Source organism: Vicia villosa, unplaced genomic scaffold (genome assembly GCF_029867415.1).
Source record: "Vicia villosa cultivar HV-30 ecotype Madison, WI unplaced genomic scaffold, Vvil1.0 ctg.000121F_1_1, whole genome shotgun sequence".
NCBI classification, from domain to species: domain Eukaryota; kingdom Viridiplantae; phylum Streptophyta; class Magnoliopsida; order Fabales; family Fabaceae; genus Vicia; species Vicia villosa.
In genome coordinates this window covers 499,108-571,196 of record NW_026705023.1, presented here as the reverse complement: position 1 = coordinate 571,196, position 72,089 = coordinate 499,108, and the positions used below count along the sequence as shown (strand labels likewise).

The 72,089-nt window shown below is 33.4% G+C and overlaps 2 long non-coding RNA genes across 3 annotated transcripts; both read right to left on the bottom strand.

Annotated features, from left to right (window-relative positions):
* Positions 1–54,541: 54,541 nt before the first annotated feature.
* On the bottom strand, positions 54,542–55,447 carry LOC131624408 (uncharacterized). The gene is made up of 2 exons (XR_009290580.1): positions 55,348–55,447; positions 54,542–54,811 (listed from the first exon to the last, which is right to left on the bottom strand). It is a non-coding gene; the product is annotated as an uncharacterized LOC131624408 (long non-coding RNA).
* Positions 55,448–55,892: 445 nt separating this feature from the next.
* Positions 55,893–57,294, bottom strand: LOC131624407 (uncharacterized). 2 transcript variants are annotated; one of them, XR_009290579.1, is made up of 4 exons: positions 57,210–57,294; positions 56,667–56,797; positions 56,039–56,485; positions 55,893–55,954 (listed from the first exon to the last, which is right to left on the bottom strand). It is a non-coding gene; the product is annotated as an uncharacterized LOC131624407 (long non-coding RNA). The 2 variants fall into 2 exon arrangements; XR_009290578.1 differs by lacking the exon at positions 57,210–57,294 and having other exon boundaries at positions 56,667–57,185.
* Positions 57,295–72,089: the final 14,795 nt, after the last annotated feature.

Below are 72,089 nucleotides of genomic sequence, written 5' to 3'. Positions count from 1 at the left end.
GGCTTGTAGAGGACCTCTTGAGGTTTCCAAAAAGTCCTAGAACTCCCTCATAGCTTAAAAATTGAGTGAGATATGCTTGATCAAAGTTGGGTAATATTTGGAAGCAAAATATGAAATAAGAAGGTTCAAATTGGAAAATTTTGCAAATGGGCCTATGGTATTATGATTCAATCTTGGTCCACAAGTCATTAGCATGCCCAAAATCACATGCCATGAAATTAAACATTTTTATTTGATTTAATATGATTTTTTATTTCATTTTTTTAATGATTTAATTAAGATAAAAATCAAATATTTTGGTAAGGGAGATATTTTGATTGATTCCAATCAATATTAATGGCAAAATATAATACAATTTCGTGATTAAAATGATTGAAAAAAGATAGGCACAAGATTGGACAAGAATAGAAGGTTTGGATAAAAGAAATAAAATCAAATTTTCCCAAATTGCAAGATTGGATTCAAGTGAGGTTTTGGGCAATTTTATTGACCTAATCCATTGCCTATAAGTATCTAAATGATGTCACACGAATAGGGGTTGCCAATTCTGATCAGAGCATAAGCACAAGAACTAAAAAAAAATCACCAAGAACTTGATTTTGGTTTTGGGAAATTTGGAACTTTCAAGGAGATTTGAGGATTGCTACGTGTTCCTTGGATCATTCTGAACGTGTCTGGATCATCACGCTTCATCAGTACCCCCAGAACTGTCTCCTATTTGTCAAAGTAAGTCGTTCTGAAAACTTGATCGGTTAGAACAATTCATGCATTCTCATTGAGATTTAAGTTTGTATTCTGGTTATTGTTGATGCTCTGAACATTTCTGGATGGTTTAATTAGAGTCTGTATGGTTTGAACACAAACCACCATCGTTGGCCGAGCTAGGGTTTTCAAACCTTAATTTGGGGCTTTTGGTTAGGGGTAAAACTGGGGGACGTTAGGACCACCATTGGATTCGTATTGCCTAGAGGAAGAGAATAGGGGTGTCGCGAAACGTTTATACACAAACGTGGGGTAATCGCTATTTTCCAGGTGTGTGTTACTACGAAGGGAATCCTAGCAAATTCGTAGCAAAAGGTTGCATGATTTCTTAGTGGGGAAGACGATGATGTGTCGTCATGGCATTGGGTTATTTGAATTCCGCGCGCGTTCCTTCCATGATTTCTTTTGTTTCTTTTATAATTTAACCAAAGCAATTATCAAACGCGTGATTAGCTGGGGTGAGTTGGTAAGGCGTGTGTGTGATAATCCCAAGGTCCAGGGGTCGATCCCTGGCCCTCACAATGTTTTTTTTCAAAAGGTCCCCCTAGTGATCAGGTGCATGCGCAGGCCTATGGCGCATCATGCACTCTCCAATCTGACCATAGGTATCTCCCTCCAGCTAGATCCCACGCCCTAGATTACTTCCCATACCATGTACCCTCAAACCAGTCATACTGAATCAAACTCTATTAACTAAAATAATTTTAATTAATTTATATGTTTTAGTTAAATTCTTTTTAAATATTCATTCATATAATAATAATTTATTTTTATAAATAAATTAATATATGACACTAATATTTAAAATGACAATTTATTGTTCGTTCCGATTAAATCGATTAATCGTGATGGTCAATAATAATTTTAATTAAAATGATATTTAATTAAAATGTAGTTAATTTCTATTTAGTTAAATGGTTTCAGCTATTTTATTAGTTGCGATGATTAACTTATTTATTTTCCATACCTCAATTCATTATTCTTTTTAATCGAATCAATCGATTACGAGGGGTAATGATGCAAATTAAATCATACAAATTCCTAAAAAATACTATAATTCATTATTAGTGATAATTGAATCAATCAATTAGAATTGGTAATGATACAACTATTAATTTGTTAACTATGGTAACTGAATCAATCGATTATCGCGGTTAATGGTGACATACTGAAATCAGGGTTGTACGCCCACTCTTAAAACATTTGTCTTTTTCAAACCACAAATTTCAAAACTATGGATTTTCATCCTTATTCAAAACTACGATAGGCCATTCAAAAAGCCTTCAAACCATCTCAAATCAAATTCCAACTCTAAGGGCGTACAACCCTTCCCCGAACTACGTAGACTCTGATCCTCCATAAGGAGGTACGTAGGCACTTGGCAACAAGGCGAGTCCCCCTCTTCCAAACTCTAATCATGTTCAAATAATTAGCCTTTAACTCTTATTACTCTCTGTCACCTTTCTTTATAAGCCTTGCCATAAACCTTTATCTTTGAGATGTTAGCCTTTAGGAAAGGGTTGAGGGTGCCTAACACCTTCCCTCGACCTGAATATAGTATCTTACCCTGATCTCTTAACTGCGTAGGTTTCCTATTCGCCTTGGTAGAATAGGTGGCGACTCTAAATTTAATTTTTAGGGCAGGTTGCTACAGCTGGCGACTCTGCTGGGGACAACACTATAATGGTGAATACTATGCTCCTATAGGTTTTAGGTTTTGGCAGGGTTTAGGTTCGGCAACTTTTTAGGGTTTGGCTAATTTGCCTTTTTTAGGGTTTGAAATTTTTTTTATTTTTTTATTTTTTTATTTTTTTTTATTTTTTTTTAAATTTGTTCATTTGTTTATTTTTATCTAAAAATATCTAATGGTTTATAATATGTTTATATTTAATTGTTTATGTGAATATATTTATATTTTATTGCCTATTGTTATATTTTATATGCACTGCTGGACATATTATGTCGTGTTAAAACCTAAGTGTGGGAGTTATCCTTGAGATCAGGGGGGACTTGAATCGCCTACGAGTCTCATTGATAACTGTTGCACCCCAATTTTTGACCTCTGAGATCCCATCATTTTCTAAGTGTTATGATCATTATTGTTATACCCCAAAATTCGCCCGCGTTTTTTTTAAAAAAAAAGAGAAGTCAACAGACTTCTGTCTAAAAATTTGGAGTTTTATACAATCTTGGATTTTTATTTCATAAATATCCTGATTTTATGAATACTCAATTTTTAGAATTTTTTATACAGTATTTTGGTTCGCTGTTAAATTTATTCTTACATAAACGCCAAATACTATTTATCACTTCATACACTGTTTATTTCAGATTTATTTTCAGATAAATAATGCTAATGCAGTTTGTGCAGAATTAAAATTTGCAGGCGCGGAGTCCGGGTTTCAGATTATACTGGTAACAATTAAATTATTATTGGTTTTATTTCCCACTAATTTTTATTTTTATACTATATTATTTTTTCAAAATCTCTTTCTTTCTTTTCAAATATCTTCCTTTCTTTTCAAATCTCTTTCTTTCAAATCAAATCCTAGCTTTATTCTATACCCCTTTTCTTTTCAAAAACCTACCATACTTTTTTTCAAATCCTACTACTATTCAAACGGTACCACTCCATTCCCAACGTCTCTATCTCTCTCTTTTCACTCTATAAATACTCCTCATTTTTTCCATAAATTCTCACATCAAATTTCACTCATCTCCCAAATTTCTCAAACTTCTATCTCATAATTATTTTCTCTTCTTCCCCGGCAAAAATGGCAAAGTGGATGGATACACTTTTTCTTATAGTCATCACTATTTTTACGGTGATCATGTCCTTCTTCTGTCTGCATAGTCCTGAAAAATGCGGACCTGCGATGGTTACACTTCCGATCATCTATTTTCTGTTGTTCATAGCATGGATTATTAATCGTCATATGTAAAGTTTGTCGTATCTTCTGTTTTTTAGAATGTACCGTTCTTTATGTTTACCCTACTGTTCGCTACGTTTTGTTTAGGTAATATTTGTACTGTCAGTATTAAGTATTACACTATCTATTATACCGTCGTTTAACTAGTAAGATAATATTATGTATGTTTATTTCTAGTTAAATATTTATTTTTCTATGCATTAAATCCCTTTCAATCTTATTATTGACGGTAATTTTGTTCGCGTACAGTGTATTTTAGTTATTTATTATATTTGTGTTTTTCTAACAAATCATGTAAATAATTTCTCACCATTAACACAACAAAAAAACAAAAAGAAAAAAATTAACTTTAACTGTTAAGTTTTCAAGTTAACTGTTACGTTAATACCCGGACAGCTAGTTACCAGTCAAACCCGCTATCAGCGCAATTCTCCGTGTTTGTACCATCAGTCAAATCAATTTTTCGCACTTCAAATTTCCAAGATTTTGTTCTAGAAGTCTTCTGATAATCACGTGATCAACAGAGACTCAACACTGCATAAAAATCAGGTACGTCTAACTGTCTCCTACACAAACAGTCCCTAACTAGGGTTTTTGTTTTTTTTCAGGAGAACGAGTTTTTGAGACCTCAAATGGATTTCATGGATCTCCATATATCTCAAAGTACCACCAGGCAAATTTTCAAACTTCGATTCGCTCGGACGCACAGTCAACAGCTCAAACAGTCAACAAACGACCAGTTTGACCAAAAAGTCAACAGACAGTCAAAATGCAATTTTTTGTCAACATCCATATTTTGTCAAAAGATTCATCATGTGATCAATGGTTGATCATAATTCATCAAGAAAAGTTCAGAAATCGACAAAACTCAAAATTGCAAAATTAGAGTTTTTTTACCTAAAAGTCAACTGAACTTTGACCGACCATAACTCTCTCATAATTTATCAGAAAAATTCCAACCAAAGCTCATTCTCAAGGAAATTCAATTCTCTACAACTTTGATGTTGGGACCAAGGTCAAGAAATGCTTCCGCCTAAGAGATATAAGCCAAAACATTACAGGTCATTTTCAAAGTCAACAAAAAGCAGTTTTTTGTCAAAGCCCATATCATCAAGATAACTTCTCCAAATGCAAAAACGCTTCCAAAGTGGCTTGTAGAGGACATCTTGGGCTTTCCAAAAAGTAAAAGAACACTTTCATAGGATCAAAATTGAGGGAGATATGCCTTGATGAAGTTGACCTTTTTTGGGAAAATGCATAAAACAAGTAATGACCAAAACTTGATTCTTTTTCAAAAAGGCCAATTCTTTTGTGATTCAATCTTGATTCCCATATGTCTAAAGGGCATCCACGACCTATCCATGATTCATGACACTTTTATTTCATTTTAATTAAATTTTATTCATTTAAAGTTTAATTAAAGTGAGATAATTCAAAGATGTTATCCAAGATGCTCATGTGATGCAAGCAATGACCATTCAAGATGCTTAAATATATTATTGCAAGATTGAAGAGAATAATACTTGAGTGTTTTAACCATGGTTAAGAAATGCACTCATTGAAAATATTCCATTATCATATTTTTTCCACAAAATCAATCATGAAAATTCCAACTTGCAAGGGTTCAAGATCAAATCATTTGCCTATAAATAGAGCTTCATTTTCTTCATTCAAGGAGAGAAAAAAAGGGGAGAGAAACACAAAGAACAACAACAATCACCACAAAGTCATAGCTTAAGTTTATATTTTTTGCAAAAGTTTCAAGAAACTTGTAAAAATCAAGGCTCATTCAAATAGCCACTTTCAATCAATTTCAATCACTCTATTCCACTCTTGGGACATCATAGAGTAAGTACAATGTAATTTTTAATATGTAGTAGTGTTCGGAGTTCATGAATTAAAAACTCCATATTTATGCATATTTTCAATTTCTCAAAAAAAATGTTTTAATTTTAGTTTTAAGTTGATAAAATGTTTATTTAATTTTTAACATAAAAATATTTTATTTCTTTTCATAATTAATTTATTTTGCTTAATTAATTAGTAATTATGTAAATATTGTTTTTTTTAATTATTTTCAACCAATCAAAAAACTCCAAAAATATTTTCCTTTTAGATTTAGGTTTATATTTTTTATAATCTAATTTTTGACATATAAAATAATATTTTTGTTGTTAAGTTTAATTATTTGTATAATTATTTATTTAATTAGCTTGTTAATTAACTTAAAATCAATTCCAAAAAAAATCACAAAAAGAATGAATTAAGTTTAATTTGTTTTATATTTATTTTTGTATATTATTTGATATTATTTCTTATCTTTTTCCTTTGTCCCGAATCAGAATAAAAAATCAAATATGGCAGAGATTGTATGCAGTTGATTTAAGACTTTTGGAAATTTATCGTGTAGTCGCTATGATTCTATCAAGCTTCTGATAAATTTTCATTAACTTTAAATCCGAGATCATCATTCACTCACCATCGATCTTCACTAACATCGTGGATATACTTGACTAGCTTCAAGATGATTCTCGTGCTAATATACTAACAATTAACTTTAAATTCCGCATTTTATTATATTGTTCTTTATATTTCTTGCTTTATACTTTATTTTATCATTCATCATATTTATGTTTATGTTATTTTCTCTTTGTCCATTTGGACATATTATTTATATTTCTGCTATTTTTTCTTTGTCCATTTGGACATATTATTTATATTTCTGCTATTTTTCCTTTGTCCATTTGGACATATTATTTATATTTCTGCTATTTTTTCTTTGTCCATTTGGACATATTATTTATATTTGTGCTATTTTTTCTTTGTCCATTTGGACATATTATTTATATTTCTGCTATTTTTTCTTTGTCCATTTGGACATATTATTTACATTTCTGCTATTTTTTCTTTGTTCATTTGGACATATTATTTATATTTCTGCTATTTTTCTTTGTCCATTTGGACATATTATTTATGTTTCCGCTATTTTTTCTTTGTCCATTTGGACATATTATTTATGTTTCCGCTATTTTTCTTTGTCCATTTGGACATATTATTTATGTTTCTGCTATTTTCTCTTTGTCCATTTGGACATTTGTCCATTTGGACATATTATTTATGTTTCCGCTATTTTTCTTTGTCCATTTGGACACATTATTTATGTTTCCGCTATTTTCTCTTTGTCCATTTGGACATATTATTTATGCTTCCGCTATTTTTTCTTTGTCCATTTGGACGCACTGTTTATGTTTCCGTCATCTTCTTTTTGTCCACTTGGACCATATTTTTACCTTTGAGCTAAAACATTAATAATCAAGATAAAACTTAAAAAAAAAACACTTTGCACACTTGCACCTCTATGGTTTTCCCTCTTATTACTTTTTTTAATCATACCATCATTTAAGAAAAGTATTAAATGCATAGGAAAGATCTTATAAATTGAGAGTAGATAACTCCTAATTGCTTGCTGAAACACTTTCATTTTCAAACAACGTATTTTCAAAACTTCTCATCTATTTTCAAAACTTTCATCTGGTATTTGAAGGGCATTATTCCCGGTGAAACTCTTCAGAGACCTATGTGACCTATTGTCCATCTTCACTTCTTCTATTTTCAAATCAACAAAGCATTTAAAAAAGTGAGCTAAGCAATTAAGAGCCCATGGATAACCATGGATACAAAGGGTGCTTAAAACCTTCCCTTTGTATAACCAACCCCCCGAACCCAAAATCTGTCAAAAGGTCTTTTTTCTGTTCTTTTATGCCTTTCCTAAATATTGGACAAAATAAAAGTCGGTGGCGACTCGTGCAAAAAATAAAAAAAATAAAAGAAAAAAAGAGCAAGGAGTCAGTTCGCCTCAAAAAAACCGAGTTTACAGAACTGGCGACTCTGCTGGGGAGTGAAAATATTTTTAAAGATGGGTTACCTTAGAGTTTTAGATCACTTTAATATTTTCTTATACTTGTTTATTTTATTATTTTTTGCTATTCTGGATATATGTGTGGTTCCGTCACTTGAGATACATTATGGACAAATCCTAACCCGGATTAAGTACACATAAGAATTAGGTGGAGGGTATAGTCATGTATGGCATACAAGGAGTTCAGTCCTTAAAAAGTTGGCATGAGAATCCTTCCGCTCAGTGGAGGTTCCTTGTTGGTAATATATGTTTAGCATGTTTCGTAGCAAAGACATTATTGCTTTCATTGAATTGTAGAAGCTGAGTTGGCCGTAGAACCCATAACCCATCCTAGCCTTATTAGGTTGTGGCGCAGAAACTATTCAGGTGAAGACTTGGATTAGTTGTCATGCGGAGAGCCACACTCAGACGAGTTTTTCTTGAGAATATTGCTAACTCACAAGTTCAGTTGTGCAAGCCGGTAATATCCGAAAGAAAAATGTAGACTCTGATGTATCAGTAGAACATGTTATGCAGGTGATTAACCCTAGTACTATCCCATATTTGGTTCTTTGACCTCATGCTCGTGACGTTGAACTTTGGAACCTATCTTATGTGCACCATGTTTGTGTTACCATGTCTGTATATGTGGCATTCATACATCCATGCATACATACATTCATAAAAATCTTTTCCTTTGATTTCCAATGAACTCATAGGTCTTTTTTGTAAACATCGTAAGTTTCATCAAACTCAATGGATATTGGGTGTTGATGGGGTGAAAACTCTAATCCACCAAAATGGATGATTGATTTTGATGATAACTTGATCAATGCTTTAATCCAATGCTTGAATGTTTGCAAATTAATATTTTAAGTTCTTTGAAACTCAAAAAAAAAAAATAGTAAAAACAACAATTACATCTTTTGCATACATACATCCAGGTCATCCATGAAACTTATCCTTGTCTGTCTACCATCAAGCTGATTCTTCCTCCTCGGAATCCTCTTCCAGAAGGTTTTAGGTCTGATCTTCATATTCCTTTCCATCAAGGGGCAGTGGGCCATGATTTAGAAAGATATTTCCCTTTGAAGGCCAGAGTTCAAGAGTTGATTAGATCAAAGATGTTGGTCCCAATGTTGTCACTAATCCTTTGCCGAATAAGAATGGCTAAAAACGGGTCAAAGACAATTATCTTCCTAAAGCCAGTGTATCAAGACAGGACAGCTCATCCTCGTCACTGATTAGTCACTAGGCCTTGTTTCCCTACTGTTTGCATTTCCTCAGTTGTATTGTTTGCTTTTAAACTTTGTTTATTCCTGAATGTTAGTTTTAATGAAATGAGCATCGTATGTTTGAATTCATTTTCATCTACTATGTTTATGTTTATGCTTCTTTTACAAAACTTTTCTCCTATTTTGCTTTCTCTATCAAACTTGTGTTTTATGCAAAGATTGGAGGGAGGATGATGACAACGAAATACCCAGGTTGTTGAAATGTATGCTTTCAAATAAAACTTTGCTGACGATGTACTGGCATTGTTTTAATTCCCAAACACTGGAGAAATAAGGAAGTTAATCCCTCGTCAACCCCTTTGAGCCTAGAAGTTGCTGTTTCTTTCTGTACGAAATAACCCACATTTTAACCCGGGGTACGGTAGTTCCCAGTTAATTTGGTTGTGCATTCTATTTTAAGAGAGTCATTCAATACACCTTTCAACAAGTGTTTTAATCACAAGCTTTCCTCCACTTACATCAAAGAAATGTTGGAGACGCCGAGCAAAAGTCGATGATGGTTCATTATAATCATTAAGCAAGGTAGTCACTATCTTTCAGGAAAAAAAGTATCAAAAAAGAAAATTGACGAAAGGCCTGCTAAGTCAAAATCAAAAAATGGCTTAGGCAAAATTAAGGCATCCCGCTGACTGTAAGTTCAAAATCAACAGTTCAGGTAAAAGTTAGGGATATCAAAAGAAAGAAAATAGAGAGAAGTCAATAAATTCTTGAACCACAAAATGTTGTGACTATCAAAAGGAAGAAGTGACTGCCATCACTAAGTTTTTTTTGGCTTGTGAACTATCATCATTACAACAAGTAAAATTCCAGAAGTCTCTTGGAACCTGAATGCATATTTTGAATTAACTGAGTTTAGGACTGAAGATCATCACGAAGATGGGGTGGGTTACAAAATTTTTGAGCCTTATATCTTTTGTTTTTTAAACCATGAACCTGACCACGTTACAACCTTCAAAAGCCCTAATTGAAGCAAGGTTTGTTTGAAAGCATACTACAAGAAGGTTGCGTAAGCTGACTCCCAAGAGATTTACCGATCATTTATGTTGATACCATATCTTTGATTTATCTTTCACGTTGATTGTTTTAACCTTTATGTTTTGAACAGTGATTCCATTTTCTTTACATAGTGACTTTGATTTCAAAAATATGTTTTGAGCATTGCATTAAAATTACCATTCTTGAATGAACATTTTATTTGCAAGTAAGCACTCATCTTCTAGGAAGTTCAAACAGTTGAGAAACTTGATCAGTGATCCTATCAGGGGCACGTTACTTCAAGATCCTGTTGTTCATATGTTTAATCAAGATTTGTTGATCAGAATATCCTCTGCAAGATGTATACTATGGCAAGTCTTCCCAACATTCATTTCAAGAGTTGTATCCGTGATCAGTTCATCCCCAAGCATAGTTTATCAGTCCTTCTCAAAGGATCATTTGTTTAATTCAGTTATCAGTGTGACAAGAAGTTTATTCAAGCATCTTCTTTCCAAGCAGGATTTTTTAGAATTTCCGTGTTGAGGAATCAAAGCTCCAATCTTGCCTCACAAAAGAGTCAATCCCAGTTGTCATAAATAACTACATTGCATTGAGCATTCATCATGCATAGAAAAATTTAACATCATGCATAAAAACAAATTCATGCTCATTTATATTTTTCCAAGTCTTGTTGGTATCAACATCTTACCTTGAAATCGAAGTCCAACTTACTTGGCATTGACCTTTAATATTATTCAATCGCGCTTTACTCTTGATTGATCTTTATTTATATTCAATCATGTTTTACTCTTGATGTTGTTTGATCGTGCTTTACTCTCGGTTGGTGTCTCAATCATGTTTTACTCTTGATTGTCTTTGATGTTGTTCGATCATGTTTTACTCTTGATGGCCTTTGATATTGTCCAATCATGTTTTACTCTTGACTGTCTTTGAAGATGTTCAATCATGTTTTAGTCTTGATTGCCTATGATGTTATCCAATCATGGTTTACTCTTGATTGCTTTTGATACTATTCAATCATGGTTTAGTCTTGATTGCCTATGGTGATGTTCAATCATATTTTACTCTTGAATGTCTCTGTCAATTTGTACTCCTTTCCAAATTCATTCATGTTTTACTCTTGAATTATTTCTGATATGGGTTCTAGAGAATTTTCTTTCTGAACGTCTCTATTGATTTCCTGTCCAGAGTTCCTTTCACGTTTTATTCCTGAAAGCTTCTGTCGACTGTTTCTTTCTTTTGTGAAGTCCGATTCTATTCCTGGATGACTTATACCTTTTCCCCAACGGAGTCTGTTTACTTCTCCCCTGTGGTGTCCTGTTTCCATCTCAGGGAAATCATATGCATTCATAATCATAAGCATTACATAGCATCACAGGTTCAAAAATTGTGTTTTTATATATATTTAAGTCTCTTCAATCACGTCGAAACGAAGATTTCCAATCTTCACACCTCCGGATAGAAGAAACTTAAATAGGGGCATCTGTTGCACCCTAATTTTTGACCTCTGAGATCCCATCATTTTCTAAGTGTTATGATCATTATTGTTATACCCCAAAATTCGCCCGCGTTTTTTAAAAAAAAAAAGAGAAGTCAACAGACTTCTGTCTAAAAATTTGGAGTTTTATACAATCTTGGATTTTTATTTCATAAATATCCTGATTTTATGAATACTCAATTTTTAGAATTTTTTATACAGTATTTTGGTTCGCTGTTAAATTTATTCTTACATAAACGCCAAATACTGTTTATCACTTCATACACTGTTTATTTCAGATTTGTTTTCAGATAAATAATGCTAACGCAGTTTGTGCAGAATTAAAATTTGCAGGCGCGGAGTCCGGGTTTCAGATTATACTGGTAACAATTAAATTATTATTGGTTTTATTTCCCACTAATTTTTATTTTTATACTATATTATTTTTTCAAAATCTCTTTCTTTCTTTTCAAATATCTTCCTTTCTTTTCAAATCTCTTTCTTTCAAATCAAATCCTAGCTTTATTCTATACCCTTTTTCTTTTTAAAAACCTACCATACTTTTTTTCAAATCCTACTACTATTCAAACGGTACCACTCCATTCCCAACGTCTCTATCTCTCTCTTTTCACTCTATAAATACTCCTCATTTTTTCCATAAATTCTCACATCAAATTTCACTCATCTCCCAAATTTCTCAAACTTCTATCTCATAATTATTTTCTCTTCTTCCCCGGCAAAAATGGCAAAGTGGATGGATACACTTTTTCTTATAGTCATCACTATTTTTACGGTGATCATGTCCTTCTTCTGTCTGCATAGTCCTGAAAAATGCGGACCTGCGATGGTTACACTTCCGATCATCTATTTTCTGTTGTTCATAGCATGGATTATTAATCGTCATATGTAAAGTTTGTCGTATCTTCTGTTTTTTAGAATGTACCGTTCTTTATGTTTACCGTACTGTTCGCTACGTTTTGTTTAGGTAATATTTGTACTGTCAGTATTAAGTATTACACTATCTATTATACCGTCGTTTAACTAGTAAGATAATATTATGTGTGTTTATTGCTAGTTAAATATTTATTTTTCTATGCATTAAATCCCTTTCAATCTTATTATTGACGGTAATTTTGTTCGCGTACAGTGTATTTTAGTTATTTATTATATTTGTGTTTTTCTAACAAATCATGTAAATAATTTCTCACCATTAACACAACAAAAAAACAAAAAGAAAAAATTAACTTTAACTGTTAAGTTTTCACTTTAACTGTTACGTTAATACCCGAACAGCTAGTTACCAGTCAAACCCGCTATCAGCGCAATTCTCCGTGTTTGTACCATCAGTCAAATCAATTTTTCGCACTTCAAATTTCCAAGATTTTGTTCTAGAAGTCTTCTGATAATCACGTGATCAACAGAGACTCAACACTGCATAAAAATCAGGTACGTCTAACTGTCTCCTACACAAACAGTCCCTAACTAGGGTTTTTGTTTTTTTCAAGAGAACGAGTTTTTGAGACCTCAAATGGATTTCATGGATCTCCATATATCTCAAAGTACCACCAGGCAAATTTTCAAACTTCGATTCGCTTGGACGCACAATCAACAGCTCAAACAGTCAACAGACGACCAGTTTGACCAAAAAGTCAACAGACAGTCAAAAATGCAATTTTTTGTCAACATCCATATTTTGTCAAAATATTCATCATGTGATCAATGGTTGATCATAATTCATCAAGAAAAGTTCAGAAATCGACAAAACTCAAAATTGCAAAATTAGAGTTTTTTACCTAAAAGTCAACTGAACTTTGACCGACCATAACTCTCTCATAATTTATCAGAAAAATTCCAACCAAAGCTCATTCTCAAGGAATTTCAATTCTCTACAACTTTGATGTTGGGACCAAGGTCAAGAAATGCTTTCGCCTAAGAGATATAAGCCAAAACATTACAGGTCATTTTCAAAGTCAACAAAAAGCAGTTTTTTGTCAAAGCCCATATCATCAAGATAACTTCTCCAAATGCAAAAACGCTTCCAAAGTGGCTTGTAGAGGACATCTTGGGCTTTCCAAAAAGTAAAAGAACACTTTCATAGGATCAAAATTGAGGGAGATATACCTTGATGAAGTTGACCTTTTTTGGGAAAATGCATAAAACAAGTAATGACCAAAACTTGATTCTTTTTCAAAAAGGCCAATTCTTTTGTGATTCAATCTTGATTCCCATATGTCTAAAGGGCATCCACGACCTATCCATGATTCATGACACTTTTATTTCATTTTAATTAAATTTTATTCATTTAAAGTTTAATTAAAGTGAGATAATTCAAAGATATTATCCAAGATGCTCATGTGATGCAAGCAATGACCATTCAAGATGCTTAAATATATTATTGCAAGATTGAAGAGAATAATACTTGAGTGTTTTAACCATGGTTAAGAAATGCACTCATTGAAAATATTCCATTATCATATTTTTTCCACAAAATCAATCATGAAAATTCCAACTTGCAAGGGTTCAAGATCAAATCATTTGCCTATAAATAGAGCTTCATTTTCTTCATTCAAGGAGAGAAAAAAAGGGGGGAGAAACACAAAGAACAACAACAATCACCACAAAGTCATAGCTTAAGTTTATATTTTTTGCAAAATTTTCAAGAAACTTGTAAAAATCAAGGCTCATTCAAATAGCCACTTTCAATCAATTTCAATCACTCTATTCCACTCTTGGGACATCATAGAGTAAGTACAATGTAATTTTTAATATGTAGTAGTGTTAGGAGTTCATGAATTAAAAACTCCATATTTATGCATATTTTCAATTTCTCAAAAAAAATGTTTTAATTTTAGTTTTAAGTTGATAAAATGTTTATTTAATTTTTAACATAAAAATATTTTATTTCTTTTCATAATTAATTTATTTTGCTTAATTAATTAGTAATTATGTAAATATTGTTTTTTTTAATTATTTTCAACCAATCAAAAAACTCCAAAAATATATTCCTTTTAGATTTAGGTTTATATTTTTTATAATCTAATTTTTGACATATAAAATAATATTTTTGTTGTTAAGTTTAATTATTTGTATAATTATTTATTTATTTAGCTTGTTAATTAACTTAAAATCAATTCCAAAAAAATCACAAAAAGAATGAATTAAGTTTAATTTGTTTGATATTTATTTTTGTATATTATTTGATATTATTTCTTATCTTTTTCCTTTGTCCCGAATCAGAATAAAAAATCAAATATGGCAGAGATTGTATGCAGTTGATTTAAGACTTTTGGAAATTTATCGTGTAGTCGCTATGATTCTATCAAGCTTCTGATAAATTTTCATTAACTTTAAATCCGAGATCATCATTCACTCACCATCGATCTTCACTAACATCGTGGATATACTTGACTAGCTTCAAGATGATTCTCGTGCTAATATACTAACAATTAACTTTAAATTCCGCATTTTATTATATTGTTCTTTATATTTCTTGCTTTATACTTTATTTTTTCATTCATCATATTTATGTTTATGTTATTTTCTCTTTGTCCATTTGGACATATTATTTATATTTCTGCTATTTTTTCTTTGTCCATTTGGACATGTTATTTATATTTCTGCTATTTTTCCTTTGTCCATTTGGACATATTATTTATATTTCTGCTATTTTTTCTTTGTCCATTTGGACATATTATTTATATTTGTGCTATTTTTTCTTTGTCCATTTGGACATATTATTTATATTTCTGCTATTTTTTCTTTGTCCATTTGGACATATTATTTACATTTCTGCTATTTTTTCTTTGTCCATTTGGACATATTATTTATATTTCTGCTATTTTTCTTTGTCCATTTGGACATATTATTTATGTTTCCGCTATTTTCTCTTTGTCCATTTGGACATATTATTTATGTTTCCGCTATTTTTCTTTGTCCATTTGGACATATTATTTATGTTTCTGCTATTTTCTCTTTGTCCATTTGGATATATTATTTATGTTTCCGCTATTTTCTCTTTGTCCATTTGGACATATTATTTATGTTTCCGCTATTTTTCTTTATCCATTTGGACACATTGTTTATGTTTCCGCTATTTTTTCTTTGTCCATTTGGACATATTATTTATGCTTCCGCTATTTTTTCTTTGTCCATTTGGACGCACTGTTTATGTTTCCGTCATCTTCTTTTTGTCCACTTGGACCATATTTTTACCTTTGAGCTAAAACATTAATAATCAAGATAAAACTTAAAAAAAAAGCACTTTGCACACTTGCACCTCTATGGTTTTCCCTCTTATTACTTTTTTTAATCATACCATCATTTAAGAAAAGTATTAAATTCATAGGAAAGATCTTATAAATTGAGAGTAGATAACTCCTAATTGCTTGCTCAAACACTTTCATTTTCAAACAACGTATTTTCAAAACTTCTCATCTATTTTCAAAACTTTCATCTGGTATATGAAGGGCATTATTCCCGGTGAAACTCTTCAGAGACCTATGTGACCTATTGTCCATCTTCACTTCTTCTATTTTCAAATCAACAAAGCATTTAAAAAAGTGAGCTAAGCAATTAAGAGCCCATGGATAACCATGGATACAAAGGGTGCTTAAAACCTTCCCTTTGTATAACCAACCCCCCGAACCCAAAATCTGTCAAAAGGTCTTTTTTCTGTTCTTTTATGCCTTTCCTAAATATTGGACAAAATAAAAGTCGGTGGCGACCCGTGCAAAAAATAAAAAAAATAAAAGAAAAAAAGAGCAAGGAGTCAGTTCGCCTCAAAAAAACCGAGTTTACAATATCTCCACTCGGAGTGGGTTGAATATCCGGAAATGTCCAATACGAGGCTTGACCTTGTTGAGGGCAGGACTTGGTAGTCAGCTGATCTCTCTGAGAACCTACCCAAAAAACTCGAACCTCATTGGATAAAATGAGTTGTTCTAAAATCCGAAGAGACAAAAAGTCTCGGAGGCTACGAACGACCCCATGAGACCTTCTAGAACCCCCCATAAAAAAGGTAGGCTCCCTAGAGCCGCTACGTCGAACCTATGAACTTAGAATTCTTGAAATATCATAATCTGATTTGTATTTTTTGTCATTTATGCTTGGGTTTGTTTCCTTGTTTGCTTGTTATTATATCTTTGTGTTTGCATACATCATTCCTCATGTGCATTCTTGCATCATGTCTTATTCAAAAAAAAAAAAAGAGATAAAAAAGAAGGGATTTATTATATTTAATCCATAAATGTGGATAAGACATAAATACGAATAAAGCATATCATCCATAGCATGCACGTCATTTCCATGGCATTGAGAGAAGATTTCTCTTTTATATTCAGAGCAAGGGATCATTGGGAAGGATAACCTAACATCCCGATCGTCTTACCAAACGATATTTCAGCAAAAGAAATCAATGGATCAGCTAGAACAGAATCAGGCTGCTCTTCGTGAGGAGGTGGATCAACTAAAGGTTAGTATGGAAGAAGTTAAAGGAGGTATGACTCAGATGCTAGGATTCATGAAGGCCCTCCTGGATAAACAAGAAAAAGCAAAAGAGGTTCAGTCTAGGGATACCCTGGTTCAGGATGAGATCCCCAATGACGAAAACCCGCCGCTAGGATTTGTTTCAGGCTTTGGCCCGGCTAAGGACAGACCTCAGGTCCGATCTGTCAGGAGAGCTATCCAATTCCAAGAGAAAGGAGAGACCTCTCAAGAAGGATTTGTCCCTCCCCCACAAACGAAAGGGACAACCCGCACAGTTCGCATTCCTGCTAACGATGTCCCTAAGGACGAAGATTACCTGGATCTACAATACGGAGTACAAGAGGTGGACAACACAGACCAAGCACCTCAAACGCAACAGTCTAATCCCAACTCTAGGGAAGACTCCAAGGATAGTGAACAAATCAAGTCGCTAGAAGAGAGACTAAAAGTGGTAGAAGGATGTGATGTCTTCGACGTGGATACCTTCGAAATGAGTTTAGTCTCAGACTTGACTATCCCACACAAATTCAAGATTCCCGACTTCGAGAAACACAAAGGGCTCACGTGTCCGAGGAATCACTTGCGCATGTATGTGCGAAAAATGGCTGCTTATGCTCACGATCAAAAGCTGATGATACACTTCTTCCAAGAAAGTTTAAGCGGAGCATCTATTGACTGGTACGTGCAATTGGAGAAATCCTATATCCGAAGCTGGAATGATCTTGCTAACACGTTCTTGAAGCAATACAAGTACAACCTGGACATGGCGCCCAATCAGATGCAATTACAGAATATGTCACAGAAAAAGGATGAATCATTCAAGGAGTATGCCCAAAGGTGGAGGGAAATGGCTTCTCGAGTCCAACCTCCCCTAATGGAAAAAGAACTGGTGGACATATTTATGAGCACTTTGCAAGGACCATACTACGACAAGATGGTCGGAAGCATATCTTCAGGGTTCTCGGACTTGGTAGTCATTGGTGAGAGAATTGAAGATGGAATCAAAGATGGGAAGATACAAGGGGCACCCTCAGGTTCCTATCACACAAAGAAGTCATATGACGGAAAAAAGGAATCCAACATTGTGGGGGCAATCATGGGTAATCAGCCCCCAGTATCACAGCAAAGGGATCAGCAAAAGCAACAGGGTGGCCAACGCACCTGGAGGTCCAAGCCAAAACGATCATTCACCCCGTTGTACATGCCACTGTCTCAAGCTTTGCAACGCCTGCTCAGTCAGAACTTGGTAACTCTACTACCTCCATACTCAGCTCCAGCTAACCCCGCTCCTGGGTACAAGCATCATGCTAGGTGCGCTTATCATTCAGATAGTCCTGGTCATGATACAGAGGATTGTGGGCCGTTGAAGCACAAGATCCAAGATTTGATTGAAGAAGGGCTCATTGAGTTCGAAGATCATTGCAAGTCTAATGCCATAGGTGGCTAGAAGGAGGATTTCTTAGATCATTAGTTTTGTTTTCATTCGCAATTTCTTTCCGTTTGTTTAAACATTAGTCTTACGACATATGCTGTGTACTTTACAATAATCATTAATGCATTGCTTACGTTTGTCTTGATTTATTCCTAGTGTTCTCACTATATTTAAAACTGTGTTTTTACTCGGTTTTCTCATTTGTGATATTCAACTCTCGTTAAAAATTGTACACCTTTAGAGGGAGAATGACGAAAGCGATACCACGATCTCATACATTACGCTTTCGAACAGACCGTGTTGACGATGTACAGGCATTATTTCAATTCCTAAATAATGGAGATATAAGGATGTTAATCCCTCGTCAACCCCTTTGAGCCTAAAGAAGTAGGAGTTTTCCTTCATATAAAATAAAACCATTCATACATAACCTGGGGTAGGGTAGCTGTTGAGCTAACTTAATTATTCCAAGTTGTTCCTTTGAACATAATCACCGTTGGTTCCCCGTCATCATTAAGTCCGGCAGTCAATATCCGCAAAGAAAAAAGAGAAAGCAATGCAAGGGCCTGCTAAGTCAAAACCTATTAAGGAGACTTAGGCAAAATTGGGGCATCCCGCTGACTGTAGTTTTAAAACGAACAGTTCAGGCAAAAGTTAGCGATAACAAAGTTGAAAAGAGGTCACTATATACCCTCGACGAAAGGAAAATATTACAAGAAAGGAAGATGACTGCCTTTGCAAATAAATCTTTGGTTTTTAAACCATCATGAATATCAGTATTCCCAAAGTCTTTTGGAGCTTAAACACATAGTTAACTGAGCATAGGACTGGAGAACATCACGAAGATGGGGATGGGTACAAATAAACTTTGAGCCACTATCCTTGTGTCTTAAAACCGTGAACCAGGCCACGTTACAACCCTTAAAAAGTCCTAACTGAAGCATGGTTAGTTCGAAAGCATATCGTTACCAAAGGTATCCCGACTCCTTAAGGTCTACTATAACTCTTGAGTTGATATCACTTTCTTACAAAAAGAAAAAAAAAACTTCGTTTTACTCAAAAAATGTTTTTAAACTTTCAAGACAAACATGTGCATTCGCATCTTATGAATTTCATTATAAAGTACACTTGTCTATGTAGATTCAAATGTTTAAACATCAGAGAGAAGTTGCATGGGGCTTGGCTAATGGCTAAAAATCCTACTAACAGGCGAAATAGGTTTAAAAAAAAAAAAAAAAAAGCTCATCAAAAGAAGAAACATCTCTTACACATGACTGAGATAGCTAAGGTGTACACAGGGTATAACCCGTCTGTAACTCGGTGAACTGACTTTTATTTTTAAATATGCAACAATGTTGCGGTGAGCAAGAGTCGCCACCGACTTTTATTTTGTCCAATGTTAGGAAAGGTAAAAAGTACAGAAAAAGACCTTATTTGAAGAAAACGGGCTCGGGGGGTAAGTTATGAAAAGGGAAGGTGTAAGCACCCTTTTCATCCGTAGTTTCCTACGGGCTCTTAATTTGCTTAGCTCATGTTTGTTTGTTTTGAAAGGAGCATAAGGACTTTAGCGTAAATGCGTAGCCTTAGTTTTTTTGAAAGAGTATTGAAAAGATGTTTTTAATTGAGTTAGACATATTAAGAGCACTACCCTAAATAGTTGGTCTTTTTCTATGTCTTTTAAAGTTCCTAGGACTATCCATACTATATGGAAGTAGGTAGTCCTTGTTTATATTGGACGTGTTCGGGACAATCGAAGGGTCATCGGTGGTCGTTGAAGGCAACATGATAGAGGTACCTTTAGCAAATTCGAAGGAACAATCATCTTTTCGTAGGCAACAGTTCGAGGGACTAGATCATGTATTCGTAGGCAACATCGAGGGTCATCGAGGGACCATGATCTTTGATGATTTTTGAGTCGAGGGACATTTGCTATGGGTACCTCTATATTCGAGGGACACGACCGTTATATCCGTAAGGCAACAAGAGGAGTATACCCTAGAGGTGAGTGAGTGCGATGTGTGTTGATTTCAATTATTTTATTTACTTTGAATTAGAGGGCTATGTTCATTTGTCATCTTTCCATACAATCCTAACATACATCTAGCAGTTAATATTTACAGAAAATTAAAGGTGCGAAAAGTAAATGTCCTACGCTATTACAGAGCTTCGGGGTGGGGATTACATTTTGCCGAATGGGGATGAAAAACAATATTACAACAACCCAATGAAAATAAATTAAGTGCGCAAAGTTAAATAACTTGTAAACGTCCATGAGAATAATACGAAGGCCTCGAATGTTGTACCTCACAAAAACACAAAATGTTAGTAATAATGTATAAAATATGGAGGAGAAAATGGTGAAAAATAATGAACAAATATTGATAAATCTAAAAAAAAACTATATTAAATTCTAACAAAGGAATAAGAGAAAATAAAACAAACAAATTTTTTAGTACCTTTGATATAAAATGAAAACAAATAATTAACTAAATATAAATTTTTTGTAATTTTTATATAAAAATAAAATTTAATAAAATCTGAATTCTAATAATATTTTTTTTGGATTTTTGTTATATATAAATTAAAGTCTAATTAACAATACATTCTTTTTTTTTTAATATCAAGTAATCAGTTAAACATAATTAACACTAAATTAACTAAACTAATTGAAAATAAACTAATTAAAAAAAAAATTGTTAAAATCTAACTAAGAGAGAGTGTGAATAGAAATTGGGGTATTAATTGATGATGTTAAGTCGAGCCCATTAGAGAGAAACAAAACCCTAATTACAATTATATAAGAACAATAATTAAAACAAAAAAATACAAAGCAACACACACAGAGGCGGAAAATACTTACATGGACACAACCATAACACCTGGACTTACACACAACCAATCACATTTTTTTTATTAATTAAAAATTAAAAATAAAATTGTCTATCTCCTCTTTTATCTCAACCACCCCCATGATGTCAATTAAAAACGAAATTAAAATTTAAATAAATTTATATTCTCTCTCTTTTCATTGGCTGTGCCTAAAAAATTGGATTTAGGTTCGTGTCCATGCAAGTATTTCTCGACAAAGGCGCTGCCTCTTTTCTTTCTCTTTTTATTATTGCTTTAATTTAAGTTTATCTTGTCAAATGAAAAATAAAAAAACTTATATTATACCATGGCCAATGAGATAGTAACACGTGTCACTTAAATAATAAAAAAAAGAAAAAAAGAAAATAAGTGGTAAAGCAAAAGAAGGTGAGAGAAAGCAGAACCAATACAATCATATCATCTCTTTTACGTTTTCGGTACTCTTTCCCATTTTTCCTCACAAGCCAAGAACATGAACACACAACAGCCCTTTCAATTGTTTTTCATTCCTAACACACAAAAGCATCACAAATCATAACACTAGTTCATAAATCAAATATCAAAACTGAAAAGTAAAACTACCGTATGGCGAATCCGGTGACGGCAGGATGATGATCGGTGGTGGTCGGTGGATAGCCGTTCACGTAGATGGCGGTCGGAATGGGTGGAGTGGCCGGATCTGTAACGGCGCGGCATGCTCGTCCGAGGTCTTCGGCTTCGATCCAATTCTCTTCTTCTTCTTTTCTATTTCTGATTTAGTCCGATCTGCAAAAAAGAAAAAAAGAAAAAACAAGAACATCTATATGAGTTGTATTGTTAGTTTGATGTGAGGATTATTTGGCTTATGGTGAAGAACAAAAGTGTATGGTGGTTGTTTAGATTGGTAAAAAATATTAGTGTAGTCATATTGTTAATCATATAACAGAACTGCTGTTAGAACTTTCACGGTGAGATATATACAACTTGATTCAAAATTGTTAGTGAAAAGAAATTTAAAGAATTAGTGTACCAAGAATGGATTTATGTGAATAAGAGTGAGTAAAAAAACGTGTGGTACTCTGTTAGTGTGAGAAATATGTGATAGTGAGTGTTAGTTTGTAGATCGTGGATGTTTTCTTCGTTTAAGTCATTCTGATGGTGTAAGGTTGACTTCATGAAGAATTTGGAACATGGTTTATTTGGTTTGTGTAGGTGATGTTAATGGTTTGTTATGGCTTTGGTAGTGATAACGTGAATGGTTTTCTGTTAGTGTAATGTGGTTTATGAGTTTTTGTTGGTAGAATACGTGAGGATACGTGTATGAGTGTTAGTGAGTTAATCCGGAAAGGTTGCAGAATTTGGGTGCGAGAAAAAAAATGTTAGTGAGGATGGCGGCCAGCTTGTGGTGAATCAGGGTTCCTTACTGTACGTGAAAAGGTCCTCTTTTTATACAATGGAAATTAGGTTAACACAAATGGTATGAGATAAATGTGATAAAAATATTTAATTTGGAAATCAATCACATTCACTCATTTCTAAAAATACTATTCTAAACATGGAAAATAAATAAACTTTTTTTGATATTTTTGTGATTTAGATTAATTTGTGATAAAAGTGCATAAATCATAAAATAGTTTTTTTTAATATTAAATAAATAAATAAAACGAAAATTGAAAAGAAAATATATTTTTTGTGATTTTTTTTTGAAATAAAAATAAAGTTAAAGTTAGAAACAAATAAAAAAGGGAAAATGTCAAAATTGGGATTTGAACTCGGGATCTTATACTTGCAAACATTACTTCCTTACCAATTGTGCTATATTATTTGTTCAAAATAAAAAGCCAATTGAAAGTGTATGAAGCATCAGCCAGCATTTTGCTATTTATTAAAATATAAGCAATTTAAGAGTAAACTACTATATTTTTAAAATAGACTTTAAATCGAATATTTATGAAATTCTGGATGTCAACGTAAATGAATCCAAGATTTAATAAAAATCCAATTTTAAAAATAATTTCGAAAATATTTGTCACTAAAAAGTGTGGGCAAATTTTGGGGTATGACACCGTCATTATTCCATTTACATGGGGCCATCTAATCAAGGTGCATGGAATCTCTCAAGGACGCTGAATAGTCCATGGGGCAAGTCCATTACCTGGAGGCATGTTGCAAAGGTCACTCAGTATCAGATGGCGTCAATGCCACTCTCACATCCTTTCCAGGAACCTTTATAGGATATTTCTCAATCTGTCCATGTAGTCTTCTTTAAGATATGTTCAAATACTTCTTACCCTTTCTAGGAGCCTTTTTCAGACAGTCTTTTAAAGACCCACCTTCTTATCCTTTCTATTTTCAAACCCTTTCAAACAGTCTTCTCTAAGACATATTCCTTTCTAAGAACCTTTTCTAGGTAGTCTTCTGTAAGACATCTCTTAACTTTTTCAGTTAGTCTTTTAAGACATATTCAAACTTCTCTCATGCTTCTGAGAACCTTGTCAAACTTTGTTTAAAGTACAGAGTCTTCTCTAAGACAGTTCACCATCCTTTCTAGGGTGATCTTCCTCAAGATGTTTTTTTCCTAAGATTTGTTTAAAACCCCACATTCCTTAAAACAGTCTTTATCCTCTATAGGAATATTTTTGACCCTCTGCACAAACATATCCCTTTGAGCTTTGTTTAAAGCGCAGTCTTGTTTAAGACAATTTCCCATTCTGTCCAAGGACCTCTTCAGGTAATCTTATGGAAGAAATCATCTCATTCTGAGTACTCAGCAAATCACTGTCCGTCAGGCGCAACCGAAACGCATGACTCACTCTAAAAGGCATCTGCTTCACATTCAAATCAATACTTACAATCAAGGATCCTATTAACTAGGGGCATATCTTTCAAGAATTCAAACACTGGGGCAATGCATATCAGGCAAGACATGGTGAAACTCGGGTTCTCTCTAAAGGTCCTTCCTTCAGATTAAAGGGCACGTCTCAAAATTTCTGATATTCGGGAAGTCACACTAGTATCACACAAGGAACATTGTTGCGTAATTGATCTCCCCACGCCTGTACTATTTACGTCCCGCAGTGTGGGATCGACGTACATGCATAATTCTCATTTATTTTGAGAATCTCATTACATAACACATGCATCATGACATTGCATAAAACTAACGCTGCCTTTTCAGGTCACTTCATAATTAAAAGGATGTTATCATCCAATTACAGCGCAAATACGATCGGATCAACGATTCAATCTTAACAGATACAATTCTAATACCTCATTCCAAGTCTTTCTTCAAAGACAATCCAGAAGCAATCAAAGAATTTCTTACCTTTCCAGGTAGTCTTGTCCAAAATGATTATCAACTTTCTCAAGCCGTCTTCTCTAAGACCCTCCTTGACCTTTCTAAGCAGTCTTGTTTAAGACATATCCTAACCTTTATAGGTAGTTTTGTTTAAAACTTATCGTGTCCTTTATAGGAACCTTTCTAGGCAGTTTTGTTTAAAACATATCATGGCCTTTATAGGAACCTTTCTAGGTAGTTTTGTTTAAAATGTATCGTACCCTTTATAGGAATCTTTCTAGGTAGTTTTGTTTAAAACGTATCGTACCCTTTATAGGCACCTTTCTAGGTAGTTTTTTTTAAAACGTATCGTACCCTTTATAGGAACCTTTCTAGGTAGTTTTGCTTAAAACGTATCGTGCCCTTTATAGGAACCTTTCTAGGTAGTTTTGTTTAAAACATATCGTATCCTGTCTGGGAGCTTTTCTAGGTAAGTCTTGTTTAAGGTATCCCGTATCCTGTTTAAGAGCCTTTCCAGGTGAGTCTTGTGTAAGACGTATTACATCCTTTCCAAAAACTTTTCTAGGTTAGTCTTGTGTAAGACGTGTCCTAATCTCTCTAGATAGTCTTGTTAAGACGTTCATATCCTTTATAGGAACCTGTGTAGGTAGTCCTGTTTAAGACGTTTCATATCTTTTAGGAGCCTTTCTAGGTGAATCTTATTTAAGACATATCATGCCTCTCTAGGTATCTTTCTTAGAATGTTTATCCAATCTTTTCTAAGACATACCTAGTTCTTTTAAAGAACTCCTTAGTTAGTCTTCTCCAAGACATTCTTCCTAAGCTTTGTTCAAAGCTTAAGCTTCTTCGCATCATCCTGTGATATACCCTATTCAGGAACCTCTTCAGGCAGTCTTAGGTAAGACATTACTTCCTCTCTCCTCAGATACAATCAAATGATCCAGGTCTGAAAAGCATATGCTTTAGACAAGTATCCTTCCAAGAAAATGGGTGGCATCTATAAGCCCATCTCCCACAGAACTCCTTCCCTACGCAAGCAAATTTTCAGGGCATTTCAGTGTCCAATCATCTTCTACCTTTAGATCACGATAGGCAGACATGCCTATCTGATTCTTCAGGTTTAAGAAGATTGAACAGGGGAAGCTATCATACCCCAAAATTTGCCTTCCATACTCCATTTACAAAGTTCAAGATTCAATTCCCAAAGCTTTGCTCACTCAATGGTCCAGATGATCCACAGTCAACTGGTTTGACCTAAAAGTCAACCATAGTCAAAGCACAATCTAAAGCTCTCAATATTGGGTCAACATCAAGTGAATTAAAGTATATCCATCATTTGATCGAAGATTGATCATGGTTCCATTAATAGAAACTCAGAGATGAACAAGTACAAAAAGGTTCAAATTAGGGTTTCTTTAGGAGAAAGTCAATCCAACTTTGACTGGGCATAACTTTCACATGGAACATCAAAATTTCCCCACTCAAAGCCTATTTTGAAGGAAATTGGATTCCCTACAACTTAGTCTCTCACAAGCCAGGGCTAGAAATGCTTCATTTGAGAGGTATGGTGCAAAAGATTACAGGTCCTTTTCAAGCATCCTTCAAAAGCAGTTTTTTGTCAAAGAGGATGTGATCAAGATAAAAGCTCCAAATGAAAAATATGTTCCAAAGTGGCTTGTAGAGGACCTCTTGAGGTTTCCAAAAAGTCCTAGAACTCCCTCATAGCTTAAAAATTGAGTGAGATATGCTTGATCAAAGTTGGGTAATATTTGGAAGCAAAATATGAAATAAGAAGGTTCAAATTGGAATATTTTGCAAATGGGCCTATGGTATTATGATTCAATCTTGGTCCACAAGTCATTAGCATGCCCAAAATCACATGCCATGAAATTAAACATTTTTATTTGATTTAATATGATTTTTTATTTCATTTTTTTAATGATTTAATTAAGATAAAAATCAAATATTTTGGTAAGGGAGATATTTTGATTGATTCCAATCAATATTAATGGCAAAATATAATACAATTTCGTGATTAAAATGATTGAAAAAAGTTAGGCACAAGATTGGGCAAGAATAGAAGGTTTGGATAAAAGAAATAAAATCAAATTTTCCCAAATTGCAAGATTGGATTCAAGTGAGGTTTTGGGCAATTTTATTGACCTAATCCATTGCCTATAAGTATCTAAATGATGTCACACGAATAGGGGTTGCCAATTCTGATCAGAGCATAAGCACAAGAACTCAAAAAAAATCACCAAGAACTTGATTTCGGTTTTGGGAAAATTGGAACTTTCAAGGAGATTTGTGGATTGCTACGTGTTCCTTGGATCATTCTGAACGTGTCTGGATCATTACGCTTCATCAGTACCCCCAGAACTGTGTCCTATTTGTCAAAGTAAGTCGTTCTGAAAACTTGATCGGTTAGAACAATTCATGCATTCTCATTGAGATTTAAGTTTGTATTCTGGTTATTGTTGATGCTCTGAACATTTCTGGATGGTTTAATTAGAGTCTGTATGGTTTGAACACAAACCACCATCGTTGGCCGAGCTAGGGTTTTCAAACCTTAATTTGGGGCTTTTGGTTAGGGGTAAAATTGGGGGACGTTAGGACCACCATTGGATTCGTATTGCCTAGAGGAAGAGAATAGGGGTGTCGCGAAAAGTTTATACGCAAACGTGGGGTAATCGCTATTTTCCAGGTGTGTGTTGCTACGAAGGGAATCCTAGCAAATTCGTAGCAAAAGGTTGCAGGTTTTATGAGTTTAGTGGGGAAGACGATGATGTGTCGTCATGGCATTGGGTTATTTGAATTCCGCGCGCGTTCCTTCCATGATTTCTTTTGTTTCTTTTATAATTTAACCAAAGCAATTATCAAACGCGTGATTAGCTGGGGTGAGTTGGTAAGGCGTGTGTGTGATAATCCCAGGGTCCAGGGGTCGATCCCTGGCCCTCACAATGTTTTTTTTCAAAAGGTCCCCCTAGTGATCAGGTGCATGCGCAGGCCTATGACGCATCATGCACTCTCCAATCTGACCATAGGTATCTCCCTCCAGCTAGATCCCACGCCCTAGATTACTTCCCATACCATGTACCCTCAAACCAGTCATACTGAATCAAACTCTATTAACTAAAATAATTTTAATTAATTTATATGTTTTAGTTAAATTCTTTTTAAATATTCATTCATATAATAATAATTTATTTTTATAAATAAATTAATATATGACACTAATATTTAAAATGACAATTTATTGTTCCTTCTGATTAAATCAATTAATCGTGATGGTCAATAATAACTTTAATTAAAATGATATTTAATTAAAATGTAGTTAATTTCTATTTAGTTAAATGGTTTCAGCTATTTTATTAGTTGCGATGATTAACTTATTTATTTTCCATACCTCAATTCAGTATTCTTTTTAATCGAATCAATCGATTACGAGGGGTAATGATGCAAATTAAATCATACAAATTCCTAAAAAATACTATAATTCATTATTAGTGATAATTGAATCAATCAATTAGAATCGGTAATGATACAACTATTAATCTGTTAACTATGGTAATTGAATCAATCGATTATCGCGGTTAATGGTGACATACTGAAATCAGGGTTGTACGCCCACTCTTAAAACATTTGTCTTTTTCAAACCACAAATTTCAAAACTATGGATTTTCATCCTTATTCAAAACTACGATAGGCCATTAAAAAAGCCTTCAAACCATCTCAAATCAAATTCCAACTCTAAGGGCGTACAACCCTTCCCCGAACTACGTAGACTCTGATCCTCCATAAGGAGGTACGTAGGCACTTGGCAACAAGGCGAGTCCCCCTCTTCCAAACTCTAATCATGTTCAAATAATTAGCCTTTAACTCTTATTACTCTCTGTCACCTTTCTTTATAAGCCTTGCCATAAACCTTTATCTTTGAGATGTTAGCCTTTAGGAAAGGGTTGAGGGTGCCTAACACCTTCCCTCGACCTGAATATAGTATCTTACTCTGATCTCTTAACTGCGTAGGTTTCCTATTCGCCTTGGTAGAATAGGTGGCGACTCTAAATTTAATTTTTAGGGCAGGTTGCTACACTCCCCAAAGAAAATTACTTTGAATCCTAGTTACTTCCTTAATAACTTTGACCGGAGCTTTGTAAAAAGATAGAGTAAAAATGGCTAAGCTACTTAACACCGATATGAGAAGAGTAATTCTACCTCCAAAGCTAAGCCACCTCTCCTTCCAAGAAGATAGTCTTTTCTTTAGTTTGGACACAAGGCTACTCCACGAAGCAATCCTCCTAGGATTAGATCCTATAGGAATACCGAGAAAGAGAAAGTCTTTGTCCTCCACCCTACAAGAAAGAAAAGAAGAAGCAACTACCAAAAAATTAGAATTAATATTAATTCCAATAATTTTGCTTTTGTGATAATTAATGCCAAGACCCGAAACAAGTTCAAAACCCCGCAAAACCACTTTATAGCCCAAATATGATTCCAACTTCCATCTCCTACCAACAAAGTGTCATCCGCAAATTGAAGGATATCAATATTACACCTCCCATTGATGTTAAAGCCCATAAAATCTCCGTTTTCCACCGCTTTGTTAACAAACCCCTTAAGGCCTTCCGCAACAATAACAAAAAGAAAAGGAGAAGGAGGATCTCCTTGTTTCAAACCCCTCTCCACCGCAAATTCCTTCGTAGGACTACCATTAACCAACACCAACATGTCACTTTTGAACACTAAAGCCTCCATCCACCGCATCCAATTAGGACCGAACCCCATCCTTCTCAACATATATCTAAGAAAATTCCAATTTACTTTATCATAAGCCTTTTCGAAATCAACTTTGAAAAGAAGACAAGGTTTACCTTCCTTTTGAGCAAAATCCACCACTTCGTTTTCCACCAAAACGCCATCTAAACGTTGCCTACCCGGAACAAAAGCACTTTGACAATTTGAGATAATAGGACCTAAAACCTTCTTCAACCTACAAGCCAAATGTTTAGAGATAACTTTATAAATGCACCCAACTAAGAAAATAGGTCTATAGTCCTCCAAACCTAAAGGATTAGAAACTTTAGGAACCAAAGTCAAAAAAGAAGAAATTATGGATTTGGAAAGAAAAACCCCACTAAAGAAATCCTCAAAGCACTTCACAAAATCTTCTTTGAAGAAAGACCAACATTTCTTAATAAAATGAAAAGAAAAACCATCCGGACCCGGACTCTTCGAACCATCACAACTCCAAACCGCATCCCTAATCTCCTCCTCCGAGAAAGGCTTCTCAAGAAAATCTCTCTCTAACAATTCCAATCCCTTGAAAGCTATCCCATCCAACACCGGCCTTACTTCTTCCGGTTCCGAAAACTTTAGTTTAAAATGATTCCGAACTTCTTCCCTCACCTCATCCACCGATTCCAATAAACCTCTACTAGAATTGATAGGACCATTATGATTCCTCCTTCTCCTCTCTTTCATAACACTATGAAAATACCTACTATTAGAATCTCCATCATTAAGCCACCTTAACCTTGATTTTTGAATAAGCATATTTTCCTTAATCTTTAAATTCAACCAAAAAGATTTGCTAGCCTTCTTAACATTTTCCACATCTATACTCCTTCCATCCTCTCCATCCATCCCTTCATTCATAATTCTAACTCACTCTTCTATTTCCAAATCAATCTTACCGAAAACCATTTTATTCCACCACCGAAGTCTACCTTTAAGAATCCGAAGTTTCTCCTTGAGAATAAAATCGCCACGCCCCTCCACTTTTATATCCTTCCACTCCTTTTCCATAAAAGGGAGAAACTCTTTATTCAAGAACCACTCCTTATTACAACAAAAAGTTTTCGGACCCCAATTAGCACGATCAATCACCAACCAAATAGGACAATGATCCGAGATATCTCTCATGCCAATAAATTGCCCCACCACACCCCAGTCTCTAATAATATTATCCGCCACTGAAAATCTATCAATCCTACTTTTAGATTTGCCATCACCACTAAACCAAGAAAACTTCTTACCTTTAGAAGGAACATCCACGAGACCGCTATCATCAATAAACTTTGAAAACTCCCTCCATTCGGACGAGCTACCCAACATAGACCTCCCTAATCTTTCCTCCCGATTCTTGACCGCATTAAAATCCCCTCCTATCAACCACTCACCGTCTACATATTTATTCTTTAATCTCATAAGCTCCCTCCAAAGGACTCTCTTTGCACCCAAAGAACATGAGGAATAAACATTGAACACGTAATAAAAAGAGTCATGCCACTTTAACTTCACTCCCAAGTAACCCACTCCTTGAAAACTACATAGCACCTTCACACTACTTTCTTTCCAAAGGATTAGAAGACCTCCCGACGAACCATTAGAACTTGAAAAAGAAAAACCTATATCTTCTTTCCTCCAAAAGCTCTTTACCAAAAATTCGGATACCAAATTCAACTTTGTCTCTTGAATTAAAAAAACATCCGCCAACCCCTTATTAATTATTAAACTAATTCTTCTTCTCTTGATTCTACTTCCTCCCCTCTTATATTTAAGGAACCTACAATCATCAAAACTGAATATTCAACACCTTCCCTCCTTCTTTTCTAGTTCTATCCTTGAGCTCAATTTCCTCTAACTTTTCTTTATAGTCCAACTTTGTTTCCTCCACCACAACTCCAAGGTTAGAAATTGCTTGCAATAATTTAACCCCAGAATTAGAGTCCAAAAAATTTTGAACCCTATAATTGCACCTCAAGATGTTAGACTCCTCAGACTGGCTTCCATAAAAAATACTCCCATCTCTGTCTCCTTCTAGTAACCCCTTTGAAATATTAGAAAATAAAGGCCCAGTATCCTTTTTTCCAGTATGACTCCTTCCTGTTATCCCTATGCGCAGCTTTTCTTTCTCTTTTAATTTAACATTGTTTTTATATTTATTTTTGTCTTTCTTGGAAAAAGAGGGTCCCACCAACTCATCAAACATTTTGAATTTAAGACTTTTCAGCTTCTTCTTTCTATTTGTTCCCAAAACCACACGACAAGCATTAAATGCTCCTTCCGTACACGGCACTATTGTCTCCATCGTGGCAGAGAAGTCAGAGATAGGGTCCTCGTTCCTGTCCCCACCAATAACTTGACACGTATTTACTTTGGACTTTTCTATAGCTTTATCGAATTGACCTTCACACCGCTCGAAAGACACCAACTGAGTAATAGCATCCTTCCTTATAACCGGTGAATAAACAGATAAGGCCTCTTCATCTACTTCCAACAGGTCTTCTGCCTCTTCTTCTTCCGGCCGAATCGTTTCAATCTTCTCTGCCATGTCTTCGTCTCTATCACTACAATCATCGTCAACTCAGCATTCATCTGAGCTAGAAGAACATATCAAAACATCATGATTCTTACCCTTGTCCCCTTCTCCTTTAAAGAAGCCTTGAGAGTCTTCCGACAAGAATAACATAAAGGGTTTTCCATCTATTTCTACCTCCAAGCGTTCCTGTAGACGAAATGTAAAAGGCACTCTCACCATGATTCTTACTACATCCATACGGATCTCTGTAGTAGCGTCTGAGCAGACATACGAACCAAGCGAATTTCCCAGAACACGAATCCACAAGGCTCTCTCCCTATCAACATCAGATTCCTTCCACGGCCTAATAGTTGAGAACCAATTTTTCCACCAATTAGAACCGCCTTTTAACAAATCTTCTATCTCACCTTCTTCCACACCTTCTAACAGACATAGATTAGGACCAAAAGGGTACACTTTAATTTGAAAAAAACCTTCCATTTCAAAGCTAGTTTGCATATTATAAGAAGACCCAAAAAGAAGGACTTCACCTATGTATGCCTTCTTAAGTCTAGTAACCTGTTCCTCTTTTGACTCAAACCTCAGACGGGAATCAGAAGCCTCTGCAAAGTCGCTTCCTTTGTTGGCCACTACTTCCGCAAAATTTTAGCACCATACCCACTGTTAACCACCACCTCTCTTCTACTCTCCTCCCTTGCTTATGTACCCACCCTCTGTAAAAAAGCACCATTCTTCGAAACAATCCTAGGTTTTCCGAACCCCTCCTTGATTCCACCTCGTTCAAATCTAGGTGGATTTGCATGGATTCTTCTCCTCTCAATCAAAACATTGTCTAGTTTAATCGCTAAACTCTTCAAATCATCAACCTCCAAAAATCTAGCAAACCCAAACCTTTTACCATACTTGTTGCGCCTAGGAGAAATCGCCACCTCTACAATGTTCCCAATGCAGCGGAACAAGCCAGAAATGTCTTCCGCAGTCGTTGAATCTGGAATTTCAGAGAAATAAATAGAAGAGATAGGTTGGTTCGCACTCCCTAACAACCTCTTACCCACCGGAAAAACCTCCCAATAGTTAACTTGATTTCGAAACCCCCTTCTCTTCACTATTTGCAATTCGGGAGCCATACCTTCGTGAAGACCAGAGACCAAAAACCAGAGAACTGCAAAGAACAAGGCTTATGATTTGGTAGTATTAGATCATTATGTTACCAATTCTGATGCATGCATGCGATATGTCCCAGACATTCTTAAAGGGTGTCTACTAGAATTTTTATTGGGAGGGATATGAAGTATATCTTTAACATGCATTATGCCTAGAACATCCAAAAGTATTTTTTTACTCCATTGGTGTTAATTTTTATATGATCTTGTTATGGTTTCGTTACTCTAAATTAGATTTGTTTTCATTAAAAATAATAACAAACTAGTAATAAATCAATGCATACATACGGGTACTATTTTGTTGTACATATTTATTCACAAAATTGAAAATTAATTAGGTTGAAAATTAATTGGATGTACATGTATTCATTATGGATGGTGATGTTTAGGCTGTAAAAGAATTCAACAATGATTGAAATGGTTTCATGAATGCATGTGATGAGAGTCGAGGAGTATGCAACATAAAGCTCGTGGTGAGGTACGAAAGATCTGGGAAGAAGAAGAAGAAAAACTGTGTAAAGAGTTGGATGAGAAAATGCGGAAGCTTGAATCTTGGAGGTGAGATCGAAATAAACGCGAGGTTTTAATTGATCAAGAGATGCAGAAACTTGAAGAGGACAAGAAGAAGAAAGACACAATGAATGAATCACTCTTGTTAGCTTCAAAAGAGCAGAAGATACCTGATAAGAAAATATTTAGACTTGTTGAAGAAAAGGAGATAGAAAATGGTCATTAAGAAAATATTTCTATTGTAAAAGTAACTAGATGCCAAAGAAAAGTTAGAAATGGAAATCGAGGAGTTAAAAGAAAAACTGCAAGTTAGAAAACACATATAGATGAAAACGGTGCAGCTGTTAAAAAAATGATAATGAAACGATTATTAGTTATCGCATGGGTAAATTCTATTTATTTTATGTCAAGTAAAAAAATCAAAAAGAAACATATACGGATTTCATAAAATATTAAAGAATAGAATTAGAAAACTGGTAAATTAATTTTGAAATTAAATATATAAAATATCATAAAAAAATTTAAAAAACCAAATTGTAGAATTAAATTATGATGAAATAATAAAAATATTTAATCAACAGTAAGAAGAATTTCATTAAAATAACTTGACAATGCAATGAAAGTAGGAGTACATATTGTAATAACTAATGCTAATACATTTAATCCCATCAACAGCTACCAGCAGTGCTCATATCACTTGCCTCACCATTTTGGTCCAATTCGAACGCATCATTGCTGACTGAATTTGTTTGTTCAATGACTTCAAAATTAAATTGATTTGTCTTAGGCACATAATAGACTTTTATTTGTGTTGGTACACTAAAATCAAAGTATGATGCCACTATATGAGCATTTCTAATGTATGGTGTATCAGATTGAAAATAATAAGGAACTTCGCAATATTTGTTGTCATGAAGATTGTAGAGCTATACTGTCATTTTATTTTTTAGTGTTTCTCCAAATAATTTGATGGAATAGCGACAAACTTCAATTATTTCCTACAGAGTCAAGTTAAAATATAATTAGATAGTAATAAAACAACGAATGAGATAAAAAATATAAGGATGTGATATTTTCTTACTGTCGATGGATCGATTACTGTATAAAAATATATCCTGCATAAAAATATTGAATCAATATTAAGAAAAATAACAAATTGTTAAAATCAAAATTATAAAAAAAGAAAGAAAATCGTAATCAAGATTGATGAAAATTTAGAAGAAAAAAATAAATGGCGATAATGAAAGTAAATAGTACCTGATTGCAATGAATAAATAAACTCTAATTTTATACACCAAGAATAAAGAAGAAAAAACGTGTTTTTTTTGTTATTGTTGTTTTTCTTTCTTGTTTTAAATTGTGAATTGGTTGAAATGACTCTTATTTATATAGGATGCAATGGATTAATTAAGAATATGCCTTGAAAATTAATTGTGGACGGTGAATTCATTAAATAATATTTTTAACTGAATTTATTAAATTACTATTTTTAAATTATTTTAAAAATTGATTCACGAAATTGGTAATTTACATTTGTGTCATGTCTCATGCTATATAAATAACATATGGAGTATTTGGCTTATGAGGAATGCCATTATCTTTAAGGGGGAGGTGTTTTGTTTTGATGTTATTTGTTCTAACATTGTGTTTCTTTCTTGGAGGTGGTTATGTAGTGGATATACCAATTTACTACGAATGGTTTAAACTTCCCTTATCCGTCTCTTATAACCTCTAGTGCTTTGTGTCTTTTTGTAAGGGTTGCACCCCTAATGCGAACATTCAATCAATTGCTTATTAAAAATAAATAAATAACATATATAGTATAAATTTCAATGATATTTTTTATATATATTGACCGGTGTGACCCTTTAATCCATTCTCAATTTTTTTCTTCCTGGCATTTACTATTTCCTGTTGAGTCCTATTTCTCTATATCTCTTCCATCAATATTTAATTTATTAATTAGTTTAAAATAATGCAAGAGCTTTTGTTAATTACTGGGTATGAGAAACGTTATTTTCAACACACCATTTCATCCTAGTATAACGTAAGAACTTTTTTTTATTTTCACTATAGTTTTTTTTTACTTAACATTCTATGATTTAATAAAAAAACTCTCAAAATTAAATAAAAATACTATTCAAATATAATTTGAAGAAATAAAGCATTGAAGATATAATAATATATTTAATTGATGTGTAACTGGCTAACATTTTTATATCTTATAATTTGAACATATCTCATATAAAAAAAAAATCAAAAATATATATATATATATATATATATATATATATATATATATATATATATATATATAAAGGAAAGAAAGGGAAATACTTCATTGTGTTCTCTAATTTCAAGGAGGGGTAGGTTGGAGGAGGATGGAGAAATCAAGGACTTCATCTTTGAGCACTTCATAGGTTTTTTTGAAGAGAAGGAGGAAAGTAGACCGGAACCAAAGGATATAGGTTTTAAGGGGTTGTCTTTAACCGATAGGTTGAAGTTGACTAGGACTTTTTCCGAAATGGAAGTGAAGGAAGCTATATGGTCTTGTGATGGCTATAAGAGTCCGGGGCCGGATGGGTACATATTGGAGTTCTTCAAGTCTTTTTGGGCGCTTTTAAAAAAGGTAATTTTGAGGTTTTTCTCCGACTTCCATTCCAAAGGTACGATGGTGAAATCTATCACTTCTTCTTTTATCGCTTTGATTCCTAAGTCCAACAATCCTCAAGGCTTGTTTGAGTACTGGCCTATTTGTTTGGTAGAAAGTCTATACAAAATCATTGCTAAGTTGTTGGCTAATAGAATCAAAAAGGTGATAGGCAATTTGATTTCTCCTACTCAAACCACTTTCGTTCCGGGAAGGAATATGTTGGATGGGGTTTTGCTTGTTAATGAAATTCTTTATTGGGCTAAGAGAAAAAAGAAGAGTTGTCTTTTGCTCAAGGTTGATTTCGAAAAGGCTAATGATTCGGTATCTTAGAACTACCTTCGGCTAGTGCTAAAGAATATGGGGCTTGGTGATATTTGGATGAGATGGATGGAAACTTGCATTTTCACGAGTCATATGTCCGTGTTAATCAATGGAAGCGCTATAAAAGACTTCAAGGTTCACAAGGGATTGCTCCAAGGCGATCCTTTGTCCCCGTTTCTCTATGTTTTAGCTATGGAAGGGCTAACGGATTTAGTTCGTAAATCGGTGGATATCAGTGATTTCAAGCCTTTCAAGTATAGTGAAGAGGAGCACGTGGATATTTTACAATTTGCGGATGATACAATTATTCTTGGCAAAGCTTCAAGTGACAAGTTATGGAGTATGAAAGTTCTTTTGAGGGGTTTAGAACTTGTTTCGGGGTTGAAAATCAATTTTTCCAAGAGTAACATATCCTGGGTAAATATAGGAATGTGGCTCATGAACTCGGCTATTTCTTTCCTTGGTTGTAAAAAAGGAAACATCCCGTTCACTTTCCTTGGAATTGAAGTGGGAGCAAACCATAAAAGGAAGAAGGTATGGACGAAGGTGATTGATAACATCACGTGTAGACTTGCGTCTTGGAAAAGTCGAAACATTTCGATTGGTGGTAGAGTAACGCTCATAAAGGAGCTACTTAATGCAATACCATTTACACTCTCTTTTTCTTCAAAGCCCGAAAAAAATCATCCATCTTATTAGAAGTTTTCTTAGTAATTTCTTGTGGAGTGGTAACGTAAATAAAAGAAGCATCCATTGGGCCAAATGGGAAACGATTTGCAAACCAAAAGAGAAGGGAGGTCTTGGAATTAGAGATGTTGGCGAAATGAACAAAGCTCTCCTTCTAAAGTGGAAATGGTGGATTTTAAAAGAGGACAACGCAATTCGGAGTAGTTTTCTAAGGTTGAGATACTTCGATCCAAATTTGAAAGTGGAGGCATCTTGTGAAGAAGTTATAAATTCGAAGGAATCAATTTAGTGGAGGGACATAATTAAAAATGATGTCAAGGTAGATTTTGATGGAATAGGTTTCTCAAATGGGGTTCAATGCATTCTAAAAAAGGGAAATAAAGTTCTGTTTTGTTACAGTTTATGGTTGGGAGATCAAACATGTCGTTCTAAATTTTCGGACTTGTTTGATATCTCAACCAATAAAATTAGCAATGTTGAGGATGTTTATTCTTGTCACAATGGGGTTCGGGTTTGGCATGCTGGGAGGTTGTTTGGGGAGGCTTTGGCCGAAGCTTTAATGGAAACCAATGCAGAAAATTATACCATAGTGGCGTAGTGGCGTAATCTTCAAGGATTACTGACTGCTGCAATTTGTGTGCAAACTGGAGTTGATGAATTTGAGTGGAAATTCAGAGAAGATGGTGTCTTCACGTTGGAAAGCGCGACTGCTATGTCGTCGGAATTCAAGACCCCCGCGTGGTTGCTGTCCACAGTTACAGCGCTGAAAGTTTTGTGGGATATGAAAATTCCTCCAAAATTTAAGATCTTCATGTGGATGCTCCTCATCAATAGAGTGTCGACTAAAGACCAATTAATCAAAAGAGGAGTGGATAACATCGCCTCTAATCATTTGTTCGTATTTTGTGGGATGCAACCGAAAAATTTGGAACATTTGTTTTTCTATTGTCAAGTGTCTAAAACGATTTAGAGTTGGCTCTACTCTTGGTTGGGAGAGGGTCATCAACTAGCCTTTGAAGATATGGTGGATTTTGGTTTTATTCAAGAGAAGGTGAAGAAGTCCAAAGATAGGAATAAGATCAACTCTATTAGGATAGCAACACCATGGAGCTTATGGATCATGAGAAACGCCATTATTTTTTAGAATGTTTCCTTTAGCTTTGATGTGGTTTGTTCTAATGTCTCGTTCTCGTCTTGGAGGTGGCTAGCTAGTTGTAATCCCTCACCTTTGTCTAGCTTTTATGAATGGTACAAGCAACCATTGGGTTGTTTTAATTCTTAGCTTTCCTTTTTGTTTGTAAGGGTTGCATCCTTAGTGCGATTTCTTATTGCAATTGCTTATTGAAAAAAACTTCTATTGTAAAAGTAACTAGATGTCAAACAAAAGTTAGAAATGGAGATCGAGGAGTTTAAAGGAAAATTGCCAGTTAGGAACACCTTGGAGATAAAAATTGTGCAACTATAAAAAAAATTTGATAATGAAACGATTATTAGTTATCACATGGGTAAATTCTATTTCTTTATGTCAAGTAAAAAAAATCAAAAAGAAATATATACGGAACTCAAAAAATATTAAAGAAATAGAAATAGAAAACTTGTAAAATAACTTTGAAATTAAATACATAATATAACTTAAAAAAATTAAAAAAACCAAATTGTAGAATAATTTTATTTAATAGAAGTAGGATATTGGAAGTCATAAAACATTATTTTGAAGATGTATATCTTTTATTAGATATTAATTGTTAATTAATTTTGCATCAATATATATATATATATATATATATATATATATATATATATATATATATGATTAAATAACAAAAATATTTAAACAATAGTAATAAAAAATTCATTAAAATAACTTGACAATAGAATGAAAGTATGAATACTTCTTGTAATAACTATTGCTGATACATTTAATCCCAGCAACAACTACCAGCAGTGCTCATATCACTTGCCTCACCATTTTGGTCCAATTCGAAATCATCGTTGCTGACTAAATTTGTTTGTTCGATGACTTCAAAATTAAATTGATTTGTTTTATTGGCACATAATGGACTCTTATTTGTGTTGGTACATTAAAATCAAAGTATGATGCCACTAAATGAGCATTTCTAATGTATGGTGTACCAGATTCAAAATAAAAAGAATTCTGCAGTATTTGTTGTCATGAAGATTGTAGAGCCATATTTATTCTTCATGTCTTATATAATAATTATGAAATACCCACCTTTTCTATTTGAATATTGCCTCCACGTGGGTAACGCGCAGATGATCAAGAGTAGTCCGTTGAAGTTAGAGGATAGCTTCGTGGAGTCCTTTTTAACGCTTGTTTTAGAATAAATGGAGTCTTGATGTGATACGTAACATTGGGGTTAGGGACGTTTGAATTGAACTATATGTTCTTTGTTAGAATGTTGTATCGAGATGCTTTATTTTGTTTTGAGGTATTCTAAGCATGACTTATGAGTTATGAAACGTGATGATAATTTTATTTATGAAGTTTAATATAGATGTTTTTGAGACTATAATTTCTGCTGCGATGTTTGAAATTCTTGATGATGTTTGTTTATGAAGTTTTTATGAAGGTGACACCCTTGTTGGTGATTTATTTGATTTACTTTTGTAAAATTATATGCGAAATATTTGTGGGCTTTAGAAGGGTATTATAGTGGTCCTATAGACTTGAGCTCTAGCTTGATCCTTCCTAGGGTTGCAGTTCTTAGAGGACGATTTTTTAAGAGAAGACTTGTTTTTTTTTGTTTATTTGTGCTATTGTCGCTTTGTCTCCCTTTATTTGTGTTTGAATGGTTTCTCTGCAGTAGCTTTTGTTACATCTTATGTCAATTGTATTTTCTTTTGTACTTTGTTTAAGTTTTTTACTTATTATTTATTATATTATTTTTCTTTTAAAAAAGGTAAGAATAATTATATTTATCATAACGAGATAAGTAATAATTTTTATACCAAATATAAGTGCAACTAATCATAGAAATAAAATAGAAATTTATCATTTCACTTGAACTTTTGATTTAACCGAATATAATATAAAGGCTTTGTATTAAAAGATATTCGAATATTATATAAATGCTTTGTATTAAAAGATACTCGCATAAATATAAAAAGGGAAAATAATATATAGAAACAACAAATACATCCTTTTACCATGGAATCCTTAGTAGAAAATCTATTCATTCATCCATGCATGTCTCTTAATTATTATTTTCTCAAATATTGAGCTCACCTCTTCATTCTCGTTATTAGGCACCTCTATGACATGTAGTTAGGCTTCACTTAATAAGATTGTATCAATATAAGTTTCTTGGATATGATTTTTCATATTAAGTGGTAATTGATTTGTTTCGAACATTGTTTGTTGTTGTTTTGATGCATGCGATATGTTCCAGACATTCTTAAAGGGTGTCTACTAGAATTTTTATTGGGAGGGATATGAAGTATATCTTCAACATCCATTATGCCTAGAACATCCAAAAGTATTTTTTTGACTCCATTGGTGTTAATTTGTATATGAATTTGTTATGGTTCTGTTACTCTAAATTAGATTTGTTTTCATTAATAATAATAACAAACTAGTAATAAATCACTGCATACATACGGGTACTATTTGGTTGTACATATTTATTCACAAAATTGAAAATTAATTGGATGTACATGTATTCATATTATGAATGGTGATGCTTAGGCTGTAAAAGAATTCAACAATGATTGAAATGGTTTCATGAATGCATGTGATGAGAGTCGAGGAGTATGCAACATAAAGCTCGTGGTTAGGTACGAAAGATCTGGGAAGAAGAAGAAAAATTGTGTAAAGAGTTTGATGAGAAAATGCGGATGCTTGAATTTTGGAGGAGAGATCGAAATAAACGCGAGGTTTTAATTGATCAAGAGATGCAGAAACTTGAAGAGGACAAGAAGAAGAAAGACACAATGAATGAATCACTCTTGTTAGCTTCAAAAGAGCAGAAGATACCTGATAAGAATATCTTTAGACTTGTTGAAGAAAAGGAGATAGAAAAAGGTCATTAAGAAAATATTTCTATTGTAAAAGTAACTAGATGCCAAAGAAAAGTTAGAAATGGAAATCGAGGAGTTAAAAGAAAAACTGCAAGTTAGAAAACACCTAGAGGTGAAAATGGTGCAGCTATAAAAAAAATGATAATGAAACGATTATTAGTTATCGCATGGGTAAATTCTATTTATTTTATGTCAAGTAAAAAAATCAAAAAGAAACATATACGGATTTCATAAAATATTAAAGAATAGAATTAGAAAACTTGTAAATTAATTTTGAAATTAAATATATAAAATATCATAAAAAAATTTAAAAAACCAAATTGTAGAATGAATGTTTTTAATAGAAGTAGGTTATTAGAAGTCATAAAACATTATTTTGAAGATGTATATTTTTTATTAGATATTAATTGTTAATTAATGTTGCATTATTATATATGTTATAGTTTATTAATTTTTTTAATTAAATTATGATGAAATAATAAAAATATTTAATCAACAGTAAGAAGAATTTCATTAAAATAACTTGACAATGCAATGAAAGTAGGAGTACATATTGTAATAACTAATGCTAATACATTTAATCCCATCAACAGCTACCAGCAGTGCTCATATCACTTGCCTCACCATTTTGATCCAATTCGATAGCATCATTGCTGACTGAATTTGTTTGTTCAATGACTTCAAAATTAAATTGATTTGTCTTAGGCACATAATAGACTTTTATTTGTGTTGGTACATTAAAATCAAAGTATGATGTCACTATATGAGCATTTCTAATGTATGGTGTATCAGATTGAAAATAATAAAAAACTTCGCAATATTTGTTGTCATGAAGATTGTAGAGCCATACTGTCATTTTCTTTTTTAGTGTTTCTCCAAATAATTCGATGTAATAGCGACAAACTTCAATTATTTCCTACGGAGTCAAGTTAAAATATAATTAGGTAGTAATAAAACAACGAATGAGATTAAAAACACAGGATGTGATATTTTCTTACCGTCGATGGATCGATTACTGTATAAAAATATATCCTGCATAAAAATATTGAATCAATATTAAGCAAAATAACAAATTGTTAAAATCAAAATTATAGAAAAAAGAAAGAAAATCGTAATCAAGATTGATGAAAATTTAGAAAAAAAAAATGGCGATAATGAAAGAAAATAGTACATGATTGCAATGAATAAATAAACTCTATTAACTCACCTTGCAACTTCTATGAGTTTTGCAAATCCCCTTTGTATTACTTAAGTTAGTTTTTGTCGGTGTTTGTTTTCCGTTTTTGGCGGTCTTTGCCTTTTGTAACCGAGTTTGTTAGAACTTTTGTTCTAAATTAATATATCTTGATTACTAAAAAATAAAAAATAAACTCTAATTTTTATACACCAAGAATAAAGAAGAAAAAACGTGATTTTTTTGTTATTGTTGTTTTTCTTTCTTGTTTTAATTTGTGAATTGGTTGAAATGACTCTTATTTATATAGGATGCAATGGATTAATTAAGAATATGCCATGAAAATTAATTGTGGACGGTGAATTCATTAAATAATATTTTTAACTAAATTTATTAAATTACTATTTTTAAATTATTTTAAAATTGATTGACGAAATTGGTACTTTACATTTGACATTTGTGTCATGTCTCATGCTACATAAATAACATATATAGTATAAATTTCAATGATATTTTTTATATATATTGACCGGTGTGACCCTTTAATCCATTCTCAATTTTTTTCTTCCTGGCATTTACTATTTCCTGTTGAGTCCTATTTCTCTATATCTCTTCCATCAATATTTAATTTATTAATTAGTTTAAGATAATGCAAGAGCTTTTGTTAATTACTGGGTATGAGAAATGTTATTTTCAACACACCATTTCATCCTAATAAAACGTAAAAACTTTTTTTTATTTTCACTATATTTTTTTTTAATTAACATTCTATGATTTAATAAAAAAACTCTCAAAATGAAATAAAAATACTATTCAAATATAATTTGTAGAAATAAAGCATTGAAGATATAATAATATATTTAATTGATGCGTAATTGGCTAACATTTTTATATATTATAATTTGAACATATCTCATATAAAAAAAATCAAAAAAAAATATATACGGATTTCATAAAATATATACGCGTTTCTTTCACTCCGCTTTAAGGGAAGAAAGGGAAATACTTCATTGTGTTCTCTAATTTCAAGGAGGGGTAGGTTGGAGGAGGTTGGAGAAATCAAGAACTTCATCTTTGAGCACTTCAAAGGTTTTTTTTAAGAGGAGGAAAGTAGACCGGAACCAAAAGATCTAGATTTTAAGGGGTTGACTTTATCTGATAGGTTGAAGTTGACTAGGGCTTTTTTCGAAATGTAAGTGAAGGAAGCTATATGATCTTGTGATGGCCATAAGTGTCTGGGGTCGGATAGGTACATATTGGAGTTCTTCAAGTCATGGGTAAATTCTATTTCTTTATGTCAAGTAAACAAAAATCAAAAAGAAATATATACGGAACTCATAAAATATTAAAGAAATAGAAATAGAAAACTTGTAAAATTACTTTGAAATTAAATACATAATATTTCTTAAAAAAATTTAAAAAACCAAATTGTAGAATAATTTGTTTTAATAGAAGTAGGTTATTGAAAATCATAAAACATTATTTTGAAGATGTATATTTTTTATTAGATATTAATTGTTAACTCATTTTGCATTAATATATATATATATATATATATATATATATATATATGACATAGTTTATTAATTTTTGAAATTAAATTGTGATTAAATAACAAAAATATTTAAATAATAGTAATAAAAATTTCATTAAATAACTTGACAATACAATGAAAGTAAGAATACTTCTTGTAATAACTTTTGCTGATACAGTTAATCCCAGCAACAACTACCAGCAGTGCTCATATCACTTGCCTCACCATTTTGGTCCAACTCGAAATCATCGTTGCTGACTGAATTTGTTTGTTCGATGACTTCAAAATTTAATTGATTTCTCTTAGGCACATAATAGACTTTTATTTGTGTTGGTACATTAAAATCAAAGTATGATGCCACTATATGAGCATTTCTAATGTATGGTGTACCAAATTCAAAATAATAAAGAACTCTGCAGTATTTGTTGTCATGAAGATTGTACAACCATACTGTCTTATTCTTTTTTAGTGTATCTCCAAATAATTCGATGTAATAGGGACAAACTTCGATTATTTCCTAGAGGCAAGTCAAAATAAAATTAGGTAGTAATAAAACAACGAATGAGATAAAAAAAATAAGGATTTGATATTTTCTTACCGTTGATGGATCGATAACTGTATAAAAATATATCCTGCATCAAAATATTGAATCAATATTAAACAAAATAATATTTTGTTAAAATCAAAATTATGTTAAAAAGAACTAAAAAAACATTATGTTACTGTGATGAAAGAAAGTAATACTCAAGAGTGATGAAAACTTAGAACATTAAAAGTAAACGAAGAGAATGAAAAAAAAAAGTACATGATAGCAATGGATTAAGAATGGAGAGGAAAGAGTAAAGAGTAAAGAACTAAGAAGAAAAAACGTGTTTCTTTGTTATTGTTGTTTCCTGCTTGTTTTATATAGGGATGCAATTTATTAATTAAAAATATGCCATAAAAATTATCTATGAACTTTGAATTTATTAAATATTATTTTTAATTGAATTTATTAAAATACTATTTTTTATTAATTTTATTTTGATAATTGATTGACGAAATTGCTATTTTACACATTATATTGACCGTTGTCTCAGATTTAGTATAACTTTCAATGATATATTTTCACATATATTGACTGTCGTGACCATTTAAACCTTCTATATTTGTTTTCTATATCTCTTCCATCAAGATTTTGTTACTCTTTTCTAATTTTTTTTATTTATTTATTAATTAATTTAAAATAAAGCAAGAACTTTTGTAAATAACTGGGTAAGAGATATGTTATTTTCAACACACTATGGTCTTGTTTGTTTCAGCTCTAAAAAAATAGATTTTTTTCTTTGTATTTTTGAAAATAGATTTTTCAAAATCGTTTTTCAAAATATTACAAGTTTTTTTATATTCGTTTTTTCTAAAATGAAACACTAATTTTGACATCCTAAAACATAAACATACATTATTGAAGACCAAAACTTAGTCAAAATTGCAATTTTTTCAAAAAATTGTATTTCAAAAATGATTTTTATGAAAATCTATTTGAAATAGCTTCAAAATTAGAAGTGGCACATTAGGGTATTGTCCACAACGGACGATGATAATAACATTTTCCTTGGATAGAGAACACCAACGAATATCAGAATGATAAAGCGACATTATTCTCCGATGCCACTTCAAGCCTTGGTCATTCCTCATCACTGATCGAGGAAGGTGCGAAATAAACCACCTAGACAGCAAAGGCATACAACACATGAGAGTTCCTCGCTTCTTCATAGTACGAGTGTGAAGTGAATGTAGAATATCTCCGAGCAGAGTAGGTACTGCATTTCGAGTAAAAAATATCTTGATGGCGTGTACGTCTATGAATTGGTTAGGATTTGGAAACAACACCAAACCATAGATGAGCAAAGCCATTATGTCTTCGAAAGCATGGTAACTCATGGAATCCAAGAACGATCGAGCCTTCTCAAGTAGGAACCTAGCAAGGAAACCCTTGACTCCACTCCTTATTTCCCAAGTGTGCTCAATTTCAGACTTCTTCAGATCATGTAAAGTAGCAACCATGACTCCAGGGTTCGGAATATTTTCCAAACCAGTGAACGGTAGCTGATCTATATTGGGGATGTGAAGCATCTTAGAAAACTCCTCCATGGTAGGCACTAATTGATAATCGGGAAATGTGAAGCAATGATGCTCGGGGTCAAAGAATTGAAACAACACACTCATCATTTCTTCTTCAAAAACTGAGGTAACCAAGTTGAGTAGGTGACCATGTCTTTCGCTGAAGCGAGAACCTCCAGGAACCTTTAATACCAATTCTTTTAGCTCAGAAGGTACCCTCACAAAGTTGACTCGAATAGTGTTTCTAGTATCCATGACCTACAAAAAAGAACGAAGATAAATTTCTTGGTCCTTAAAATGGTTAGTGAAATGCTATGCTTATGATGTCATGATGCCAAGTAGATAACAAACATAAACAAGTGTTCCTAGTATCCATGACCTTATGATGTCGCGATCGCAGTGCCGAAACATTCCCCTGCACGAGTTCAGCATAACCCCGTTCTCATCCCAACACCCAAATCCATGTTCTAGCTCAAAATTGCAAACGAAATTCTCATGCATATCATATATACAACTCATATGCATCACTAGATTCATCAAAATCTCATTAATCATGCAAACCTATGAATTTCACCCAAATCCCAAAAGTTAGGTTTTCACATTCTTTCCACCAAACATTCTATAATTCAAAACCCACACATAGAATCATGGTAAGAAGCATTATAACATATCATTCCATCAATACATACAACATTACACCATTGATTTCACTTAAAACCTAACAATTTCAAACTCATACATCCATGGAAAATAACATACAATCTAACCCACCATAAACATCATCATGCCAACCCTTAGAGAGTAAGAACCCCACCCTTACCTTAGCAAAAGCTTCACCAATGGAGCCCTTCCTCTTCATGCCTTAGCTTTTCTCTTCCTTCCATTCTTTCTCTTCTTTCTCTTCTTTTTCCACAAAATGAGTTATGAGGCCAAACCTCTAAAACCCTAATTCTTACTATTATTCTTTCCTTAATTGGGCTTAACTCACAATCCAATCTCTTTGTGTTATATTTCTTTCACTTAGGCCCAATTCATAATATCTCTTTAATTGCTCAATTAATCCAATTAACATACATAAATAATTAACCACACAACATAACTGAATATTATTTCCAATAATATTCCATATTTACCATCGATCCATAACTTAAATATACCGACTCGCGAATTCATAATCCTCCGACTAATCCGACCATAAACTTAACTGCTCAATTCAACATATTAATCGATTTACGCCTTTAGAATATGTAATACGGTGAACTGACTTTATCGAAATGTCGCGGTAAGCAAGAGTCGCCACCGACTTTTATTTTATCCAAATTATCAGAAAGGCTAAAAGAACAGGAAAAACCTTTTAAATAAAAAAACCGAGTTCGGGGGGTAATTTATGCAAAGGGAAGGTGTAAGGCACCCTTTGCATCCATGGTTTTCCATGGGCTCTTAATTGCTTTGCTCTTTGAAAGAAATGTAGAAGAAGAAGAAACAAGGACTTTAGCTCGTAAATGAGCGTAGCCTTTTTGAAGGTTTATGAAAAAGTGTAAGAAAAAGATTTAAACCAGAGCAAAGCAATTAGGGGCAATTACCTGGTTAGATGAAAAATGTTCTTTTTAGCCTTTCAGGGCTATCCCAACCATAAGAGGGTAAGGAAGTCCTTTGATTTGGAGGTTGAAGGGTCGTCGAATTATCGTTCGCCAAAGACTGTCCCTAGCCATAGAAAGGCAGGTAGTCTAAGGGAAGGATCAGAATAGCCATTTTTCGTTTAGGCAACCAGAGGATACCTCAGTACCTCGTAGGCAACTTCGAGGGACGAGATCATATTTGGCGAATCGAAGGCAGCATCATTAGGGACTTATGATCTTTGAATGAACCGAGGGCAACATTGCTGAGGTATCCTCGTATTCGAGGGACTTGGCTATTCTACATTTTAAAACACAAGGCAACAGGCAATAGGCAACATGCAACATGCAACAAGAGGGGTACCATAAAAGGTGTGTGGGTGCAAAAATCACGTGATCAGATTCAAAATAATTTATCAATTAATTAAGTGATTCTAATTCAATTCAGGGTTACCACTCCCTATTTTACTAACCACGCAGTAATAATATAATATATCTATCACAGTTTAAGTGCCTTCAAGGCCACACAATACAACCTCGAAGCAGATACAGAATAAACCATGGGGATGGGGAAAAGAAAAAAACAATAAACTTAAACCCCAAGAACGCAATAGGGTTTAGCATAAGTAATAATAATAAAGAATTTAAAAGATGAGTTTCTAGGGTTACCGACTAATCGAGCTTTGACCGGCTGGCTAACCCTGAAAATTGGAAAAGAAAGAAATAAACAGAAAATAGTGAGTGTATGGCTAATTCATTGGCAATTGAATACTAAACCCTAATTTTAAATTAACAAGGCAAAAATAAATATTTAAGTAAGTAAGAATAAAATCAGGGACTTTGCTTTGATCTGATATGGTTCGTAGTCACAGGAAACCCCGATGCTAACCCTGAAACTGCACAAGGAAAAGAAAGAAAACTCTTAGTGTAGGTGTGATCTTCGCAAATCCTGATTAATAGAATAAATAAAGTCGAATTGATTAATTATTGGTTTTCAACCTAATTAATTAAATCGGTGAAAATCAGGTTTCGATTAAATATCTAACCTTAATATTTATTTTTAATTAATTAATAAGAATATTTAAAATTAATTAAATAATTTAACAATTAAATTAATTTAAACAATTAATCATTTAAACCAAATAAAATTATTAGAATAAATACTTTTGTTTTATAAAAAGAACATTTAGAACAAAATTTATTAAAAGAGAATATTTAAAAGAGTTTTGAAAAACAATAATCAAAATAAATAACAATATAAAAAAAAGGTTATGTAATTAAAAAAAATTAAAGAAAACTCAGCTGGTAATCTAGTGTGACGCTTCCTGATGGTGCACGGTGGATCTTCAATCTGTAGACGTTGGATACATCCTTGGGAAGATCCTAGGGCCTTGAGACGAAGCTGCATCATGGGCTCACCTACGCTAGCAACACGGGATCTGCATAATAATGTTAGCATAAAAAAAGAAAAGGTTTGCTCCATACAGGGATCGAACCCGCGATATTATGCGCAAACCTTTGGACGCGCCTGCACACCACTGAGCCAATTGTTGCTCGTTGGTACTAAATTGGAGCATGATCCATATAAGAAAACAAGCGACGCTAATAAGTTTTAAAAAAAAACAGCGCCAATTACTGTTCATCGTCACTTTTGTGACTCCTTCTCTGGTTCGGCCATGGTGAACCTGCAGAATATAGATACAAATATGCAAAAATAACCCAGACTGATTATAACCGCCCTTATGGATTCAATGGAGCCCTTAATTTGGCCGATAACCGTTCCTAAACAGAGTTCCCAAATTCAAGAACCTCGAACCCTAAACATGGCCTATAGTCATATTTAACCCAAAACTCAAATCGAAGCATTCAAACACGTTGCAATCATAATGAATAACCATAATATGCAATCAAAATTGATTAGCAATGCATGAATTAAGGAAATCGAAGTTGTAAAAGTATGGCCAAACCGTGAATGAAAAATAGCGTATTCTTGACGCTTTAAGCCTGGAAATCGATTGGGAAACGATCAAGAGTGTTCCCTGATCGTGCTTGAACCTTCAAATATTGCTGAATCTCCTCCAACCTCTCAAACTGATTTCAAGATTTTCTTCAATTTTTGGATTATGAGCGTGTGCCTCTGCCTGCAGAATCCTTGTCCATTCCTCCCCTTTTGGTCTGCAATTGTGTTGCTTATATATTAGGAGTATTTAGGTCAACAGAATTTGAATAAATCTCCTTGAAATCTTTGATTGTCAATTTGAAGAAATTGATTGAAAATATGATTTCCAATCTTTCTATCTTTGCCAAATTCTAAAAATTTTCAATCAATTATGAGGAGCACGAAATTGTACGGAATATGGGGGTAAATGATGATTGGATTTGATTCAAATTGATCTTTTAAACCATATCTTTGATTTTCTATTGATTTACTTAATTTTAATCACTTATAAATGAATAAAAATTCATAATAAATCAAATAAATCAAACAATTTCGTGGCAATTGAATTTTGAGGCCTTGGATAACTTGAGAGTGAAGATTTGGCCAATAAAGATTGGGTCCCTTTGCAAAAAGATTCATTTTGGAGCCTTTTATTTCACATATTTCTTCTCAAAATGGCCCAACTTTGACAAGGCATATCTCCCTCAATTTTTAAGGTATGGAAGAGTTCTAGGACTTTTTGGAAACCTCACGATGTCCTCTACAAGCCATTTTTGGAAACTTTTTTCCATTTGAGGATTTTATCTTGATGATATTGGCTTTGACTAAAAACTGCTTTTGGTTGACTTCCAAAAAGGACCTGTAATGTTTGGTTCCATATCGCTCAAATGAAGCATTTTTAGACTTGGCATATGAGAGACAAATTTGTAGAGAATTCAATTTCCTTCAAAATGAGCGTTGGATGGAAAATTTCTGATGTTCCATGTAGGAGTTATGGCTGGTCAAAGTTCAATTGACTTTCTCCTATGAAAACCCTAATTTAGAAACTTTTGAATTTGTTGATTTTTGATCTTTCCTTGATGAACCATGATCAACTCTTGATCAAATGGTGAATGATACTTCATTATAAGGATGTTGACAAAAAATCAGGAGTTTTGACTGTACTTTGACCACAGTTGACTTTTAGATCAAATCAGTCGACTGTTGACTTTCTGAGCAATTGAGTGATCAATCTTTTGAATTGAGCCCTGAACTTTGTCATGGAAGTAGTTTAGAATATCATAGACCATATGAGATGCCTTGGAGCTTTTGATCCATTGATTTTTCCTCAGAACATCAAAACCCTAGTTCCTTTGTCCTTGTGTAGGAGGGGTGTCTTAGAGCCATGTGTCTTGACTTTGAATTTGAATAGGAGAAATAGTATGGGAAAATTTTGGGGTATGACAGCTGCCCCTGTTCAATTTTCTTAAACCTGAAGTTGTAGAGTGGTTTGTATGCCAGTCGGAATCTGAAGGTAGAAGAGGATTGAACACTAGAATACCCAGGAATTTGCCCTAGCTGAAGTAAGGACTTTTGTCGGAGACGGGCTTAAAGATGCCATCCAGGCCTTGAGAGAAATTTTATTGGATATGGGCTTAAAGATGCCACCCAGGTGTTTGGAAAAGATGTATGATTGGGATGGGCTCGAAGATGCCATCCTGCTTGAGAGTTAGAATACGTCGTACGTTAGACCGTATGTGAAGGATATACTTAGGATGAGTCGTATGTTAGACTGGGTCTAGTTTGCATCAGCAGATGTCTGGAAAACCGTGCGTTAGGTTAAGGGATGAGTCGTGCGTTAGACTAAATCCAATTTGCATCCATAGATGTCTGGAAAACCGTGCGTTAGGTTGAAGGATGTGTCATGCGTTAGATCAGATCCAATTTGCATCCGTAGATGTCTGGAAAACCGTGCGTTAGGTTGAAGGATGTGTCGTGCGTTAGACTAAATCCAATTTGCATCCATAGATGTCTGGAAAACCGTGCGTTAGGTTGAAGGATGTGTCGCGCGTTCGATCAGATCCAATTTGCATCCGTAGATGTCTGGAAAACCGTGCGTTAGGTTGAAGGATGTGTCGTGCGTTAGACTAAATCCAATTTGCATCCGTAGATGTCTGGAAAACCGTGCGTTAGGTTGAAGGATGAGTCGTGCGTTAGACGAAATCCAATTTGCATCCGTAGACGTCTGGAAGATTGTGCGTTAGGTTGAAGGATGAGTCGTGCGTTAGACTGAATCCAATTTGCGTCCGTAGACGTTTGGAAGACCGTGCGTTAGGTTGAAGGATGAGTCGTGCGTTAGACTAAATCCAATTTGCATCTGTAGATGTCTGGAAAACCGTGCGTTAGGCTGAAGGATGAGTCGTGCGTTAGACTAAATCCAATTTGCATCCGTAGATGTCTGGAAGACCGTGCGTTAGGTTGAAGGATGAGTCGTGCGTTAGACTAAATCCAATTTGCATCTGTAGATGTCTGGAAAACCGTGCGTTAGGTTGAAGGATGATTCGTGCGTTAGACTGAATCCAATTTGCGTCTGTAGACGTCTGGAAGACCGTGCGTTAGGTTGAAGGATGAGTCGTGCGTTAGACTGAATCCAATTTGCGTCCGTAGACGTCTGGAAGACCGTGCGTTAGGCTTTGCTTTGAATAAGATTCGAATCTTCGTAATGTACCTGTCAGATATTGTCAGTTTTTATACAATGTTATGGTGCATGTATTATGCGACGAGTCTCTCAAAATAAATGAGAAACTTACGTGTTATGTATGTATTCATTATGAGGTAATGTATGCAATGTATGAATATGTTTATGACATATGATATGTGAATATGATTTATGTTGTCTTGATTGAGAAAATAAATCTCTATGTCTTTGTGATTTTAATGTCTGATCTTGTCTTGAAGATGCTTAGCTGGAGATTTATGATTTCTGCTTGGGGATGAATAGTAATTTGATGTACCCTGACTGGGGATAAAAGATATTAGTAAACCATGTTGGAGAAGAGCAAAGTGTTGGAGAACCGGTAGTGTTGAAGATGTAAACTCTGTTGGGGAGCCATGTCTTTGTCGGGACGAGAGCATTTGAAAATATCTTCTTGATGATTACTCTGTGGGGACATGATCTTGTGAACCCGGCTCTGTAGGGAGACATGGGTGTCTTGAAAGTTGCCCCCAGTATTATAGTAACTACCATTCCTGGATTTGATTTGATTGGGACACACCAATTAGTATTGGTCGAGATGTCAAACTGGACTTGCATAGATTTGCCCCTGCTAGTATGAACTTTGGAAAGATTCGCCTCGCGAGGACTTTATGAGATGTGCACTATGGGCGACATGCCCTTAGTAATCATAGGCCCAGGACAACGTCCCATGTTGATTGGGAAGTAGCTTCAGATCTACTTGGATGCATGCCCCTGATTGTTTTGGCACCCTTGAGAGATCCTTCGAATCTTGACTTGATTGCCCCAGATTGATCGGGAAATAGTTTGAAATCCACTTGGGATGTATGCCTTTGATTGTTTGGCATTTGAGAGATTCTTCGAATCTTGACTTGATTGCCCCAGATTGATCGGGCAAAGCGTGCCATGCCCCTTGTATACGTAGGAGACATTGCTTCTCGGATTAATCTTGTCTGTCGGGATAACTTTCAGTCATTAGTTGTACCCTTGTGCAAATTCTTTCTGTTGCTAACATTTGAAATTATGTATCAGAATATGTTTAATAATGAGTTCGTGAGATGCAATGCATACGTCTGTCTTGAGTTTTTTGAAAAACATTTAAAATAGGAGATGTAAAAGCGTGATATTTATAAAAACATGCTATTTGTAGAAACGAACTATCGACTCAGCATTTTTTGGTAAACCTTAAGGAGTCGGGATACCTTTATTGTGACAATATGCTTTCGAACTAACCATGCTTCAGTTAGGACTTTCAAGGGTTGTAGCGTGGCTTGGTTCACGGTTTAAGAAACAAAGGATAAAGGCTCAAAGTTTATTTGTACCCATCCCCAATCTTCGTGATGTTCTTCGATCCTATGCTCAGTCAACTTCGCGTTTAAGTTCTAGCAGAGCTTTGAAATCGTAATATTGACATTCTGTGATGGTTAAAGCACCGACAGATTATTTGGACAGACAATCATCCTTTTTTTGTAATTTTCTTTTTATCGAGGATTCGCAGTGACCTCTTTTGAAATGTTTTCTTTCGTCGAGGATTTTTTAGCAACCTCCTTTTTGACTTTGTTATCCCTAACTTTTGCCTGAACTGTTTATTTTTACAGTCAGCGGGATGTTTCAACTTGATAAGTCTCCTTCATAGGTTTTGACTTAATAGATTTTTTCTTTTGATAGATGTCGACTGCCTGACTTAATGGTTACGGGAATCCATCACTATTTGTATAAGCAACGGCTAGCATAACTGAGTTAACTGAGTAACTACTCTGCCCCAGGTTATGATCAAGGGTTTTAATTAGTACAAGAAAGAAACTTCTACTTCTTAGGCTCAAAGGGGTTGACGAGGGATTAACATCCTTATATCTCCACTCACTAGTAGAAAAATTGCTTTTTAAGTCGGTTAAAAACGACTTTTTAAGTCGGTTCCGAACCTGACTTAAGAATTTCCGACATAAGAAGTTTTGACTTCTTAAGTCGGATTTAGACCTGACTTAAGAAAATTTTATTAGGTCTGTTAAATCATACCCGACTTAATAAGTCCAGGCTTTCAGAAAGCTCTAATGCCATATGTACCCGACTTAAGAAGTTTGTTTCTTAAATCAGATAAACTTAACTGACCTAACAAGTTGTATGTTTTTAATAAATGAATTCAGCCTTCGTACTAACTATCATTTGAAAAATAAAATATTATATTTTGTCATCAAACTAAATATTATTCTACATCAATTATTTCTTAATCTAAGTTTAATATCTATTCCAATTCATCAATTTATCTTATTTCTAGAATTAGAAATAAAACTTCAAAAGTCAAATTATTTTCTATACACTACTAACCTTACCAATATCAATTTACTCTAAATAAAATAATATCTTCCAACTTTACTCTGTTAACTAACTAATAACAGTAACAACCAAAATGAATCAAAGGTCAATTCACAAGTTGCAACACTAAATATATCTAACTAAAAACCAAATCCGTCTAGTGCATTTACATAACGAAAACTTTAAATTGAGTTTCATAACAAAGGGTTTCAATTTAAACTGGTGACACTGTGAAGCTACTTGACTTCCCTATTGATTGGAAGCTCTCATCCTCAATGAACTCTTGTGATAAACTGGTGATGAAAACCTATAACATCAACAAAATTTACATTATTCAAATGTTTTCAAAGATTTTCAAATAGTGATAACTAATGGTGATACTAGTTGAACTATCATACCTGTAATCATGACAACACTAATGCCAGCTAAAACTAGAGCAAGTCAGTAATGATAATCCTCTGTTAGGATTAAAAAATTGCACCATGACTTCAAAGAATATACAACTTTAAATATGCAAAAAAAAGAGTAGCTCATATAAAAACCAGTTATCTAGAACCATACACAACATGCACACCTTGGTCTCAATATAGTTAATTACTGTCGTTGTTATGCTACATAATGTATGTATCACATTTTCTCCACAGAGTTTGGATAATCTACTGAAATTGTGTTAGTTCTGAACAACAGAATTCATGAATATATATATATATATATATATATATATATATATATATATATATATATATATATATATATATATATATATATATATATATCAATTATGCAAAAATGTCTATCAAATAAGAAACTACAATGAGTTATTAGTCACAGGAAATCAATTACCTATGAAATATTTTAAAAAGGTAGTGTATACAAAGTTCCATTGTTATCAAAGCAAAAGTTTCAATGTTGAAAATCTTCTTCGGGTAATTTTGGGCAACCTAAAGAGAAAACAAATGAAACTTGAACTTTTCTTGTCATAAAAATTGGTCCGCTTAGGAGAACAGCTAATAAGATTAACATGCCATTCAAAAACAAATTGTGCCTAACAAGAAAAAGAGGACTTTCAGTGTTTTGAAAAATATATCCAACAGGGATATAAAATATAATGCAGTTAAAATCCTGAAATCAATTTATCAAATGTGTACCTGTGATAAAATTGATATTACAAGACTGTTCCAAGAATTATCCATGTATGTGAAATAGGAAAGAATCTGCATCCATTAAACACACTAAAAAAAATTAGAATTCTCTACATGATACTTCAAATGTTTTCAAAGATTTTAGTACAATTTTTTGGATAGCTCATCCAGTATCAATTAAGCTCTAAAAAGTTCACAAACATATAGTGATAATTGATGGCGTGATATTAGTCGAACTATCATACATGTAATCGCGTGACTTTGCCTCGCAAGTTTCTTAGGTAAAAAACACATGGTAGAATCAAAGTCTGTCAACAAGGTTGATAATAATCAGTAAAATGATGCAGTCAATAACACTATGAGCAATAACCGAATAAAGGAAGGGAACTTACTACAAGTATTGTAAGTATTGATCCAATCAACGATATTACCAAACCTGCAAAAAATCATCAGATGCGTCTTATCTATAACATAGTACGACTATGTCATATTACAGTTGTAATGATTGATAAGACTTACCGAAAAAGGGAACTTAGAGAACAATAACAAGGGTAGAAAATACAAGGCATGTTCTGATGAAAACGGAAAATAGGTAAGCCTTTGAATGGTTTAATGGTATTAACTCTTCAAGACTCATTGCCAAGGAAGACATAATCAATGCATACGTATCGATGCTAGTTAAGAAAAATCATAATTCATCATCTGTATATAAGAATATTCTATGAAGAGATTGAAAAAGAAATGAAACTTCTCATGATGATTTTTTTTTCATTCTATATTCATGCATATATGTATTCACACGACACGTATAAAGGATATTTGGTAAATGGATTAACCACCTGCAAAATAAAGTAGCAGAAAATAATGTTAGCAATTTATATGGTTTATAAAACAACAAAAATATGTTAATATAGAATAAACTATCACTTTAGTCTCTAAAGTATCGATCTCGATCCGATTCAGTTTCTAAAGTTTATTCTACTGAGATAATATCGTAAATAGAATATTGAATTAGTGTACCGTAGTCCAGGCAACAATCTTGGTTGCATCCAAATCTTGGGCAGGTTAAGAGTGAATTGAGAGTATCTTCTCCAAACATTATGTATCCCATAACAGCACCTCCAACATAGAGTGAGCTACAAACTCCGAAGCTACAATAAAAATAATCATACATTGTATTAGATAGATTCAAAAGGATAATCATTTATAACACATTCGTTCGGAATTTTAAACCATGACTAAAGACGATCTTGGGTTAATTGTGCTACTAGTATTGTAGAAAATTAGTTTGGATTTGACATTGATGTATAAATGTTTGGGAACACAACATGTCAAGAATAAAAGTATCCGTAAAGACCAATCGCAACAGGTAGGGCTGCAAGATCGAGCATTGTCCATGAACGTTGAAAGCCAACTTCTTCTACGCCGACCCATAACAAACACATAATTACTAAAACAGGTGCAATAACTCCACCGGCTATCACAGACATGGTAAATAAATGGTTATATTAAGCTCAAATGTTAACCAAAAATCAAGTCACTATTGCGCAAAATAAGAGTCACCTGAAATTTAACTAAGAATACGAAGGTCACGAAGCCAAACTGTAGGAAGAACAACCAATGGGGTAATCACAGCAAAGAGTGTTTTTAGAGTCAACACAAATACACTTAAATCTAAGTATGCATTTGGAAACAAGGATGCCAAGTTATCACCTTCCAAAATTATATACTCAATGCAACATCCCTGTGTGATAACATATATAGTTTTTATGAAAAAAAATTATAATCCAAGGTATGTGAAATTTATTCAACTCCAAAATTTAAAAGCTCAAAATATAACACTGAAACATAGAAAAAGGTATCATGGATTGCTATCTATCTCGTACTAATTGAATGAAGGAAGATGTACTTGCATATAACTTGACATACAATACTATCTGCAACCATAAAATGGAGGAATCAATGGAAATTGAGATTAGAGACCACTCCAACTTCAAAATACATACAAGAAAAGAGCATAAAGATGAGTGTGAAGATCGACTTACTAAAATGGCAATACATCCAGCAGTACCAAAAGCAGCTTCACAAATGTCAGGATATGTCTCAAGACCAGGTTCACTGTCCAACCAAGAATGCAAGAGCAATCTGGTATAAAAGGAAAGAAATCCAAATGTGAACAAGATGGAAAGTCCTACCCATCCATAAATCCATAAATGCACATATTCTCAAATCAACATATCTCAAATTGAACAAAATCAGTACTAAAAGAGCAAGGTCTAGACACAGTTTGATAAATTTGTTACCATTATGCACAGCCTGCCCGAAAGAGCAATTGTATGATAGTTCACACCAATATCAAACAATGCCACGTAGGAAACCCGAATTTGAAATCCCTAATATTCTAAACATTCACCCGTAACCACATGGTAAACAGCAAATATGCGAAAACTCAAAACAATCAAAGTTCATACCCTCTTATTCATCCTCATCATCCTTGTTGGTATCTCCACCTCCCATTTCCAATTCTTTTTCATCCTCTCTCTCATCAATATCAACTCAACTTCATCTAGAACCAAAAGAAAAACTTAGAAGAGGAAAACATTATGCCGAGAATGAAATAGGAGATTAGGGTTCACCTTCGTCGTCAGATATTACGCTTTGGTGAGTGACTTCTGCGAAAATGGGTGAAGGAATGTGAAATTGAACAAGTTTCGGAGCAGAGAACAAGAAATCGAAGCTTTGGAGTAGAGAATGAGAATCGGTATTAAAAAAATATGTAACTCTCAAGGCGAAGGGTTGAAAGGGGTTAAGGAAAGTTGAATCGAGAGAGATCCATAGATTGGGGTTTTTTCTCATCGATGAGGAATAATAGGCTAAGTTGGATTTCACTTTCCGCGTGCAGTCTGACTCTTTACAACAAGTGTTCACGTGAAAATATACTTCTATTTCTTATTTAACTCTATTTCTTATTCAATTAATTTATTATATGAATAAAACTTCTTAGGTCAGGTGGGTGACAACTGACTTAATAAATAGATTTCTTAAGTCAGTTGGTAACTACAGCCGACTTAAGAAATTAAATCCAATATTTGTTAAGTCGAATTTAAAAGCAACCGACCTAACTAAATTACAAATATTTACGAAATTGCCACCGTGTCACTTCTTAAGTCAGGTGGCAGGTGAACTGACTTAACAAACTCTACTAAAAAGGTATTTTTGTACTAGTGACTTTTTAGGAATTGAAACAATGCCTGTACATCGTCAGCATAGTCCGCTCAAAAGCATACTGTATGAGGTTGTGGTATCGTTTTCATTATCCTCCCTTAAAAGGCTTACAGCTTAGCAGGAGTTGAATATCAAAAAACATATGCAAAGTAAAGACATAAAAATGAGTGATAGCGAATTAATTTATTCAAGACAAACATATACAATGCACTGATGATGATTATTAAAACAGATAATGTCTATCATAAGTCGAACGTTCAATCAAACATGAAAGAAATTGCAAATGAAAGTAAATCTAATGATCTAAAAAGTTCATCCTTCTAGACATTAATCCATCTTATCGTGATTAGGCATGGGAACCTGTAAACTCGGTTTTTTGAGGCGAACTGACTCCTTGCTCCTTTTTTGTTTTGATTTTTTTATTTTATGCAAGAGTCGCCACCGACTTTTATTTTATCCAAAAAAGGAAAGGCATAAAAGAACAGGAAAGACCTTTTGACAGATTTAGGGTTCGGGGGGTTGGTTATACAAAGGGAAGGTTTTAAGCACCCTTTGTATCCATGGTTATCCATGGGCTCTTAGTTTTGCTTAGATCACTTTTGCTCTTGTTTGATTTTTAAAATAAGCTCGGCAAGACATTAAGCCTTGTGCCTACATACCTCCTCGGTGCAATGGAGAAGTCAGAGCTAATGTAGTTCCGCTTAAAAGGGAAAACGGTTTAAAAAAAACAAATAAACACTTTATCATCGTCGGAGAGAAATACTCGGCCATTGATCTTGAGCATGAGAACAAATGAGTTCTTTGCATCGCTAATGAAAGAAGGGCTCCAACTCGGATAAAATCAACGAGTATGCCACTAGCTCTCTCACGCAGAAAAGATCTCATTATATCAATCAATTTCAAAATCGTGGGGTATCGCAACTCACTACAACAATTAATCGTGTCTAAACTTTTGCAGAAAAGCCACTAAGGGCAAAAGACATTTTTAAGAAAGGTTTTAAAAAGAGGTTTTACAAACATAAGAAGATTTTGGAAAAAAAAAAAGGAAGAAGATTTTGAAAATATAAGAAGTGGAGGAGATGAAGAGGCTAACCTAGTGCATAAAATAAAAGTTTAAGGAGAGAATGATCTGACCAAAATAAGAAACCAACAGTTGACCGACGCATTACCACTTGGGGATCCAGATGAACTTATTATCTTTAGCACCACTTTGCATTAAGCACATTAAAATTCTGATGAAAATCAGGCAGAGTAACGGCTGTTTTAAGGTAAAATCCTTATCTCAATGCCTTGGAATTAACCATCAAGGACTTTCAAGGAAATACCTGCATACGCAAACAAACAACAATCCAATGCCAGACAGAACAACCACAGAGTAATAACAGAATAAGGGTCCAGAGGCACTAAGTCCATCAGTCCGAATCTCCAAAATGCTAGGGATAGTAACCAGTAGTCCAAGAGAAAACCTTAAGCGTTTTTTTTATATTTTTGTTGTTTATTAGTGTTTTAACATAAAAGTAAAGTATGGTCCAAGTGGACAAAAAGAAAATAGCGGAAACATAAACATAGCGTCCAAATGGACAAAGAGAAAATAGCGGAATATAAACGTCCAAATGGACAAAGAGAAAATAGCGGAATATAAACGTCCAAATGGACAAAGAGAAAATAACGGAAACATAAATAATATGTCCAAATGGACAAAGAGAAAATAGCGGAAATATAAATAATATGTCCAAATGGACAAAGAAAAAATAGCAGAAATATAAATAATATGTTCAAATGGACAAAGAAAAAATAGCAGAAATATAAATAATATGTCCAAATGGACAAAGAAAAAATAGCAGAAATATAAATAATATGTCCAAATGGACAAAGAAAAAATAGCAGAAATATAAATAATATGTCCAAATGGACAAAGAAAAAATAGCAGAAATATAAATAATATGTCCAAATGGACAAAGAAAAAATAGCAGAAATATAAATAATATGTCCAAATGGACAAAGAGAAAATAACATAAACATAAATATGATGAATGATAAAATAAAGTATAAAGCAAGAAATATAAAGAACAATATAATAAAATGCGGAATTTAAAGTTAATTGTTAGTATGTTAGCACGCGAATCATCTTGAAGCTAGTCAAGTATATCCACGATGTTAGTGAAGATCGATGGTGAGTGAATGATGATCTCGGATTTAAAGTTAATGAAAATTTATCAGAAGCTTGATAGAATCATAGCGACTACAAGATAAATTTCCAAAAGTCTTAAATCAACTGCATACAATCTCTGCCATATTTGATCTTTTATTCCAATTCGGGACAAAGAAAAAGATAAGAAATAATATCAAATAATATACAAAAATAAATATAAAACAAATTAAACTTAATTCATTCTTTTTGTGATTTTCTGGAATTGATTTTAAGTTAATTAACAAGCTAATTAAACAAATAATTATACAAATAATTAAACTTAACAAGAAAAATATTATTTTATATGTCAAAAATTAGATTATAAAAAATATAAACCTAAATCTAAAAGGAAAATATTTTTGGGGTTTTTTGATTGGTTGAAAATAATTAAAAAAAGCAATATTTACATAATTACTAATTAATTAAGCAAAATAAATTAATTATGAAAAGAAATAAAATATTTTTATGTTAAAAATTAAATAAACATTTTATCAACTTAAAACTAAAATTAAAACATTTTTTGAGAAATTGAAAATATGCATAAATATGGAGTTTTTAATTCATGAACTCCTAACACTACTACATATTAAAAATTACATTGTACTTACTCTATGATGTCCCAAGAGTGGAATAGAGTGATTGAAATTGATTGAAAGTGGCTATTTGAATGAGCCTTGATTTTTACAAGTTTCTTGAAACTTTTGCAAATATATAAACTTAAGCTATGACTTTGTGGTGATTGTTGCTGTGCTCTCCTCTTGTTCCTCCCCCTTTTTTTCCTCCTCATGAATGAAGAAATGAAGCTCTATTTATAGGCAAATGATTTGATCTTGAACCCTTGCAAGTTGGAATTTTCATGATTGATTTTGTGGAAAAAATATGATAATGGAATATTTTCAATGAGTGCATTTCTTAACCATGGTTAAAACAATCAAGTGTTATTCTTTCCAATCTCAAATATTATCTTGAAGCATCTTTGAATTGGTCTTGATTGGCAACCATAAGCATCTTGTATAATATCTTTGAATTATCTCACTTTAATTGAATTTTAAATGAATAAAATTTAATTAAAATGAAATAAAAGTGTCATGAATCATGGATAGGTCGTGGATGCCCTTTAGACATATGGGAATCAAGATGGAATCACAAAAGAATTGGCCTTTTTTGAAAAAAAATCAAATTTTGGTCATTACTTGTTTCATGCATTTTTCCAAAAAAGGTCAACTTCATCAAGGCATATCTCCCTCAATTTTGATCCTATGAAAGTGTTCTTTAACTTTTTGGAAAGCCCAAGATGTCCTCTACAAGCCACTTTGGAAGCGTTTTTGCATTTGGAGAAGTTATTTTGATGATATGGGCTTTGACAAAAAACTGCTTTTTGTTGACTTTGAAAATGACCTGTAATGTTTTGTCTTATATCTCTTAGGCGGAAGCATTTCTTGACCTTGGTCCCAACATCAAAGTTGTAGAGAATTGAATTTCCTTGAGAATGAGCTTTGCTTGGAATTTTTGTGATAAATTATGAGAGAGTTATGGTCGGTCAAAGTTCAGTTGACTTTTAGGTAAAAAACTCTAATTTTGCAATTTTGAGTTTTGTCGATTTCTGAACTTTTCTTGATGAATTATGATCAACCATTGATCACATGATGAATCTTTTGACAAAATATGGATGTTGACAAAAAATTGCATTTTTGACTATCTGTTGACTTTTTGGTCAAACTGGTCGTCTGTTGACTGTTTGAGCTGTTGACTGTGCGTCCGAGCGAATCGAAGTTTGAAAATTTGCCTGGTGGTACTTTGAGACATATGGAGATGCATGAAATCCATTTGAGGTCTCAAAAACTCGTTCTCCTGAAAAAAAAACAAAAAAACCTAGTTAGGGACTGTTTGTGTAGGAGACAGTTAGGCGTACCTGATTTTTGTGCAGTGTTGAGTCTCTGTTGATCACGTGATTATCAGAAGACTTCTAGAACAAAATCTTGGAAATTTGAAGTGTGAAAAATTGATTTGACTGATGGTACAAACACGGAGAATTGCGCTGATAGCGGGTTTGACTGGTAACTAGCTGTCCGGGTATTAACGTAACAATTAAAGTGAAAACTTAACAGTTAAAGTCAATTTTTTCTTTTTGTTTTTTTGTTGTGTTAACGGTGAGAAATTATTTACATGATTTGTTAGAAAAACACAAATATAATAAATAACTAAAATACACTGTACGCGAACAAAATTACCGTCAATAATAAGATTGAAAGGGATTTAATGCATAGAAAAATAAATATTTAACTAGCAATAAACACACATAATATTATCTTACTAGTTAAACGACGGTATAATAGATAGTGTAATACTTAATACTGACAGTACAAATATTACCTAAACAAAACGTAGCGAACAGTACGGTAAACATAAAGAACGGTACATTCTAAAAAACAGAAAATACGACAAACTTTACATATGACGATTAATAATCCATGCTATGAACAACAGAAAATAGATGATCGGAAGTGTAACCATCGCAGGTCCGCATTTTTCAGGACTATGCAGACAGAAGAAGGACATGATCACCGTAAAAATAGTGACGACTATAAGAAAAAGTGTATCCATCCACTTTGCCATTTTTGCCGGGGAAGAAGAGAAAATAATTATGAGATAGTGTGATAGAAATTTGGGAGATGAGTGAAATTTGATGTGAGAATTTATGGAAAAAATGAGGAGTATTTATAGAGTGAAAAGAGAGAGATAGAGACGTTGGGAATGGAGTGTTACCGTTTTGAATAGTAGTAGGATTTGAAAAAAAAATATGGTAGGTTTTGAAAAGAAAAGGGGTGTAGAATAAAGCTAGGATTTGATTTGAAAGAAAGAGATTTGAAAAGAAAGGAAGATATTTGAAAAGAAAGAAAGAGATTTTGAAAGAATAATATAGTATAAAAATAAAAATTAGTGGGAAATAAAACCAATAATAATTTAATTGTTACCAGTACAATCTGAAACCCGGACTCCGCGCCTGCAAATTTTAATTCTGTACCGACTGCGTCAGCATTATTTATCTGAAAATAAATCTCAAATAAACAGTGTATGAAGTGATAAACAGTATTTGGCGTTTATGTAAGAATAAATTTAACAGCGAACCAAAATACTGTATAAAAAATTCTAAAAATTGAGTATTCATAAAATCAGGATATTTATGAAATAAAAATCCAAGATTGTATAAAACTCCAAATTTTTAGACAGAAGTTTGTTGACTTCTCTTTTTTTTTTTTTTTAAAAAACGCAGGCAAATTTTGGGGTATAACAATAATGATCATAACACTTAGAAAATGATGGGATCTCAGAGGTCAAAAATTGGGGTGCAACAGATGCCCCTTTTTTAGTTTCTTCTATCCGGAGGTTTGAAGATTGGAAATCTTCGTTTCGACGTGATTGAAGAGACTTAAATATATATAAAAACACAATTTTTGAACCTGAGATGCTATGTAATGCTTATGATTATGAATGCATATGATTTCCACGAGATGGAAACAGGACACCACAAGGGAGAAGTAAACAGACTCCGTTGGGGAAAAGGTATAAGTCATCCAGGAATAGAATCGGACTTCACAAAAGAAAGAAACAATCGACAGAAGCTTTCAGGAATAAAACGTGAAAGGAACTCTGGACAGGAAATCAATAGAGACGTTCAGAAAGAAAAATCTCTGGAACCCATATCAGAAATAATTCAAGAGTAAAACATGAATGAATTTGGAAAGGAGTATAAATTGACAGAGGAATTCAAGAGTAAAACATGATTGAACATCATCACAGGCAATCAAGACTAAAACATGATTGAATAGTATCAAAAGCAATCAAGAGTAAACCATGATTGGATAACATCATAGGCAATCAAGACTAAAACATGATTGAATAGTATCAAAAGCAATCAAGAGCAAACCATGATTGGATAACATCATAGGCAATCAAGACTAAAACATGATTGAATAGTATCAAAAGACAATCAAGAGTAAAACATGATTGGACAATATCAAAGGTCATCAAGAATAAAACATGATTGAACAACATCAAGGGTAAAACATGATGGAAAATAAAGATCAATCAAGAGTAAAGCGTGATTGAATAATATTAAAGGTCAATGCCAAGTAAGTTGGACTTTGATCTCAAGGTAAGATGTTGAAAACAACAAGACTTGTAAAAATATAAATGAGCATGAATTTGTTTCTATGCATGATGTTGAATTTTTTTCTATGCATGATAAATGCTCAATGAAATGTAGTTATTTATGACAACTGAGATTGACTCTTTTGTGAGGCAAGATTGGAGCTTTGATTCCTCAACACGGGAACTCTAAAAAATCCGCTTGGAAAGAAGATGCTTGAACAAACTTCTTGTCACACTGATAACTGTATCAAACAAATGATCCTTTGAGAAGGACTGGTAAATTATGCTTGGGGATTGCTGAAGAAGATTGCCCCTGATTGAATAATTGTTGCAAGTTAACTGATCATGGCTTCAGTTGAACTATGTTGGGGATGAACAGATCATGGATTCAACTCTTGAAATGAATGTTGGGAAGACTTGCCATAGTATACATCTTGAAGAGGATATTCTGATCAACAAATCTTGATTAAACATATGAACAACAGGATCTTGAAGTAACGTGCCCCTGATAGGATCACTGACCAAGTTTCTCGACTGTTCGAACTTCCTAGAAGATGAGTGCTTACTTGCAAATAAAATGTTCATTCAAGAATGGTAATTTTAATGCAATGCTCAAAACATATTTTTTTGAAGTCAAAATCATTATTGGAAAGATGTTATATATGTAAAGAAAATGGAATTATTGGTCAAAACACAATGGTTTGAGAAATTCAAAGTAAAAGTATGATATCAAAACAAATGATTGGCAAATCTCTTGGGAGTCAGCTTACGCAACCTTGTTGTAGTATGCTTTCAAAATAAACCTTGCTTCAATTAGGGCTTTTGAAGGTTGTAACGTGGTCAGGTTCACGGTTTAAAAAATAAAAGGTATAAGGCTCAAATTTTTTTGTAACCCACCCCATCTTCGTGATGATCTTCATTCCTAAACCCAGTTAATTCAAAATATGCATTTAGGTACCAAGAGACTTTTGGAATTTTACCTGTTGTAATGATGATAGTTCACAAGCCAAGAAAACTTGGAGATGCCAGTCACTTCTTCCTTTTGATAGTCACAACATTTTGTGGTTCAAGAATTTATTGACTTATCTCCCCTTTTTTTGATATCCCTAACTTTTGCCTGAACTGTTTATTTTGAACTTACAGTCAGCGGGATGCCTTAATTTTTGCCTAAGTCATTTTTTGATTTTGACTTAGCAGGCTTTTCTTTGATTTTCTTTTTGATACTTTTTTTGAAAGATAGTGACTATCCTGCTTAATGATTATAATGACCCATCATTGGCTTTTGCTTGGCGTCTCCAACATTTCTTTGATGTATGCGGAGGAAAGCTTGTGATTAAAACACTTGTTGAAAGGTGTATTGAATGATTCTCTTAAAATAGAATGCACAACCAAATTAACTGGGAACTACCTTGCCCCGGGTTAAAATGTGGGTTATTTCGAATAGAAAGAAACACCAACTTCTAGGCTCAAAGGGGTTGACGAGGGATTAACTTCCTTATTTCTCCAATGTTTGGGAATTGAAACAATGCCTGTACATTGTCAGCAAAGTTTTAATTAAAAGCATACATTTCAACAACCTGGGTATTTCGTTGTCATCATCCTCCCTCCAATCTTTGCGTAAAACACAAGTTTGATAGAGAAAGCAAAATAGAATTTTTTAATTATTTTTTTTATTTTTGTAAAAGAAGCATAAACATAGACATAGTAGATGAAAATGAATTCAAACATACGATGCTCATTTCATTAAAATTAACATTCTGGAATGAAAAAAGTTTAAAAGCAAACAATACAACTGAGGAAATGCAAACAATAGGGAAACATCTTTCTAAATCATGGCCTGCTTCCCCTTGATGGAAAGGACAATGAAGATCAGACCTAAAACCTTATGGAAGAGGATTTCGAGGAGGAAGAATCAACTCGATGGTAGACAGATAACTTTGAAGATGGAGACAGACAAGGATAAGTTTCATGGATAACCTGAATGTATGTATGCAAATGATGTAATTGTTGTTTTTAATTTTATTTTTTTTGAGTTTCAAAGAACTTAAGATATTAATTTGCAAACATTCAAGCATTGGATTAAAGCATTGATCAAGTTATCATCAAAATCAATCATCCATTTTGGTGGATTAGAGTTTTCACCCCATCAACACCCAAGATCCATTGAGTTTGATGAAACTTACGATGTTTACAAAAAAAGACCTCTGAGTTCATTGGAAATCAAAGGAAAAGATTTTTATGAATGTATGAATGCATGAATGCCACATATACCGACATGGTAACACAAACATGGTGCACATAAGGTAGGTTCCAAAGTTCAACGTCACGGGCATGAGGTTAAAGAACCAAACATGGAATAGTACTAAGGGTTAATCACCTGCATAACATGTTCTACTGATACGTCAGAGTCTACATTTTTCTTTCAGATATTACCGGCTTGCACAACTGAACTTGTGAGCTAGAATTATTCTCAAGAAAAACTCGTCTGAGTGTGGCTCTCCGCATGACAACTAATCCAAGTCTTCACCTGAATAGTTTCTGCGCCACAACCTAATAAGGCCAGGATGGGTTGGGGTTCTACGGCCAACTCAGCTTCTACAGTTCAATGAAAGCAATAATGTCTTCGCTACGAAACATGCTAAACATATATTACCAACAAGGAACCTCCACTGAGCGGAAGGATTCTCATGCCAGCTTTTTAAGGACTGAACTCCTTGTATGCCATACATGACTATACCCTCCACCTAATTCTTATGTGTACTTAATCCGGGTTAGGATTTGTCCATAATGTATCTCAAGTGACGGAACCACACATATATCAAGAATAGCATGAAATAACAAGTATGTACAAAATAACCAAGTATAAGCAAATATTAAAGTGATCAAAAACTCTAAGGTAACCCCTCTAAAAAAAAATTTCAAGTCCCCAGCAGAGTCGCCAGTTCTGTAAACTCGGTTTTTTTTTACGAACTGACTCCTTGCTCTCTTTTTTTATTATTTTATATTTTTGCAAGAGTCGCCACCGACTTTTATTTTATCCAAAAAAGGAAAGGCATAAAAGAACAGGAAAGACCTTTTGACAGATTTTGGGCTCGGGGGGTTGGTTATACAAAGGGAAGGTTTTAAGCACCCTTTGTATCCATGGTTATCCATGGGCTCTTAGTTTTGCTTAGATCACTTTTGCTCTTGTTTGATTTTTAAAATAAGCTCGGCAAGACATTAAGCCTTGTGCCTACATACCTCCTCGGTGCAATGGAGAAGTCAGAGCTAATGTAGTTCCGCTTAAAAGGGAAAACGGTTTAAAAAAAACAAATAAACACTTTATCATCGTCGGAGAGAAATACTCGGCCATTGATCTTGAGCATGAGAACAAATGAGTTCTTTGCATCGCTAATGAAAGAAGGGCTCCAACTCGGATAAAATCAACGAGTATGCCACTAGCTCTCTCACGCAGAAAAGATCTCATTATATCAATCAATTTCAAAATCGTGGGGTATCGCAACTCACTACAACAATTAATCGTGTCTAAACTTTTGCAGAAAAGCCACTAAGGGCAAAAGACATTTTTAAGAAAGGTTTTAAAAAGAGGTTTTACAAACATAAGAAGATTTTGGAAAAAAAAAAAGGAAGAAGATTTTGAAAATATAAGAAGTGGAGGAGATGAAGAGGCTAACCTAGTGCATAAAATAAAAGTTTAAGGAGAGAATGATCTGACCAAAATAAGAAACCAACAGTTGACCGACGCATTACCACTTGGGGATCCAGATGAACTTATTATCTTTAGCACCACTTTGCATTAAGCACATTAAAATTCTGATGAAAATCGGGCAGAGTAACGGCTGTTTTCAGGTAAAATCCTTATCTCAATGCCTTGGAATTAACCATCAAGGAATTTCAAGGAAATACCTGCATACGCAAACAAACAACAATCCAATGCCAGACAGAACAACCACAGAGTAATAACAGAATAAGGGTCCAGAGGCACTAAGTCCATCAGTCCGAATCTCCAAAATGCTAGGGATAGTAACCAGTAGTCCAAGAGAAAACCTTAAGCGTTTTTTTTTTATATTTTTGTTGTTTATTAGTGTTTTAACATAAAAGTAAAGTATGGTCCAAGTGGACAAAAAGAAAATAGCGGAAACATAAACATAGCGTCCAAATGGACAAAGAGAAAATAGCGGAATATAAACGTCCAAATGGACAAAGAGAAAATAGCGGAATATAAACGTCCAAATGGACAAAGAGAAAATAACGGAAACATAAATAATATGTCCAAATGGACAAAGAGAAAATAGCGGAAATATAAATAATATGTCCAAATGGACAAAGAAAAAATAGCAGAAATATAAATAATATGTTCAAATGGACAAAGAAAAAATAGCAGAAATATAAATAATATGTCCAAATGGACAAAGAAAAAATAGCAGAAATATAAATAATATGTCCAAATGGACAAAGAAAAAATAGCAGAAATATAAATAATATGTCCAAATGGACAAAGAAAAAATAGCAGAAATATAAATAATATGTCCAAATGGACAAAGAAAAAATAGCAGAAATATAAATAATATGTCCAAATGGACAAAGAGAAAATAACATAAACATAAATATGATGAATGATAAAATAAAGTATAAAGCAAGAAATATAAAGAACAATATAATAAAATGCGGAATTTAAAGTTAATTGTTAGTATGTTAGCACGCGAATCATCTTGAAGCTAGTCAAGTATATCCACGATGTTAGTGAAGATCGATGGTGAGTGAATGATGATCTCGGATTTAAAGTTAATGAAAATTTATCAGAAGCTTGATAGAATCATAGCGACTACAAGATAAATTTCCAAAAGTCTTAAATCAACTGCATACAATCTCTGCCATATTTGATCTTTTATTCCAATTCGGGACAAAGAAAAAGATAAGAAATAATATCAAATAATATACAAAAATAAATATAAAACAAATTAAACTTAATTCATTCTTTTTGTGATTTTCTGGAATTGATTTTAAGTTAATTAACAAGCTAATTAAACAAATAATTATACAAATAATTAAACTTAACAAGAAAAATATTATTTTATATGTCAAAAATTAGATTATAAAAAATATAAACCTAAATCTAAAAGGAAAATATTTTTGGGGTTTTTTGATTGGTTGAAAATAATTAAAAAAAGCAATATTTACATAATTACTAATTAATTAAGCAAAATAAATTAATTATGAAAAGAAATAAAATATTTTTATGTTAAAAATTAAATAAACATTTTATCAACTTAAAACTAAAATTAAAACATTTTTTGAGAAATTGAAAATATGCATAAATATGGAGTTTTTAATTCATGAACTCCTAACACTACTACATATTAAAAATTACATTGTACTTACTCTATGATGTCCCAAGAGTGGAATAGAGTGATTGAAATTGATTGAAAGTGGCTATTTGAATGAGCCTTGATTTTTACAAGTTTCTTGAAACTTTTGCAAATATATAAACTTAAGCTATGACTTTGTGGTGATTGTTGCTGTGCTCTCCTCTTGTTCCTCCCCCTTTTTTTCCTCCTCATGAATGAAGAAATGAAGCTCTATTTATAGGCAAATGATTTGATCTTGAACCCTTGCAAGTTGGAATTTTCATGATTGATTTTGTGGAAAAAATATGATAATGGAATATTTTCAATGAGTGCATTTCTTAACCATGGTTAAAACAATCAAGTGTTATTCTTTCCAATCTCAAATATTATCTTGAAGCATCTTTGAATTGGTCTTGATTGGCAACCATAAGCATCTTGTATAATATCTTTGAATTATCTCACTTTAATTGAATTTTAAATGAATAAAATTTAATTAAAATGAAATAAAAGTGTCATGAATCATGGATAGGTCGTGGATGCCCTTTAGACATATGGGAATCAAGATGGAATCACAAAAGAATTGGCCTTTTTTGAAAAAAAATCAAATTTTGGTCATTACTTGTTTCATGCATTTTTCCAAAAAAGGTCAACTTCATCAAGGCATATCTCCCTCAATTTTGATCCTATGAAAGTGTTCTTTAACTTTTTGGAAAGCCCAAGATGTCCTCTACAAGCCACTTTGGAAGCGTTTTTGCATTTGGAGAAGTTATTTTGATGATATGGGCTTTGACAAAAAACTGCTTTTTGTTGACTTTGAAAATGACCTGTAATGTTTTGTCTTATATCTCTTAGGCGGAAGCATTTCTTGACCTTGGTCCCAACATCAAAGTTGTAGAGAATTGAATTTCCTTGAGAATGAGCTTTGCTTGGAATTTTTGTGATAAATTATGAGAGAGTTATGGTCGGTCAAAGTTCAGTTGACTTTTAGGTAAAAAACTCTAATTTTGCAATTTTGAGTTTTGTCGATTTCTGAACTTTTCTTGATGAATTATGATCAACCATTGATCACATGATGAATCTTTTGACAAAATATGGATGTTGACAAAAAATTGCATTTTTGACTATCTGTTGACTTTTTGGTCAAACTGGTCGTCTGTTGACTGTTTGAGCTGTTGACTGTGCGTCCGAGCGAATCGAAGTTTGAAAATTTGCCTGGTGGTACTTTGAGACATATGGAGATGCATGAAATCCATTTGAGGTCTCAAAAACTCGTTCTCCTGAAAAAAAAACAAAAAAACCTAGTTAGGGACTGTTTGTGTAGGAGACAGTTAGGCGTACCTGATTTTTGTGCAGTGTTGAGTCTCTGTTGATCACGTGATTATCAGAAGACTTCTAGAACAAAATCTTGGAAATTTGAAGTGTGAAAAATTGATTTGACTGATGGTACAAACACGGAGAATTGCGCTGATAGCGGGTTTGACTGGTAACTAGCTGTCCGGGTATTAACGTAACAATTAAAGTGAAAAC